Source organism: Homo sapiens, chromosome 3 (assembly GCF_000001405.40).
Source record: "Homo sapiens chromosome 3, GRCh38.p14 Primary Assembly".
Classification (NCBI taxonomy): domain Eukaryota; kingdom Metazoa; phylum Chordata; class Mammalia; order Primates; family Hominidae; genus Homo; species Homo sapiens.
The window spans coordinates 162,312,106-162,384,194 of record NC_000003.12 but is presented as its reverse complement, the minus strand read 5'-3'; the positions used below and the strand labels follow the sequence as shown (position 1 = coordinate 162,384,194).

Sequence of the window (72,089 nt, the reverse complement as noted above, 5' to 3'; positions counted from 1 at the left end):
TTTTGTTAAGATATCCCAAAATGTAAAGACAGACTTTATTTATTATAAAATTAACTCTATTTTATTTTAGGGGAGGAAAGACTTTACCTATACTTCCTTAGAGTTATTTGGCTAAGCCTGAGAATTAAATTGACATAATACCCATCAACAGGAAAAAAGCATACAGATTTACTTAATACAAGTTTTGTGGCATGGGAACCTTTATAAGGAAATGAAGATCGAAGTATGCAGTTAGAATTGGATACTTACATACTGCATTGGAAAAATACGAGTAAATTTTGAAAATGGGACAAGGCAAAGAGGCTTGGGCTAGGGTAATTCATTAAATAGAGAAGTGACTAGGAAGATAAGGGTTAGTCTAACAAGGTTTGTTTGTACAAATTTCCCTTGACCTCAATTTCTGCTGGTACAGGGAAGGCAACTCTCATATGGGAAATTTGTCTCCTGCTTTAAAGAGATCTTGTTTTTTTCTTTATTAGTCTTGCTAGCGTTCTATCAATTTTGTTGATCCTTTCAAAAAACCAGCTCCTGGATTCATTAATTTTTTGAAGGGTTTTTTGTGTCTCTATTTCCTTCAGTTCTGCTCTGATTTTAGTTATTTCTTGCCTTCTGCTAGCTTTTGAATGTGTTTGCTCTTGTTTTCTAGTTCTTTTAAATGTGATGTTAGGGTGTCAATTTTGGATCTTTCCTGCTTTCTCTTGTGGGCATTTAGTGCTATAAATTTCCCTCTACACACTGCTTTGAATGCATCCCAGAGATTCTGGTATGTTGTGTCTTTGTTCTCATTGGTTTCAAAGAACATCTTTATTTCTGCCTTCATTTCATTATGTACCCAGTAGTCATTCAGGAGCAGGTTGTTCAGTTTCCATGTAGTTGAGCGGTTTTGAGTGAGATTCTTAATCCTGAGTTCTAGTTTGATTGCACTGTGGTCTGAGAGATAGTTTGTTATAATCTCTGTTCTTTTACATTTGCTGAGGAGAGCTTTACTTCCAAGTATGTGGTCAATTTTGGAATAGGTGTGGTGTGGTGCTGGAAAAAATGTATATTCTGTTGATTTGGGGTGGAGAGTTCTGTAGATGTCTATTAGGTCCGCTTGGTGCAGAGCTGAGTTCAATTCCTGGGTATCCTTGTTGACTTTCTGTCTCGTTGATCTGTCTAATGTTGACAGTGGGGTGTTAAAGTCTCCCATTATTAATGTGTGGGAGTCTAAGTCTCTTTGTAGGTCACTCAGGACTTGCTTTATGAATCTGGGTGCTCCTGTATTGGGTGCATATATATTTAGGATAGTTAGCTCTTCTTGTTGAATTGATCCCTTTACCATTATTTAATGGCCTTCTTTGTCTCTTTTGATCTTTGTTGGTTTAAAGTCTGTTTTATCAGAGACTAGGATTGCAACCCCTGCCTTTTTTTGTTTTCCATTTGCTTGGTAGATCTTCCTCCGTCCTTTTATTTTGAGCCTATGTGTGTCTCTGCACGTGAGTTGGGTTTCCTGAATACAGCACACTGATGGGTCTTGACTCTTTATCCAATTTGCCAGTCTGTCTTTTAATTGGAGCATTTAGTACATTTACATTTAAAGTTAGTAGTGTTATGTGTGAATTTGATCCTGTCATTATGATGTTAGCTGGTTATTTTGCTCATTAGTTGATGCAGTTTCTTCCTAGTCTCGATGGTCTTTACATTTTGGCATGATTTTGCAGCGGCTGGTACTGGTTGTTCCTTTCCATGTTTAGTGCTTCCTTCAGGAGCTCTTTTAGGGCAGGCCTGGGGGTGACAAAATCTCTCAGCATTTGCTTGTCTGTAAAGTATATTATTTCTCCTTCACTTATGAAGCTTAGTTTGGCTGGATATGAAATTCTGGGTTGAAAATTCTTTTCTTTAAGAATGTTGAATATTGGCCCCCACTCTCTTCTGGCTTGTAGGGTTTCTGCCGAGAGATCCACTGTTAGTCTGATGGGCTTCCCTTTGAGGGTAACCCGACCTTTCTCTCTGGCTGCCCTTAACATTTTTTCCTTCATTTCAACTTTGGTGAATCTGACAATTATGTGTCTTGGAGTTGCTCTTCTCGAGGAGTATCTTTGTGGCGTTCTCTGTATTTCCTGAATCTGAACATTGGCCTGCCTTGCTAGATTGGGGACGTTCTCCTGGATAATACCCTGCAGAGTGTTTTCCAACTTGGTTCCATTCTCCCCATCACTTTCAGGTACACCAATCAGACGTAGATTTGGTCTTTTCACATAGTCCCATATAGAGAAGAATCAAATAGATGCAATAAAAAATGATAAAGGGGATATCACCACTGATCCCACAGAAATACAGACTACCATCAGAGAATACTACAAACACCTCTACGCAAATAAACTAGAAAATCTAGAAGAAATGGATAAATTCCTTGACACATACACTCTCCCAAGACTAAACCAGGAAGAAGTTGAATCTCTGAATAGACCAATAATAGGATCTGAAATTGTGGCAATAATCAATAGCTTACCAACCAAAAAGAGTCCAGGACCAGATGGATTCACAGCCGAATTCTACCAGAGGTACAAGGAGGAACTGGTACCATTCCTTCTGAAACTATTCCAATCAATAGAAAAAGAGGGAATCCTCCCTAACTCATTTTATGAGGCCAGCGTCATTTTGATACCAAAGCCGGGCAGAGACACAACCAAAAAAGAGAATTTTAGACCAATATCCTTGATGAACATTGATGCAAAAATCCTCAATAAAATACTGGCAAAACAAATCCAGCAGCACATCAAGAAGATTATCCACCATGATCAAGTGGGCTTCATCCCTGGGATGCAAGGCTGGTTCAATATGTGCAAATCAATAAATGTAATCCAGCATATAAACAGAGCCAAAGACAAAAACCACATGATTATCTCAATAGATGCAGAAAAGGCCTTTAACAAAATTCAACAACCCTTCATGCTAAGAACTCTCAATAAATTAGGTATTGATGGGACATATTTCAAAATAATAAGAGCTATCTATGACAAACCCACAGCCAATATCATATTGAATGGGCAAAAACTGGAAACATTCCCTTTGAAAACTGGCACAAGACAGGGATGCCCTCTCTCACCACTCCTATTCAACATAGTGTTGGAAGTTCTGGCCAGGGCAATTAGGCAGGAGAAGGAAATAAAGGGTATTCAATTAGGAAAAGAGGAAGTCAAATTGTCCCTGTTTGCAGATGACATGATTGTATATCTAGAAAACCCCATTGTCTCAGCCCAAAATCTCCTTAAGCTGATAAGCAACTTCAGCAAAGTCTCAGGATACAAAATCAATGTGCAAAAATCACAAGCATTCCTATACACCAACAACAGACAAACAGAGAGCCAAATCATGAGTGAACTCCCATTCACAATTGCTTCAAAGAGAATAAAATACCTAGGAATCCAACTTACAAGGGATGTGAAGGACCTCTTCAAGGAGAACTACAAACCACTGCTCAAAGAAATAAAAGAGGATATAAACAAATGGAAGAACATTCCATGCTCATGGGTAGGAAGAATCAATATCATGAAAATGGCCATACTGCCCAAGGTAATTTATAGATTCAATGCCATCCCCATCAAGCTACCAATGCCTTTCTTCACACAATTCGAAAAAACTACTTTAAAGTTCATATGGCGCCAAAAAAGAGCCCGCATCACCAAGTCAATCCTAAGCCAAAAGAACAAAGCTGGAGGCATCAGGCTACCTGACTTCAAACTATACTACAAGGCTACAGTAACCAAAACAGCATGGTACTGGTACCAAAACAGAGATATAGATCAATGGAACAGAACAGAGCCCTCAGAAATAATGCCACATATCTACAACTATCTGATCTTTGACAAACCTGACAAAAACAAGCAATGGGGAAAGGATTCCCTATTTAATAAATGGTGCTGGGAAAACTGGCTAGCCATATGTAGAAAGCTGAAACTGGATTCCTTCCTTACACCTTATACAAAAATCAATTCAAGATGGATTAAAGGCTTAAACATTAGACCTAAAACCATAAAAACCCTAGAAGAAAACCTAGGCATTACCATTCAGGACATAGGCATGGGCAAGGACTTCATGTCTAAAACACCAAAAGCAATGGCAACAAAAGCCAAAATTGACAAATGGGATCTAATTAAACTAAAGAGCTTCTGCACAGCAAAAGAAACTACCATCAGAGTGAGCAGGCAACCTACAAAATGGGAGAAAATTTTCGCAACCTACTCATCTGACAAAGGGCTAATATCCAGAATCTACAATGAACTCAAACAAATTTACAAGAAAAAAAACAAACAACCCCATCAAAAAGTGGGCGAAGGACATGAACAGACACTTCTCAAAAGAAGACATTTATGCAGCCAAAAGGCACATGAAAAAATGCTCACCATCACTGGCCATCAGAGAAATGCAAATCAAAACCACAATGAGATACCATCTCACACCAGTTAGAATGGCAATCATTAAAAAGTCAGGAAACAACAGGTGCTGGAGAGGATGTGGAGAAATAGGAACACTTTTACACTGTTGGTGGGACTGTAAACTAGTTCAACCATTGTGGAAGTCAGTGTGGCGATTCCTCAGGGATCTAGAACTAGAAATACCATTTGACCCAGCCATCCCATTACTGGGTATATACCCAAAGGACTATAAATCATGCTGCTATAAAGACACATGCACATGTATGTTTATTGCGGCATTATTCACAATAGCAAAGACTTGGAACCAACCCAAATGTCCAACAATGATAGACTGGATTAAGAAAATGTGGCCCATATACACCATGGAATACTATGCAGTGATAAAAAGTGATGAGTTCATGTCCTTTGTAGGGACATGGATGAAATTGGAAATCATCATTCTCAGTAAACTATCGCAAGAAAAAAAAACCAAACACCGCATATTCTCACTCATAGTTGGGAATTGAACAATGAGATCACATGGACACAGGAAGGGGAACATCACACTCTGGGGACTGTTGTGGTGTGGGGGGATGGGGGAGGGATAGCATTGGGAGATATACCTAATGCTAGTTGACAAGTTAGTGGGTGCACCACACCAGCATGGCACATGTATACATATGTAACTAACCTGCACAATGTGTACATGTACCCTAAAACTTAAAGTATAAAAAAAAAAAGAAATAAATGAAACTTAAAGTCCAAAAAAATAAATAAATAAATAAAGAGATCTTCTTGAACCTACTGCTTTTTAAGTGCCTATAACTCAAAGTAGTCAATATGCTAGAGTGGCATATTTTGTGGTAGCATGTTCCAAACTCCTTCAATACTTTTCTGAGAGATCCTCTTCAAATTATAATGAATATGTTAATACGAGAGATGTGAAATAGCAAATATTTAGATTTCAATACAAGTAGCCAAAGTCAAGACATCTGGTAAAGTTGATAAATATATTTGCAATTATAAATATTTTTTGATTGATTTGCTAGTTTGTATCAAATATATATGTATTTATCAAGCATTAGTTCAATTATATTTATTGAGTGATGACATCTTCATATTATTAAAGCAATCTAAAAATTCTGACAAAATATAAGATTATTTTTATAATTTGGAAAAATCATTAATTATATAATATTAAAAATTGGTGTATGAAAACTAAAGAATCAGTATCCATAAATTCATTTGTTTAATGACTAGAAAAGACATTTCTGTTTCTGGTTATTAATTGTTCCGCATAATATTTTTAAACTCAGACTCAATTTTAATTAATAACGTTCGGTTTTTTAAGTATAAGGTTCAGCCTTATACTTAGCCTGCTATTTTATTTTAAAATAAAATCCACTACATTTTTTCTATCTTTTTTTTCCTGATAGCTAAACAAACAGTATATGGTAAGAGAAGACCCAGACATTTTGGAAAAACATGATTAATTTCCTGACCTTACCCAAAGGAAAATATTTTACTAAGCAATTTTGTGTAATGAAATACTTTCCAAACTATGCTAAGTAATAGCTAATCTGCAGATGAGGAAAAAATGTGGAGCACCAAAAGTTATTAGAAATCTTACACAGTTGTTTATTTCCAAATAACATCTTTAACTCCTATTTTCATACTTTAGAGATGATTTTACACATCATGCTAGCACGGTCTCAACGAGAGACCAATGAAATATATTGTTATTTGGGGGTTCAATTCAATCAAGCCATTGGGAATTCCATGAATACGCAAAACCAGATGAAATATAATTCTTGGCAGCTAGTAAGTATTATTCACTTTAAATATGGCCTATGGGAAGGAAATATTGAACTCAGAGTTACTTCAAGAGTTTTATTGTGAAGTAGAACTTACAGAAGGAGAGGAAGAACACAGAATCGGTGAAGGGGAGCAGTGCCACTGTAATGCAGACCTGACGTCTCTGCCAGCCCAAGGGGGTTCCACGAAGTGACGACTTCACATCAGAGGAATTCCCTGCTGGGCAGAAATTCCAAGGCCCTTGAACTACCAACTTGCAAATTACTGATTTGGGGTTATTTCATGAGCAGTGGACCATGGATCAAAAATTGAGGTACACTGAGAAAAAACTATCAACTGGGCTAGATGTGGCGGTTCATACCTGTAATTCTATCACTTCGGGAGGTCAAGGCAAGAGAATCTTGGCTAAATCATCTTGGTTAAATTTATTCCTAAGTATGTTATTTTTTGGAGATGGATGGTATTCTAAATAATATTGTTTTCTTTTTTTTTAATAATTTGTTGTTAGTGTATAGGAACACTACTGCTTTTTGTATGTTGATTTTGTATCCTCCAACTTTACAGATTTTTTTTCTTATTGGTCTAGTCTTTTAATATTTTATCTTATTTTTTCATGGATGACAAGACATTTTTAATATCTCAGTGGACCTAGAAAAAAATGTTTAAAAAATGACTTTGGCTAGAAATGGATAGCTTTGTTTTTTTCATTTATGTTAATAATAAAAAAATCACAAATAATTATAATATGCAGAAGACTTATAAAGTGTCAAAAGGAAAGCTTCTGTAAGTGATCAGACCTTGCAGAGAACACTTGAAATAGGGAACTCTTCACAGAAACAAAATGGAATTATGTCAGAAAAGATAAAATATATCCTAAGTGATGATCCACTCTCAAAATCTGCAGAGTAACCCAAGTACTGGTTAAGTGGTTGGTAAGGTAGTGTAAGATGGGAATATTAGTCAATATATGAATTACAGCATTAAAAGATAATCTTAGGTGCATTCAAACTTTAATGAGTTTATTTGAGACAGTGATTCATGAATGGGTCAGTGCCAAACTGCAAGTGGTTCAGAGATCCATTGAGGGGGCGTGGGAGAAAAACTTTTATAAAATTTCTATGAAGCAAGACAAATAAAATATTTGATTGTCTAAACTGGAAAGTCACTACTGAATTAGAAGTTAAATTGGTGGTTTCTGATTTGTTAAGCTTATGTTTTCTTTTACTACTTACATTGAGTAAATGCTTATGAGGCCTCCTAATTAATTATTTTAACAAGATATAATAACAACTTTTGGCTCCGACTTTCAAAACAAGGAAATGTATTGACTTGTAAATAAACCCCAGGAAGGGCATAAGGATTGCTAAACTCTAGGAATAATTAGAATTTCAAGAGGACTTTCCAACTTTTAAACTCTGTCCTCTGCTGCTAGGCCATTCTTTCTCTTCTTCAAAACATCTACAAATGGGTGTGAGATGGAGAACAAGGCCACCGATTACAGCCAGGCTCAGGTCTCACAAAGTAAATCAACAGAAAGACACTGTCTTTTCTTAAGGCCAGGTTTAAAAATCTGAGAGAAAGACTCTGATTCTTGATCATGAAGGTTATTAGTCTGTAAGCTACATTTCTGGAAATATATTTTTCTTGTTTTAGTATCAGCTTAACTTCTGCCTTCATAAAATACGTTTGGAGATGTTTTTCTCTTCTGGAAGACGTTGTGTAGAATAGGCATTTTTTCTTCATTAAATGTTTGAGAGCATTAGCTATTAAATCATTTGTGATAATTTTTCTTAATGGATGGTTTTCACCTACTAATGTCAGTACTTTTATAGATATAGAGCTATACAAATTATTTCTTTCTTTTTGAGTGAATTTTTATAGTTTATGCCTTTCAAAAATTGTTTTTTAAACTAATGTGTTTAATTTATAAGCTTAACATTTTGTAGTATTCCTTATTACTCATATCTGTAGCGAATGTACTATTATCCCCAGTTCACTCCTGCTATTGGTAATTCGTATCTTTGTTTGATACAAATTTTATTAGAATGACTAGAACGTTATCCATTTTGTTAAACTTTTGAAAAACCAAGCTTTTGAATTCGTTGATTTTCCTAAGAAGAGGAAAACCTTGAATTATTTCTTCTCTTGTAATATAAGAATTTAATGATATTAATTTCCCTGCAAGCACTTCCTTAGCAAAGTCCCAAAAATTTTGATACATTGTAGATTAAATATTCTTTTTGTTCAAAATAGTTTCACATTTTTCTTGAGACTTCCTACGTGGCCTATGAGTTATTTTGAAATATGTTTCTTCATCTTCAAATATTTGATGATTTTTCAGATATCTATCTATCATTAGTTTTTAAATGTTATTTAAATCAGATGATGTATTTGTATGATTTGCATTATTTTAAATCAATTATAGTTTGTTTTATGACATAGCATATGATCTATCTTGGTGGCTTAAAAAAATGCATTCTGATATGGGGTCGAACAATTTATAAATTTCAGGTCAAATTTTTCCATAGTATTATTTAAACATTTTATATCCTTCTTTATATTTTATGGGCTTGTTCTAACAATTGCTGAGATAGGAGTGTTGATGTCTCCATGTATAATTATGTACTTGTTTATTTCTATTGTTATTTATATTCATTTTTATTATATGTATTTTTAAATTAGTTTGTTATATTAACACATATTTATGATTATATTGGCTTCTTGGAGGGTTGATCTTCTATCATTATGCAATGACACTGTTTATATCTGATAATTTTCTTTGTTCTAAAGTTTACTTTGTCTGATACCAATATAGCCTTTCCATGTTTACTATAATTAACATTCTCTTGCTATATAATTCTCCATCTCTTTACCATTAACTTATCTAAGACTCCAAATTTAAAATGGGTTTCTTATATACACATATAGTTTAGTTTCATTTTAAATCTACTTTTTAGTTAGTGTGTTTGGGAGAGTAACATTGAATAAAATTATTGGTAAGACTGGCTTTAGTTTGATCATTTTATGATTTGTTTTCTGCTTCTTCCTTGTAACAGTTGTTCCTTTTTCTTCTTTTTCTCTTCTTTTAAATTATTTGAATATTTTTATCAATCCATTTAAATTTAACTATTACGTTTTTACCTATGTCTCTTTGTGTTATGTCTGTTGTAGTGACTCTTTAGACTACAAGATGCTTACCTAACCTATCACTGTCTATACACATTTAACATTTGACCATTTTGGGTAAAATGTTTAGTTTTTTTAATCATGCAGGTCCTTTTACTCCTCTGCTTTGGCAGATGTAGTCAATTACTGTATCCACATATATTAATATGGGAACAAATAGTATTACAAATTTTGTCTAAAAAAATCATTATTTATTTATTTATTTGAGATGGAGTCTTGCTCTGTTGCCCAGGCTGGAGTGCAGTGGTGCTATGTTGGCTCACTGCACCCTCCACCTCCTGGGCTCAAGCAATTCTTTGACCTCAGTCCCCCAAGTAGCTGGGATTACAGACATGTGCCACCATGTCTGTCTAATTTTTTTTTTTCCATTTTTATTAGAGACTGGGGATGGTTCCGCATCATATTGGCCAGGCTGGTCTTCAACTCCCGACCTCAGGTGATCTGCTTGTCTCAGCCTCCCAAAGTGCTAGGATTACAGGTGTGAGCCACTGTGCCCAGCTTATGTTTAAAATGTAAGGGAAAAAATAATTTGTCATAGTTTCCTGGATAGTAACATTCTGTTGTTCTTTCTTCACTTGCAAAGTTCCACATGTCTTTTGGTATAAAGGTGCTGAGACCAGCTCCGTTGGGGAGACCCTAACCCAGCGGCGCTAGAGGAATTAAAGAAATACACACAAAAATATAGAAGTGTGAAGTGAGAAATCAGGGGTTTCAGAGCTGACAGCCCCGAACAGAGATTTACCCACATATTTATTAACAGCAAACCAGTCATTAGCAGTTTCTATAGGTGTCAAATTAACTAAAATATCCCTTATGGGAAACGAAGGGATGGGCCGAATTAATTGCAGCAGGAACATGCCCTTAAGGCATAAATCGCTCATGCTACTGTTTGTGGCTTAAGAATGCCTTTAAGCGGTTTTCTGCCCTGGGCGCCCAGGTGTTCCTTGCCCTCATTCCCGTAAACCCACAACCTTTCAGCTTGGGCATTAAGGCCATTATGGACATGTTACAGTGCTGTAGAGATTTTGCTTATGGCCAGTTTGGGGGCCAGTTTATGGCCGGATTTTGGGGGGGCTTGCTCCCAACATAAAGGAAATATTCCTTCATGTTTTTCTGCCTGGAGAACTCCTCTAATCTTTCTTGAAACATAACTATACCATCTTTATTATTTTTCTGTATTTATAATGTCTTTGTCTTGCTGTTATTCATCAAAAATATTTCTGGTGCATGTGACATTCTGGATTGACATTTATTTTGTTCAGTACTTTAAAAATGTTGTTTTGCTATGGGTAAACAATTTTTGGTAAGAAATATTCACTCATTTGAATTGTTGTTCTAATATATGTAATGTGTCCCTTTTCTTCTTTTTTTGTTACTTGTAAGATTTTATTACTTTGACTTGTAGCATGCATATAATATATCTGGAAGTGGTTTTCTTTGAGTACTGTTTGGTGTTCATTAATCTTGGATCTGTAAATTTATGTCTTTTACCTAAGTTGGGAAGTTGTTCACCATTATTTTTTAAACTTTTTTTCTATACCAATCTCTGTCTTCTCTCTTTCTGAAACTCCAATGACAAAAGCATTACATATTTTGATATGATCTCAGAGGATGTTTAGACTCTGTTCATTTTTATTTATTTTTTCTCCTTGTTCTTCAGCTTGGGTTAGATGTATTGACATACCATGAAGTTCACTGATTCTTTTATGTTATTGACGTTCTCCTATTAAGCCCATTCTGTGTACATTTTTATTTAAGATACTGTGTTTTCCAGTTATAAAGCTTTCATTTGTATCTCTATTTCTATTTATCTGAAGAAATGTATATTTTCCTTCATTTCAAAAACTTTTACTCTACAGAACATGGTTAAAGCTACTTTAAAGTTTATTTCTGATGATTCCAATACCTGGTTCATCTTGGAGTTGGCAAGTGTTCAATTGGAGAGATGCTCAGAATAGGCATTTTTAGTAAGCACCTTAGTAATTCTGACACAAGTGATTTATAATATCTGAAGAAAATAGATAACACAGAATATAGTGGGAGACTCAACTTACTGCTTAATTGACATACTTCATGATTAAGAAAAAAGAGATTAATAAGGAAATCTTCTTCCTCCAAAGAGAAGAGAATTATCCCATCTTATGCCCTTCATGACTTGGGAAATAATTACCATGATCATTTTCATACATTTATGTTTGAAATTCTAATGCCTTACTATAGAACACAAGTGTATGCACACATGCACACACACACACGGAATAGTAATTCAAGAGATGTCAACCTGTTTTGTTTTATAAAATATCTCTGATACTAAGATAGTCTAACATAAAATAATGCCAATAAAAATGAAGAAAATGTTCTGCATAACTAGAAGCATAAAGCCCATTTAAGAGGATATATTTAGATTTGCGTGCATAAAGGACTAATTTTAATCCAATAGGTACCTTCTGTGGAGAACTATAAATACAATTAGTAATGAAGAAATAAATGATAACAGATCCACCAGAGTTCTAAAATTATATATGAGTTTGTTTGTTTTTTGGAAACAAAAATATCACTTTGAGCTGCTCACCACAGTAATTATAAAATTCTCATTAAAAACCTTAAGTAATGTAGAAAATGTGCAGATAAATTACATTATAATTTCATCCTATAAAATTCTAACATATAAAAACATAAAAATTCTATTCATTTCTGTGAAAATATGCAAGTTAATTCCTATTATTCATTTACCATCAGTGTGACTGAGAATTCATGATATATCTCTTCCTGAACAGCTTTTCTCACCAGACATTATCTGTGTTTCTAAAGCTCCTAATCCAGGATGAATTATTCTACCACAAAGTCTGCTAATTCCGCAAGCAAAAATAGTATAGACTACCAGTATTTTGTCATAACTAAAATAGTCACTCAGTTTAATCAGGTAGCAAATATATATTTCATATCTACTTTATGAGAGCATTGTGTTAAACTCCAAGAAGCTAGTGGTGAAGACAAGTAATTAAATTTTTAACACCTTAGTTTCTTCCATATTCATTCAGCATATACCACTTACACACAAGATATTGTGCTATGCATATGTGTACGTGCATATGTACATAGATTTCAATTTATATATTTTTATTTGAAAAAATTGATAAAGCTTAATCTTTTGGATAAGTTATGCAGTATTTTAATTTAATTTCTACAATAATTCTCTGTGAATTTACGGCTATTATTTTATTTAACTTCTCATAAATATATAAATAGAATTAATATCTATGCCTTCATATGTAAAACATAAATTATAACTATTTTATTGTGATTTGTTGATTATTCAGATATTTGAATATTTTTTTCTTTTAAACCATATGGTTGCTAAGACATGGATTATTATTTTTGAACAAAAATGTCCATTAAATATTCTGTCATTTTATGTGAGACTGAAAAACACCTGCTATGATTTAGCCAATCCATAAAAGCGGATTATAAATATGTGTTTTTAGATATGATTAAAACATTACAAAGTAAAGGAAGTTAAATGCAGGCAGAAACCATGCAGGTGAGAATAAAAGAAGATGCAAAAAGAGTGGCAAGAGGGCGGGCTCAAAGGAGTGAAGTTTATGACAATTGCCTGCCTAACTACCCTCATGGAAAGTGAGAGGCTCACCTTGACATGCAAGCACATGTCTCCTTTAACAACAGATCATGGAACTGAGGTTACAATGTCTTTTTGCAGAAGTCATGCTAAACTGGTTTCAGAGATGCAGAGGGGACAAAGCTACACACAAAAATTATGCAGACTCACAATTTTTACAGGAAGCAATTTTCTCTGTGACCACAAAGAAGAAGGAATTTCAAGATGAAAAACCTAGAAGACTAATGCTCTTACCCCGTCTCACAACTCCCTACAAATAGGCCAAAATTCCAACTCCTTAATTCAGTACAAATAGAAATAAAGTGGCCCAGAAGGTATTTTTTTAATGCAATTTAAAACTGTAGAAAAAATGCAGTAAACTTACTCAAAAGAGACATTTTTCAATAAAGTTTCCATTGGAATAAAGTTATGATCAGCATTTTGCCATGAAGAAGGAAAACAAAATTATAATAAAGTGTCGACCTCAATGAAAGGAAATTGCAAAGCAAAAAATCAAGTATGCAAGGGAAAAACAGCAAAACAAGAGGATTTGAAAAAATGAGTGGAGGCTTTACCTACTGGCTAAAACATTATGAAGCATTCCTTACAGCTTTTCTTGAAGGACACCTTCCTAGAGGCCTTATGAAGGCATCCGATCCCTGAACTACTTGTCCTGAAATTAGAGACAGAAATTGATCTGTAGGTTTCTGTATCCCATTAGCCAAAGTTTGCCCTGTAGGGCTTCAACTCCTTTAAGCATCTGAATTGCATCATGAGGCAACCCTAACAGCTGCTATGGAAGCCAGTGCCCAAAATAACAGTGATGGCATCCCTGGCCTGTAGAGATTAGTGAACTCCCTATTTGCCCACACCACCTGCAGGCTTGTGGGCCTGCCTGGTAGCAGGGGTAACAAGCACTCCCTGCTGTTCTCATGCCTCAGCAGCATCTGTGAAACCCAAAAACTCAAGGTGAGAGGCAAATGGAACAGGCACAAGCTACATATCTTTAGGGATTTTTCTGGGTATTTTCCTCTCATATGACTGAGAGGGCCTAAGAACAACCACCGTAGCAATACTCTTGGGTTTTTCAGCTGAACAACAACCTAACTTTATATATGTTAAACGTTCTTGCTAGGGCTATTATAGCCCGAAAGCAAACAAGTTCACAAATCCAGAAAGGTACATAAACTGAGTCCAGGGCAGTGTAACAGAACAGGATGCAGGTATAGTATGGAATGGAAATGTAAACACAATACAACTAGAAACAAATTTGAATGCAAGGGAGAAAGAATGTGGCAAGCAGGATATGTTTACTGATATCCTCACTTATGATAAAAGGCAAGGAATGTCTCTTACAGCTGTCCAACTGAGTAATGATATAAGCATATTTCACAGCATAAATTTAAATGCTAAGAAAGATCATATCATACTCTAAATTTGAATCCTAGGGGAGAGAGATGAGGAGAGGAAATAATTATTTACAGTATGTCAATAAAAATGAATGAAACTTACTTGCTTAAAATGAATGTAAAGATATAACCAAGATCAAAAGAATATTAAGTAGCAGGAACAGGAAAAAAAATTCAGGTTTTCTGATTCTTGTCAAGTGTTGAAATATTGTCCAGCATAGTGCTATTCCAAAATGCATGAAAAGCAGATGGTAGTGCTTGGAAAACTTTAAGCTTAAATAAGAGGATGCAAAAACATGTGCACACACAAACGTGTGTGTGTGTGAACTCACATACATATGGGCAAACACACATACACCATAAAATGAGTCAATACTCATTACAAGATATCATGCCCATATTTTTTGTTATTTTTAATATGCTCTAAATTCAGAGAAAGTAAAAAGCCTGTCTCCCATTTTTGCTTTGTTTTGTTTTCATTTTGGCTTTTGACATTTTAAAATAAACTTTTCTTCCAATGCTCACTAGAGTTATGGCAAATGATTGCCTTACACATGTAAAAAATTTAAGGAGAGACTCTTCTGTCACAGATGGGGTCATGTATTGGGTAAATAGCATCCTATATAGACCAGAGTATATTGCACTACTTAAGACACCAGAATTTACAAAATTGCTGTTCATTGCTGTCTAATGTCCTTCTTATTTAGACAAGTGAACTGGATCAAAATATAGTTTTTTTCTGAATTGCAAAATGCATTTTGAAGCACAACTCTGGAATGTGAAATAAATCTGCTAAAAACATGCAATTTGATTTTTCACTCTTATTTCTAAGCTTTTGACAATTTATTATTTTTACTTTGTGTTATAGTCAAAATTAGAAATCTTATAGTCACTTTTTCTTTCTTTTTTTTTTTTACTGTAAAGCATGTCTGGTTACTTTATTCTTTAGCTTGAAATATTTTTTGAATGCTTTCAGGCTGAAATACTGAACAAGGAAGGAGTGAACACAACAAAAGTAATAATCTACAAATATACTGAAGAGTTAAACGCCTGAAAAATCAAGTGACAAGTCTCCTTTATTTTCCACTATTTACTCAGACCCAGCAAAGACGAGCCTGACAGATATTCTGCATCTGAGAAGTGTCAGCAGGTTGTCAAGCCAAATCCTGGCTTGAAGTTTTGTGGCTATTTGCAATACAGGCTTGTTCCAAGGGTCACAGTGGCTGAGCTTAGCTTTTCATTTGACACCAGGCTATATCAATAAATTTTAGAAGAGTGCACTGCACCCAGAAACCTTTGTAAGCCATGGTGCAACAGAAACTACTTGCCTAAATCGGAAGAATGGCGGCATCAACAGAAACCATTTTAAATGTGGCATAGCTAGACCTCAAGGGTGAGAAACAGCTAGTCTATTAGGGCTGGGATTTTTTCCCCTAAAAAAGCAGCATTCCAGTGCATATTTATCTTCTGGCCATAGATTGATTGTCAGAACCAGAAAAACAAGGTTTGATGGGCTGATGGGTCCACGGAAAAAATGAACAAAGTGTGATGAAGCAGTGAGTAACCTACTGGTCTGTAGTTCAGATAATGCAGTTTCAGTGACAGTCTGAAATGAGTGTGTTTTTCCAAGGGTCTGGGCAGTGAATCCAAAACCGGCTGTTCCTGGCACTTGGCTGATATCTGGAATAATTTAGGGCAGGGAAGGGGCAGAGAGTGTCTCAAAAAGACACTGCCTAAAAATGTTAAGAGAAAAGTAGCTTCTATCTGTTGTCATAGAGCAGCCAGCTTCCAAAGATCACAGATGTCAACGGGCTTTGCAGTAGAGTTTGTTGATGCTGAATGTCTTGTTAGGGGATGTTGTACAGAGACATACAGCTTTCAAATGGCTATGCTTATGTAATCTCTCTGACATGCAGCATGATTTGTTCATTTGCTTTTTAACTCTGCCAGCAGAAGACTAGCAAGGCAGAAATCATTCATTAATGCCTCCAGAACCAGAAGTTCAAGCCTTGCATTGATTCTTTGTGGCAATTTAGCTTACTCTTATTTCTATAATTTTCATGGGTTAGTTGATTGTGCAAGCTGGAGCATGTTTATGAATGAAAGATAAACACTTGCAGACACAGAATACAGTTATTCTGGTTGAAGAGCATGGTGCAGGCCAGATTGCCTTTATAGGGTAATCATTTTCTCTCTTTGAGATTCAGGGTTATTTACAACTCCAGTTGGTGAATACTGTTGCAACCTCTGGTTACATGTATTGCTTTAGCCCTGTACCATGTGTGTGCTGACACTTGATGATGTAATTGTTTCTGTGCTGGCTGTATACCTTACACACATGTACTCAGTAGCAAATGTAAATAATGTTTGCAGTTTGAAGAAAAGGAGTAGAAACCAACATTAGAGTTCCATGAAATTAACATGAATTAGAGTTGACCCTACAAAGCTGTAATGGGCTTACATGAGATGATTGAAGTACTATCTCATCATATAATGTCTGCCACAAGAATATAGAGCAGAAGTCTATATTTGAACTTCTGCTCTATGCTCTTGTGGCAGATATTATATGACAAGACGGTATTTCAATAGATCACTCTTTTAACACTCTCTTCGCCACTTTCCAAATGGCTTTAGGCAACCCTAACTTCTTTAACATCAGAGTATTCATGTATAAAAAGGCTACATGGAAATCACACCTAATTCAAGGAGATTTTTTTGAAGATAAAATAAGACAATGTTTACCATAGTGCCTAATATCACAAGTGCCTCGTGATAAGTGAAATGTTAGTTATAATGATTATAACTATCATATTGTCATTTTGAATAAGGCTTTTTCTTGGGAAATTACTTTCAAATGTGTAAGTCTGTTATGAAGCTGGCTATCTAATGACATTTGTCACAATGGGCAAGTTTATTACATAAGGAATGTAGAGTGGGATTGGGATAGAAAAATAGATTTAATCACAAGGCAGGTGAATAGAGTGTGCTCTTAGCACAGTAGAAACAAGAGGGCCTCCTTTACACTCACAGTATAGAAGGATTTATGAAGAAAGCATTGAAAAATGAAAGTGATGAATGAGGAGGACAAAACAAATTCATCCTCTATGTTGTTCACGGGTTGTTCGCAGTTTAGTCCTGCCACCATGGGTTGAAGGCACAAAATAAATAAATCCAATGCAGATAAGACAAACACCTCATGGTCATAACCTAGAGCCTCTTGTCCTGTCATCTCTTCATTAACACATTCTGTGATAACAGAGTTTCTCAAAAATAAATCCCTCAGTTGTTATTGCTTTTACAGAAATGCAAGGACATTTGGTATATCACTTCCAAATCCTCTGACTGAATCTGGGATTTCTCTCTCTCAGCCCATAACCCTATGAGCCACAGTTTCCCTTTTGTTTAAAGTAAAAAAATAATTTATATCCCCTACTGCTATTGAGAGACCCAGATGAGAGCAGATCGATGACGACACTTTGTGGACTGTAAAACACTGCTGGAGTTTCAGTTTTAGGGAATCTGATGGTCATCAACCTACTGACCTCTCCTACAGTACAAAGTTTTAGTGCTGTGGTAAAATCACCATGGACCTTAGCAACTGAGAGATCTGAGTTCAGATTTGGACTCTAACACTTATTAGTTTATAGGGTCTTGAATAAATTACTTAAGATCTCTTTAAATTATGATTGTGTAACATTTAACGTGATGGTAGTTACTGACAGACAGAGAGAGAGAGAGATTATTTAGAGCTTAATTCATTCCATTAGTGGTTTTTCTCCTAACCCAAAAAAAATAATAACTGTAGGAGAGAAACTGAGTGTGTGTGTGTGTGTGTGTGTGTGTGTGTGTGTGTGTGTTCCTGCATGCATGAGTAATACATATAGTATATGTTTTGGTGGCAGGGATGACAGGAAGCTAAATAATTACTCAGTGATCAAAAGAGTTGTTATGGGTGTTTCTGAGCTTTTCTCAGCAGGTAGCATACACTTACAAAACTGTTTATTTAATTTAAAGGATTTCATTAAAAACAGAGAGAACGGAAAGAGAAAATGTAGTTTTGGTTATTTTGAAATGGCAGTCTAACAATTGCCACAACAAAAGTTATTCTCTGATTAAAAAGCTAAGAGGTTTCTCTAGCAAGGATAAAGAGAAGCTCTCTCTTTACTGAAAACAGACTAGAGGGCTGCTCCCCAATGAGGAGGGTGAGGAAAGCCTTCCAGTGATGATAACAACGCCTGGAAAGAACAAACTGTAGGGCAGGCTGGTCAGGGTGACTGTGGCCAAGTGCTCTCAGGATACTCCTCCTCCCCCACCGCCCCACATTCTATAAGTCTGAAATAAGTTTTGATGTTATAGCTATGTACCTAAGGATTTCCAGTCACTTCGAAGTTCCCAGAACATCTTTGGCCTCTCTTGAAATGATCAATATAACAGAAAAAAGTATTGTTCAATGCAAAACATAACACTAGAGAGATAATGAAGGCCATGAATCTTGCAATATGTAATATCTTCTCCAAATATGTTGCAGAAAAAGGAGTAGTACAACTTCAAAAGCAGCAGTAAAAATGTTTTATGTCATTCGTAAGAGGAAACCAAATGTTAATATAATTCAGCTCTCAGCAAATGCATACATGTTTTAGAGCTAACAATATGAGTTAGCATGATATTTAAGAATGTGAACAATACATATTTTGGATAGAAAAGACACAATGAGAAAAAAAAATCAACAAGCACTGAGGAAGGACTGACGTCCTCTCTTTAATTATAAAGGAATAACTAGTTATAAAATAAATTAACTTAGGATAAAATGCTAGAGTTTGAGGCAAAGGCGCTTAGGTTAACTAAAGAAGGAACCCAATAGGAAACAAGGAGTCCAACCCTCATTAGCCATGTACTGAATTGACTTACAGTTGACACTTAAACAATGCAGAGGTTAGGGGCACAGAGCCTCCTCCCACATCCTTGAAGTCAAAAAACTGCATGTAACTTTTTACTCCCCCAAAAATTGGTATTTGGGGGAGTAAAACTTAACTAGTTACAGACTACTGTTATCAGAAAGCTTTACCAATAACATAACCAGGTAATAAACACATATTTGTGTTATATGTATTATATGCTGTATTCTTAAAGTCAGCTAAAGCAAATAAAATGTTATGAAGAAAATCATAAGGAAGAGAAAATACATTTACACTGCTGTACTGTATTTATCAATACAGTAAGTTTATATAATTTGTTTTCAAGATGAATCATCAGTTTGAAATAGCAGGCAACGGCATCTGCAGACTTCAATCTATGGTATCTATCAAGCCATTCAACTTTTGTTATATTGCCATGACTTTTCTCTGCTTTCTGGGAGCATTTCCAGCACCACTAGTGGCACTTTGTATGAGTTCCATTGGTGTTTTTCAAGAGTTTTGGGATTGCACTAAACACAATGAAAAATATGGGTTTTGTGCAAGAGATTACTTTTTACTACATTTGTTGGCGATGACTGCTCATGTGATGCTTATTGTCACATGGTGTTTTAAGTGGATACTCAAAACACTTGAACTCACTGCAATAGCAACAGGAGGTGACTACAAAATTATTATAGTAGTACAGTATATATGACAGTTAATTTCATGCAGTTATAATTTAATAGTGCATTTTTACATTTGTTCTTATCGCTTTTGACTTCAAATGATGCCATGTAGAGTCTAAGTATATGTAAATTTTGACAAATTTTAACTTTCTATAGTAATATGTGTACATTTTACAGAAGTAAATGATAAACTAGTATCTACATATTTGTATATATTCATGACATACCTTTACAATTTTTTAATTTCTAGGTTACATAGTTCAGCTGTTTTTTTCAAGTTATTGCAAATCTCCGAAAAAATTTCCAATGTATTTACTGAAAGAAATTCTCATATAAATGGACCTGCACAATTCAAACCCATGTTGTTCAAAGGTCAACTGTATATTGTATGTGAGTTTTATCATTACATTTACCAGATGAATTTCTAAGCTATATCATCCAAGCTGCTTTTTAGTATTATTCATGGGAGATATCTCCCTAGGCCACAACACAAACAGCACATCCAACAAATTCAACAAGCTATTTTTTAAAAAACATGAAAAGCACAAGTAATTATCAAGTATTGCCCTTCCTAATAAACAGTTAAATATAGTTTGTTAGAAAATAATGAAGTCTCTTTTTCATTGTTTTACAAATATATTAATAGTCTGCAGTAGCTGCTTCTATCTTTAAGTCCCCTCTGATGTAAAGAACAGGAAGGCATTACCATTATACTGTGAAATTGAGCAGAAAGGTGGAAATAAAAGGAGGGTTAAGGGGGTGATGGGACCAGACCCCAGGCTAATTTGGTAATATTTCTTAAAAATAGAAGTCAACATTGTAGGCAGATATTTATCACTGTAAACAAGTACCTCTAGTTAAAAGTAAAAATACATTGTTGTATCTCATGATTTCCCTGAACTCAGTAGCACTGGGCAAAATAATAGCACTAGTGAGACAACTGGAACAGAAAAAGTGTCTCTGATTGTATTTTCAATTTATTACTCTCCAAACACTTCATTATAACTTGGCCAGCTTTTAAGTTCAAAGGGAGAACATCCTGAACAAAATGAATATACGATGAGAGAACCACCATATGCCTAGAAAATTCATCTAAGCTGTAATTTTAAGTGAAATTAATAAATCAGTGATTTTGACATTTGGTTGTCCAGTGGGAAGAGAAAATTAACACAACAAACAGATAAAGAGAAAACAACTTCATATGATAAAAACATATGGAAGGAAATTGAAATGGGAAAGCTTTGGAATTACAACTTTGATTTAATATTTTCTTAAACTTGTCCTGTGCTTTGTTTAAATTCAACTATCATTTTAAAAATGCTTAAGAAACCCAAAGTTCAATAATTAATAATTGAGTAAAAATCCAAAAGTATTACAGTTGTGATACCCCAATGCATATTAAGAAGAAAAAGAAGTGATTCAAATGTTTATCTTCATATATTTATTTGAGTTATTTGACTAACAGATTATATATCCATTAGTTTAAGTAGGAAGGAAAATTATATAATTAATTAAATCAAATTTGTGGTTGTATTCTGACATAAAATCATTTGATAATTTCCGTAAATTTCTATCAATAGAAAACATTTTTGTCAGAAGAGCATATTAATATTACTATTAATTTTAAAAACAAATTTCAATATCCCATTGGTATATTTTTATATCTCATTGGTAACTGTGGATTTATTTAAAACAGAACACCTCACTTAAAGTAAATAATTTGTCTTGATAAAGCAACTTGAGTCAGGTTGCTAATTAGTAGTATCTTTGTTTTGTACTGAAAACAATTAGAAGTAGAGAAACTTGGATATTGAGTTCTGCCATCAACTATCTGAGTGATAACAGCAAGTTGCTAGAGTTTGTAATTTCTTCATAAAATAAGAATTATCTAGGCAGATCAGATTCAAAGGAATCTGAATATGGAATTTCTTTCTCTTAAAAAGGAACAGACTTCTATCATGTCCAAATAAGATATTGATTTCAATTGATGACATTAGTTTCATATTACTGCTATAGGAACACTACTTAATATTAATTTTAATCAAATAAGAGCACTGAAGGGCATGTAATACTATACATTAGGAGTTTGTTAAGCAATATTTGCATAATTTATGATTTGTCAGACTACTTACTTTTTGATAAAATGCATTTGAAATGTAGTCCTTCCATGGATATTTGTTCTTTATGTCCCGTGTGCTAGGCATAATGCTAAGCTCCAGAGATACGTGGAATGACCAGACATTAAAAATTTCAAAATTTGCTTAAATTCTTAAATAAGTTGTTGTTATTAAGAAAGAAAATAGATTACGATGAAATACAAGTTTCCTTTCTTGTGTCATATATAGTAAATTCTCTCAGTGTGCAGCTTTGTTGTTTGCCTATTGGAAAGGAATGAACAATTGGGAAATAAATCATCTTTTTGGCATTGCCCTTTTATCTTTATCCTGTTTCAAGTACCTCATTCCAGGCAACACTTACAAAACAACAAATTCCACTTGGCATTTTGCTATAAAATATCAGATTTGCTTTCAGTTCTCGGTATAGAATATGAGTTTATAATCTGAGGAGATATAATTATTTATCACTATGTTTGCAGTAACTTTAGATTGCCATATCAAAAAGAGCATATGACATTCAACTGATCTCAATAGTTATTGTTTAGACTTCTAGCATCGCTATGGCTAATGGTCTCTCAGTATCTTGTTGGTAACACCCTTTTAAAAATAACTGTAATTCAACTAGAGAGGAAATGAATCTGTTTCGGGACTCAAGCTAAAATCTAGTAAATCAGCTTTTAGATGAATCACATTTTTATTTCATCATTCACTTTAAATTAGTTGAAATATTAAGATTAAGATAAATTTGTTCTCATAGTGTAAGTACTGTCATATATAATCTAAAAGGCTAAATTCTAAAATACTGTTGGCTACGAAGTATTTTACAGTGAATAAATAGCTTTAATAAAAAGTAATATAAATCGTGTCAGATACTGCACTAAGCCATTTGCATGTTTTTTTTGATTCAATACATTTTATTGATTTAATAAATTTTGAGGGCCTACTATGTGTTATGCCTGCATAAGACAGTAAATAAGAATAATGATGAGAACAAAGACAGAAGATTTCTGTGGCACTCACAGCTTATGGAGAAATATAAACATCATAAATAAATATAAAATTATAACTGCTATAAAAAATCAATGTATGCTACTCTGAGAAAGCATACCCTCATATTAACATTTCGATTATATAAATGAGAAGTTGTATTACATTTTCCAGATGAAAAGGCAAATTTATTTAACCTCTGTAATGTATATTATCAAAAATTAGTAAATTCAAGATTCAAAGAGAAGGTATATTGAATGCCAAAACTAGAGCTCATGTGAAATAAATCATAGTGGCTTTTAGATTTTCCATGGCTGTGAAAAACAATATTATGTATGTTCATTCAGTTCAGACACAGGCTGGGATGCACATGCATGACATTTGACTAAACATAATTTAAGATAAAGGTTTGAATCTCAGAGTGCTTTTTTTTTTTTTTTTTTTTTTTTGAGATGGAGTTTCACTCTTGTTGCCTAGGCTGGAGTGCAATGGTGCGATCTCGGCTCACTGCAACCTCCACCTCCCCAGTTCAAGCGATTCTCCTGCCTCAGACTCCCGAGTAGCTAGGATTACAGGCATGCGCCACCATGCCCAGCTGATTTTTGTATTCTTCGTAGAGACAGGGTTTCACCATGTTGGTCAGGCTGGTCTTGAACTCCTGACCACAGGTGATCCACCCACCTCGGCCTCCCAAAGTGTTGGGATTACAGGTGTGAGCCACAGCGCCCAGCCAAGAGTACATTTTTAAAAATAATCAAATAAATATATATTTACAGTTCTTAGATGGGACTATAATTAGCTATACAAATCAGTTACTCAAACTTTTTCTAATAAATCAAATGAAGGTGTCAGACTATTCCAAAATTCTACCAATAGTAAATACTAATTTACTTTTATTATTTTAGCAAAGGTACATATCTATTAATTGTGAGAGACTATTTATGTTCAGTCCACTAGTGTAATGCCATCAAAATGACACCTAAGACTATTAAAAAATACATTTTTCTATTTTCTGCAACTATATTGCAAAATTAAAATTGGATTTTTTCCCCCAACCAATTTGTAAAGATTGAGTGACAAGATATACATAAGGCTATGTGGTACACATGAAATTCACTGTTGGAGAGAGGCGTGATTTCAGAACAATTTACACCAAAAGTCCCAAAAGGTAGATGCTCTGAATTGCTAGGGTTGATTTGAAAATTGAAGCTTCTTCTTATACATGCAACTCAAAGTAGCATATTTCAGGAAAAGTAGGAGCAGGAACTTCATTATTTAACAAAGGTAGATAATTCTCATGAGCAACACTAACTAAGCTTACTTGCTTGCACATATGAGGATACTGACAAAGATACAGTACCACAGTATAAAGGTATCCATGTTGTCTTCTTTATATGAAACTATCACAAATTCCATGCCTTATCTATAAAGTGGAAATAATATTTTCTCCTAAAGTGAGGTTATAAAGCAATATTAAGGAAAGGGAAAGAAATAGTACATTTTACAATGAATTTTATTGTAACTGTTCTTTTAAGCCGGGCTGAAGAGAACTCCATCTATTGAGATCTTCATGTGTAATAAAAACTGAGTATCTTCATTAAGTCTGAATAACCATATAATTCAGATACAATTTTCATGTATCAAAAGGGATTTTCTTAGTTTCATTGTTAAAATTAATTGATTCTTTCAGTTGGCAAGTAAAAAGTGTGCATGTTTGTTATGTGTGTCATGATGTTTTCAGATAATATACACGTTGTGGAATAGCTAAACCAAAATTATTAGCATTTATATTACCTCACATACTTACCTTTTTTGGAGAAGAACACTTAAATTTACTCTTAGTAATTCTCAAAAATACAATACTTTGTTAATTACCGTAATGACTATGTTGTACAATAGATCTCTTTAACTTATTTTTCCTATCTAAATGAAAAAAATTATTTGACCAACATCTACCCGATGTGCACTGCAGCCACCTTCCGCCATTCCCTAGCCTTTACATGCTACTTTCTGCTTCAACGAGTTCAACATTTTTAGATTCCACATATAGGTGAGATGGTACAGTATTGGTATTTCTGTGATTAGCCCATTTCATTCAGCATTATATCCTCCAGGCTAACCTATGTTGTCACAAATGATAGGATCTTTTCTTCCTTTTTAAGGCTGTACAGTATCCACCATGTGGAAATAAATTTGTTGAAAATCAATTGACCATAAGTGCATGGACTTACGTCTGGGTGTTCTATTCTGTTTTATTGGTCTATATTTCTGTCTTTATAGCAGTACCATAACTACCATAGCCTCAGAGTATAATCTGAAGTCAGCTTTTGAGGTGCTTTCAACTCTGATCTTTTTTCTCAAGATTACTTTGAATATTTGGGGTCTTTTGTGGTTCCATATGAATTCTAGGGATTTTTTTATTTCTGTGAAAAATATCATTGGAATTTTGACAGGGATGGCCTTAAATCTGTAGATTGCCTTGGTTAGTATAAACTTTTTAACAAATATTAACTCTTCTAATCAATAATCATGGGATATCTTTTGATTTATTTGTATCCTTCAATATCTTTCACTAATGTTTTATGGTATTCACTGTATAGGTTTTTCTCTTCCTTGGTTAAATTTATTTCTATGTGGTTTTTAAAATGTTAGCATATATGGAATTGTCTTCTAAATTTATTTTCAGATAGTTTGTTATTAATATATACAAAAGCTACTTTATTATTTCTGTTTTTGCTTGTTGATTTGTTTAAGTTACTTACAGATTCTGGATGTTAGAACTTTGTCAAATACATATTTTGCAAATCTTTTCTCCCATTCTGTAGTTTGTCTGTTTACTCTCTTGATAGTTTCTGTTGCTGTGCAGAAGCTCTTCCATTTAATTAGGTCCTGCTTGTCAACTTTTTTTTTCCTTTGCAACTGCTTTTGAGGATGTAGCCATAAATTCTCTGCCAAGGCTGATGTCAAAAAGGATATTTCCTAGATTTTCTTCCGGGATTTTTATAGTTCGAGATGTTACATTTAAGTCTTTAATACATTTTGAGTTAATGTTTATGTATGGTGATAGGTAGGGGTTCAGTTTTATTATTCTGCTTATGGTTAGCCAATTTATATCCCATATCTCAGCATCATTTATTAAATAGACTGTCCTTTTGCCATTGCTTGTTTTTTTGACTTTAAAAAAATCAGATGGCTGTAGGTGTATGACTTTATTTCTAGATTCTCTATTCATTTCATTGGTTTATGTGTCTGTTTTTGTTCAAGTACTATGCTGTTTTGATTGCCGTTGTCTTGTAATATGCACACGAACTAGAAAATCTACAGGAAATGGATAAATTCCCATTAACACACAATCTCTCAAGTTTGAACCTGAATAGACTAATAATGAATCCCAAAATTACATTAGTAATGAAAAACCTACCAAACAATATGGCCCTGGACCAAATGGATTCACGGCTGAAGAGCGAATATCAATCTTAGTGAAATTATTACAAAAGAATTGAGGAGGAGAGATTCCTCCCTAACTCATCCTGCAAAGCCAGAATCAATCTGCTATCAAAAGCTGGAAAAAACACAATAAACAGGAAAATTTTTTAGGCCAATATCCCTGTTGAACATAGACACAAAAATCCTCAGCAAAATACTGGCAAACTGAATAAAGCAGCACTCCAAAAACTTAATTCGCCATGGTCAGGTAGGCTTATTCCTGAGATGCAAGTTTGATCCAACAGATGCAAATCAATAAATGTGATTCACCAGATAAACAGAATTAAAAACAAAAATTATATGATCATCTCAATATATATAGAAAAAGATTTTGATAAACTCCAGCATCCCTTCATGATACAAAACCTCAACAAACTAGACATCAAAAAACACACCTAAAAATAATAAGAGCCATCTATGACAAAACCACAGCCAACATCATACTGAACAGGTAAAAGGCAAAAGCATTCCTGTTGAGAACTGGAGCTGGAAAAGAATGCCCTCTCCACCAACCCTAGTCAGTGTAATTCTGGAGGTGCTAGCCAGAGCAGTCAGGAAAGAGAAAAAAATAAAAGGCATCCAAATAGAGAAATAAGTCAAACTAACCCTCTTTGCTGAAGGTATGATTCTGTACTTAGAAAACCCTAAAGACCCTGCCAAAAGGCTCCCAGTACTGATAAATAAATTCAGTTAACTTCTAGGATATAAAATCAATATATACAAATCAGTAGCATTTCTGATACCAATAATATTAAATATTTAAATGTTAAATAATGAATACCAATAATGTTAAAGCTGAGGACCAAATAAAAAATGCAATCCCACTTACAGCAGACACACACACATGCCCCAAAAATACCTACGGATACATCTAACTGAAGAGGTCAAAGACATCTACAAAGGGAACTATAAAACGCTACTAAAAGAAATCACAGATGACACAAACAAATGGAAAAACATTACATGATCATGGATTGGAAGAATCATTATTTTTAAAATGGCCATACTGCACAAAGCAATCTAGAGATTCAATGCTATTCCTATCAAACTACAAATGTTATGTTTTACATAATTAGAAAAGCTATTCTATATTTCATATGGAGCCAAAAACAAGCCTGGAAAGCCAAAGCAACTCTAAGCAAAAACAAAACAAAAAGAAACAAAAAACAAAGACAGCTGCCTCATATTACCACTTTACATCTTTTGATTGGAGAATTTAATCAATATATGTTCAAGGTAATTATGAATAGATAAGTACACATTCCTGTCATTTCATTAATGATTTCCTGGTTGTTTTGTAGATCTTTTGTCCTGTTCTATTTTCCTTGTTGGCCCAGTGCTGGGGGTGGTCTGGAGCCCAGGGCCACTAGGGTTAACTTGGCTCTGTGGTAGGCTTAGAGAAGTCTATGATAGTTGGCCTGGAAGAAGTGGGACTAGATCCCCAGGCAGCTGGGACTGCCTCATTGCTGTGGCCAGTCCAGAGCCAGTAAAGTCCAGGACCTGGGACCACTAAAGTCAGCATAATGATGTGGCAGCCCCAGGGACCTAGTCCCTGGGACCTGAACCTGAATATCCCTGGGACTTGGAGCTACAGGTTCCAGCATGAGCCTGGGTCAGGCCTGCAAGCTCAGCCTGTGGGTACCAGCCTGACGTCTGGGGTTTTGGGAGCCTTTTCAGTGCTGAGTTTTAGTGGGATGGGCCTTGTGTTGGGGTACAAGGCAAAGTCTGATGCTCACTTCTCTCTCCTTTTTTCTGAGTAAAAGGTAGCTCTCTCTATGCTGTACTTCCCCAGGTTAGGTGAGGGGTGGCATGGGTAATGTAAAATGGTTCTTCCTACCCTCTTCAATGTATTTCATTTTTTAAATTTTTGTGGCACCCTTAATTTTGGTAACCTTTCGCTGGATTTCCTTCCGTCTCATCAAGGTATTTTTGTACATGAATAATTGTTCAAGTTGATGTTTCCGTGCACAAACATGAGGGAATCCTCTTCCACTACCTTGCTTGGATAGCCTCAACAGTAAAATAGTTATTTTAGTTAAATAATGTAGATATTGCTCCACTAACTAAGGCACCAAATAAAATGGAGAGTTTATGGAAAGTGTGATTATTTATTCCTCTTTATAGGTGCTTCGACAAATGTTTAAGAAAATGTTCAGCTGATATTAAAAACATTATTTCTGATGGTGCGATTTTGGATATATTGCCATTTTTGTTGCATTTTACAACCTAAATATTTATAAAAAGAATATATTTCAAAATAAAATAAAGCCTTTTTTAAGAGGAAAGAATTAAAGTAGCAAGGAACATGGATAGAAACAGATTCATTGGGAAAACATAAAATACATTAGAGGAAAATGCACACAAAACTAAGGAGCACTTGTTTCATAAACTGAAGAAAAGTTTCCATGCCAAGCTGAAATGTTTAAACAAAGAGTAATTGTCAAACAAAAAGAAATCATTGGAACACTTTATATAGAGTAATAGAGTAAGGTATGTTCTTCAAGAGAATTGATATGCCAGGCATGGTCAGAGGGAAGAATTCAGGTAAAGACATAAGAGAGAGATGTTTGGAATAGCAAGAAAAATTGCAGTTTGCTTTTTTCAATTGATATAAAATAGGTAATGAGGCCTGCACTGAAAAAAAATAAAGATTTTGGTTTTTGATTTTTTTTTTATTTTCTATTTTTCTTTCTAGCAACTTCCTGACCCAAATGCCATATGGAGAATATCAAAACGTATGGAAAGTACAAGTTATGATTTGTTCCTTTTCCCTAGCTCTAGATCAAGTTGCTTAAAAATGCATTGCAAATGTTTTAACCAATTATGTCACCCAGGACAATGAAATAAAAGTAATATATCATTTAATAAGTTGTATTTTTAGGTATTTTGTCCAGAGAAGAGCCAGTGCGGGTGTCTCAAAACACAGATGGTTTAACTCATGGCTGGAAAACTAAATAAGCATCATTTTTACTACACACATTCCATTTGGTGTTTGAAGTGTACTTCAGCATAGATGTAAAGTACTACAATTTTTTAAAGAAAACCACTTCATTCTTTTACCTAACAACAATGCAATGTCTGGAAGATTCTCAAATGCCAAACATATTACTTAGGTGTCTCATCCTTAAGAACCTTAAGCCTGCTCTATCCTAGGGTTTTAGGATTGTGTTCTACAGCAGTATTGTCTGGTCAGAGGAACTTATAATCTAAAAATTTTTTTGCAGAACTATAAATAGCCATATATATATATATATATCAGGCATAGTAAGGATTTATTGTCACAGGAGTGGTGTGAGAGGCTGTTGTAAAATAATTGGTAGAAGTATAGAATGCTATAGAATTTCTGCTTGATCCCCACAGTGGCAATGATGGGGATTATCCCTCTTTTGCTACACCTCAAGGCAAGTGATGGAGGCATCAAGAGAGCCCTCCCCGAGACTGTGGATGCTTGCTAAAGGGGAAGCGCATATCGTACAACCTGAAAAAAATATTAACGGAGCTGCTGAAGCTTCAGCTTGGCCACAGCAGCCACCAGAGCAGAAGTCAAGAGCGCTTTGAGAGAAAATTACATATAAAAGTTGGAGGTGGGACATAGTTACCTGTAACAACTTTTATCTAGAACATTCTGACAAGAAGCAACCTTGGGAAGCCTGCCAAGAAAGACAGAACAGTAACGAGAGAAAGCTGCACTCCTGGTGTTGGTGACAAAAAAGTACCTTGGTTCTCTCAGGCTAAGTGCATATCACAAAGGAAGACAGAATTGGCATATAATAAAAAGACACTGCCCAAAAGGAGCATCTATTGAACAAAGGGGTCTGTAATGCATTCATATCATTATGGTGTTGCCTTGGCATCCACTGTGAGTATAAGTTGGACTTTCTCATACCAGAAGTGGGTCACAGTCACCTATGAGACAGTTTTCAACTCTTCAGCTCACTCCCCCTCAAACCCTGCCAGTTCCTCATTGTGGTATTACACGACTGCCTTATACAACTTCCTCTTCATGACCACCTGTCTGTGGGACAGCTAGATAAAACATACTTGAGCAGCCTCACTGACCCCCTCATGGACTGTGTAGGTATTTTCACAGTAACCACCTTTCAGTCACAGCATGACCTTCTGGAACTTGTGCCTCCTTGCTTCAAACCCACCCATTAAAACTTGCTGCAGGAACCCCGTTTGGATAATGCCCCAGACTCAATAAAAGCATTGGCTCACAGATTGTTATCCCTCTCTTTCCTGGTGCTGACCCACCTCCATTATGGCATGGTGTGTACCTCCAGGGCCTGTAAGTAAAAACATTTTAATTTTCAACTTGTGTTTTTCTTAGTCATTAAAAAGGTACTCACCACCTTAAAGATCCCAAATTAATACAGAGTGCCAGCAAAAAAGAATCTATATGGAATTTCATCACAAGGTAACAGCTGTGGGTTGACAAATATGCAGTCACAGAGCATATTGCCATATCAGTGGCCAGTGAAATTCAGAGGGCTTTGAAAGAAGCTACTACTAATACTACTCAGAAAAGCAAAAACTAGAACATTTGCTTTGAAAAAGAGTTTTTACCAGCTAATACTAAATCACAGCTATCAGCTAAGTGCAGAGATGTTTGCCCTTATTCTTCTCAACTGTGCACTAGCCAAAAGCTGAGTGCAAGGAGAAGAATTAAAAGAAACAAGAAGGTCCAAAACAGACTACAACATCCTCCCTTACTTCTTGTCCTAAAAAAGCAGATCAAGCGTGAGCTGAGAGTTCAAGGAGGAGACTGGAAATAAATGTGAGAACAAGACTTGCCTTAAATACTAGTTTCAGAAAATGAAGTTATTTTGATGTCTGAAAATGAAGAGAATGTTATGAGATCTACCCAAGATTTTAATAAATGTGTGGGGAATTAGTATCTGATAAACTATGTTTGAAAGAAGTGGCCAGAAAAGAATAAGGTAATTCCCTGATAATAACTATCCTATTCAGCATGTTCAGTAGCTATTGAATGGGAAATGTGGTGAACTATGAAAGATAACTTATCAGAATAATTCACCCATGATTTTGAAACTTTGTTCTTCTACAGACTGACTTTTCATGTCATCAAAAAAGGAGAAATTTCTATTCTTATTTGATACTACCTAAAAATGTTTTATATAAAACCTTAAATCTCAACTGTTACAACATCATAGAATTTATAAAGCCTCACTTCTTTTAAATAATCATATAGGAACCAGTTTTATCTGCCTCAAAATGTAAAGTCCAAACCTAACCTAATCAGACAACTTTTCAGTTATATAACATAGGCTAATGGGGCTTTTCTCATAGGAATTTAAGAATAAATGGTGTGTTTCTGCGTGAGTAGAAGAGAACAAGGAAGAATATCCCAGAGGTGGCTTAGATAGGACTAATATAAACTCACCAAACTCATAAAAACTAGTCCTTTCTGGCACTAATTAATAGCTCAAATCATTAAATCTCTAGGGGCTTAGAAAACCCCTGGCCAGTCCAGACATCAGTGCCCATGTATCCACAAAGGAAACTAGTAGAAATTGTCAAGACTGGAGGGGCTTTATGTCACTGGTGATAGCTATTTACATCTGGTGAAAGAACACCATCAAAGTGATGTGCAATATTTATTAAGGCAGGATCCAGAGCTAGATGAAGAAAGAAACTGCATAGGAATGGAGAGAGCTCTTAGCAATAAGCTTAGCTTTTTGGAACGAACCTCTGTTTGATAAACAGAAACCAAGGTCCACAGATGGACAAATTAGTCCAGAAAATAAGAGGTAAAATTAGGAATAGGAAAAACAGCCTGCCTTTAAGTATCTCACACATATATATTTTAAACATTTTATTGAAGTGTAATACAAATGAAAGTGCAAATATTGCGTCAGTTTGATAACTTTAAACAAATTAAACACACCTACATCATCAGGACCCAAAACAAGAAACAGAACATCATTGGGGTTCTAGATGTCAGTATAATGATGCCTTCTATCTACTACCATCTCCTTAAGGTCCCTTTTACGCCACCCCTTAAAAGCACACTTTAGTTTTATCTGAATATTCTTATATTTTTATAAATTAAATTATACAGTATGCATGCTTTTGCCTCTGGCTTTTCTAATTCAAAAGTATTTTGTAATATTCATGAATATTATCATGTGTAGTTGTAGGTCATTAATTCTCATTGCTGAATACTACTCCATGTGTCAATATACTGCAATTTATCTATTCACTCTTTTCTTAATGGTCACATGGGTAATTTCTAGTGTGAAACAATTATGAATAGTAGCACTATAAACATTCTAACTCATGTCTTTTGTTAAGCATATATACCTGTTTCTATTTCTGTGGGTTTTTTCTTGATACAGCATTGCTACATCATGAAATACGCAACTCAGCCTTAGTAAATGTGATTAACTGCTTTCCCAAGGCACTGTAGTAATTAATACATCCACAGCAATGTAGAAAAATTTGGTTTGGCTACACATCTTCATCACACTTGACATTTTGTATTTTTTCATCTTAGCCATTCTAATGGCTTCACCTTAGAATTTTGATTTGCATTTCTTAATGACTAATGAAGTGGGACACCTTTTTATATCTATATTGGTCATTTGGTTATTTTCTTTATGGTGTCTTCACATTTTCTTCCCATTTTGCTATTAGATTGTTAGATTTTTTTCTTATTTTTTAGGCATTCCTTATATATTCGAGATTATAAGTCCTTCATTCAGGCAGATTTTTTCCTACTCTCTGTGTTATTTTTTCACACTATTAATGTTTTTTTTTTAATTACAGAAGTTGTTAATTTTAGGGCCAGGTGCAGTGTCTCACATCTGTAATCTGGGCACTTTGGGAGGCTAAGGTGGGCAGATCACAATGTCAGGCGATCGAGACCATCCTGGCTAACATGGTGAAACCCTGTCTCTACTAAAAATACAAAAAATTAGCCGGGCATGGTGGTGGGCGCCTGTAGTCCCAGCTACTTAGGAGGCTGAGGCAGGAGAATGGCATGAACCCAGGAGGCAGAGCTTGCAGTGAGCCGACATTGTGCCATTGCACTCCAGCCTGGGTGACAGAGCGAGACTCTCTCAAAAAAAAAAAAAAAAGTTGTTAATTTTATTATAATCCAATTTATCTTTTTTGAGATTTATGGTTATTTTTGTGTCTTGTTTAAGAAATCTTTGCCTGCCCCACAGTCACAAAAATGTTCCGTAAGTTGACCTCTAAAACTTGTACTGTCGTACTCCAGGCATGTTTAAATATCTTATGAGTAAACCCAGGGCACTAAGGCAAAAGATTCTGTCTAAACCCCATTGACTTGTATAGAAGTTTCTAATTTGCCATCAGATCAGGCAGGGATCTAGGTTCAGAGTCAAGACAGGGTTATGCCTACTTAAGGCAGGACTTTCAAAAATTGATCTGAGCATGGAAGCTCTGGGCTAAGATTTTTGAAGAAAAGGTGCAAGCTGTTTCCAGTTCAGTTAATGTCTACTTATGAACTGAGAAATATGAGAGTCATATGGCTGAAATTTGCAAGAAATGTCAAAATAACTAATTATTACAATGGCACTGATTTTTATACCATGATATCAAGCTGTTTCAGACTCACCTGTAGCCTGAGGCACAAGCTATTAATGTACATGGTATAATGGCCTCCCTCTCCTGTTATCATTCCAGAGAGTTATTTGAATCTTCCATGTAGTGGAATTCAGGGTGGTATAGACATATTAGAAAATGCTTAATGTATACATCAGTGACTTAGCAACTGAGACAATCAATGGTTGCTGGTTACAGATTGATGGCTTGATACATTGAGAGCATTAAAAGTTTCTGTATTTAAATACATATCTCAATTGACCCCAATTATTTTGGTTTCTTTCAAAATTTTCAATGTTTAGCTTTAATCCTTTTATGGCCATTTATTATCCCAATCTTATTTCCAAGAAATAGGATCATAAAAGATAGTCTAACATTCGGGAGTGCAGACTAGGGCAACTCATTTCAGCTATCACATTTTCATCAGGTGAAATTTAAAACTAATTGATCTTGGAAAAACTTAATGTGCCTTAGGGAAGCCAGACTGTTACAAAACCCAGATTTCAAAGCTTTACATATTTAGGGGTTTTGACAAAAATAAAATTTGAAATATTTTTCATGCTCACCTAAGGTCAATTCATTTTTCCAATGATTAGATGCAAGGAAAGTAAAAGAAAACTTTCAGCAGTTAGTTCCAATTCACCTCATTCTCATTAGGCTCAAGAAATCTGTATTTTATCAGGCCTAATAAGTAATGTATAGAAGATAGTGCATTTTATACACGGCCAAGATGTGTGCATCCTCAATCACTATCAATTATTACCTTTGTAAATCATCTTTATTTAAAATGGCATTTAATGGCTCAGTAATATTTGTAATGAAGAACATCTGTGTTATTTCATAAAAAGCACTTTGCTCACAGCTGTTCATGGTACTGCCTACAGTTGTGGGATAGTTTGCTTTGTAATGCCTGAGCTTCCTATTTTATCTGTGATAAGAAAAATCTGAAGCCCAGATGGCCCATATCAATTATGCTGTAAAAGTATTGGCTCATCTTCTCCTTCACAGCAGGACATTCATTGATCTCAGCTCTGACATGATCTGATACAACGTTTGTGGAAAAGTCAATTTGTCTCTGTAAGTCTCATTTGCCTTACACTAAAATGATGACGTCCGTTTTTAACCTGTGTTTTGCAAAGACCAGTGTTTGTGTGGGGCTGCAGAGAAGAAGTGCTAGGGGCAGGCAGGGAGTGAGAGTGATTAACACAAGCAGACAAAGTTCCACAAACTTCTGCCTCTCTTTCAAATCTTGTGGTTCTAGGAAATTATTTATTTGAATAAAATATTAGTTTTTAAACTTCTAAGCATGATTAACAACAACATTATCTCCCTTTTTAATAATCTTTGAATGCCTGCTGTGAAGGAAATGCTATTATTGTACGATGTTCACAAACTCTGACTTTAATGCTTGCCAGAACTGAGATTTGATCATGGCTCTGCTATTCAACTAGCTTTAAGGAGAAAAACAAAACCTCTCTATCTTTTAAACACTTCATCTATAAAAAGGTGGATGACAATGATTAGTACCTTATAAGGTTGCTGTGAATAGCAAATGAACTAATCTGTGTAGAACATTTAGCACAGATCTTAGCACAGAGCAGGAACCCAAGAAATATCATCAATGCTCTTTCACATTTGTCTTACATAATATTCCCTCTCTTGATCAAATGTGGTAATAATATTAAAGTGGAATTGATTTTGTCATTGATGATAGCATTTTTATAATAATAAGTCAAAGGCTACAGTCAAATGTACAAGGGCTCTGTGTTAGTTTTCTAGGGCTGCCATAACAAACTACCATGAACTGTGTTTTAAAACAACAGAAATGTATTCTCTTACAGTTCTGGAGGCTAGAAATCTGAAATCAAGGTGTCACCTGAGCCATGCTGCCTCAAGAGGTTCTACAAAACACTTCTTCCTTGTCCTTTTGTACCCTCTGGTAGTTGCCAACAGTCTTTGGCACCCATTGGCTTGTAGCTTTCTGCCTCCATTTTCACATGGCCCTTTTGCGTCTTGCTCTCTCTTTCTCTTAAAAAGACACCAGTCATTGGATTTGGGGTCAGTTCATATCCAGTAATGACATCATCTCAATTTGATTACATCTTCAAAGATTCATTTTAAATTTCACCAGCAAACATCATGACAAAACCCCACAGTGAAGATAACCTGCTGGGAACTGAATCCAAAATGAGCAGCAACGACACAATGGAGAAAATAAATGAGGAGATGTAGATTAAAGGGGCAAGGAGAGGAAATAGCTAGGAGAGCTCTAAAAAGGTTGTTCAAAAACTGCCACTTGAATTAAAAAAACTGCATGGAAATAATACAAGAGGGAACTCTGCGGAGTTACAAAAACTATATTGTGGCATACCTTTAGACTCCTGTAAAAGTTTGGGTAGCTAATGCCTTGTAAAACTAAGCAACTAAAATAATTGTGTAAAATTCATTATAAAGTTATTTTTAAAGAAAAGAATAAGTGGCAAATCAACAGCCCTAAAGACAATAATCCTACCTGCATCCTGGCTTACAAAATATCACTCTAAAGAACCAAAGTTGGTTTGGCCCAACTCTGCTTTTTATAGCATAGAATATGAGGGGAAAATAGTAAGAATAAACTATTCGACAGAGATTTTCAATTCATAAAGAACAGAATCAGGTTGGGAAAAATGAAAGGGTAATTTGGAAGAATGAAATAAAATTACTCAATGGTAACTAGCACAGAAACAGAATTTTAAAAGGCTGATAAGACACTTCATTAAAAGCTATAAAGTACTTCATTTTAAATGACATAATTCCATTAAATTTTGTCTAGAATTCAGTAGAATTTTTCTATTTTCCTTTTACTTTAAAAACAATCTGTGAATAAACCATTTCTTTTTGGGCAACTAAAATACTTTCTAAATTAAGTTTAAGACCATAGTTGTCATTTCCCATAACTCATAAATAAATAGCTACAATGATCACCAAAAGGAGAGAGGAGGACCTTGAACAGTATGAACCCTTTTCATAAATGTGCCCATTTAAAATTTTGTCTGTGGCTGTTATTGTTAAGAAGTTGCATTGCTAGTGTTCTGACTGTTAGAAATCTTCCTATTTGCATATACTGTGTATATGCACCGACTGAAAAGAAGGAATAATAGAGTCTGCAGGAAATGGATTTCCTGCAAAAGTCATCCTAGCTAAAATTAGGAAATTATCTGTGAACAAAAGCAGATTGTTCATCTTTTTAGAAGGCTATTCCTCTAAAGTAATAGTGATTATTAAATGTCAATTAAAAGGCTTCTATTTTGTTGTTGTCAATTTATGATTTGTAGTTTGATTTGTATTACTCAATAGTTACTAATACATAAAACTATTGATATTATACACTTAGCTACTTCTATAAATATAACATTAAAGTTGAAAGACTGTGCTGAGCTGTCAAGATATTTCAACAAGTCCTTAGTAAAAATATTTTTTAAATTGACTCAATAAAAAATGAATAATTTTCACATGAAAAGTGCACTCTTTCGGCTTTCCATCAACTTACTGCTACCCATTGCAAAAGATACACCCCATGAAGGCTGCCAGACAATTGGAATACTTTTCACCTGACTCCCCCATTTTATTTCATAGACTTACTGCACAAGTAATAATATAAACCATGAAAATCCCATACTGTATCTTAACATACTACACATTGATTACTACTCCTTATTAACCATTTTCCACATTTTTTTTCACAGTTCTTTGTTTGGTAATCATCTTTTTTCTTTTAGCAGGTAATAATGATGATAATTCTAATAGTTAATTCATATTGACTATATATCTTGTGCCAGGCAATGTTCTAAGAGTTTTACACACATTACCATCCAACAACAACTCTATGAGTAAGGTGACTTACTTACCTTTGTTTTAGAAATGACCAAACTGTGACCCAGAAAATTAAGTAACTGGCATGGTCACATAGTGAATGAAAACAGAGATCGAACTTAAACTGACATAGACAGACCTGAATGCCTACTATCTAACCAATATCCCATGAAATAGGCCTTACAGATACTGAGAAGCTATTTTTAATAAGTTTCAAACCTCACATGTTGGAATCTCAAATAATTACATTGGAATCTCATATAAAGGCTTTAATTTAAAATTATATATTATGACCTAGAGATTTCCCTTCTTTTATATGCTTAGGTTATTTCACTCTTTTTGGTTTTTTTTTTTAATTTGTTGTTGGAGACATTCTGATGTACCATCCCTCAGAAAAATGGTTACATTGTCCAATTTAAACTTTATTTTCCTTTTTTCTAAGCTCAAAGTATACAAGAAACATATTCTTCAATAGGATTTTTAGAGATGAGCCTGTAAGCCTCTGCAACTTTTCACAGAAAAACATCAGATTAAAAAGATGATCTCCTCTTCACTTCCACTGCCTTTGATCACAAATCTACAATGCTTATATACTTTCCAAAATTATGTGGCAACTCTGGGGGTCAGACCGCAATTTAGAGAGGAACAGGGTTGTCCCATTTAGAAAATAAAATTACAGTATTCTTGATTAAATTTTAATTTCAAATAAACAATGAATAATATTGTATTGCATTTTATCTGGTAGCCCTAAAAAGAAGGCATAGAAAAAGTGAAATAAAAGAGACAGCTCAACATTCTGGACTACCTTGGAATATTTATTAGTTAGAAGGTGTTACTAGAAGTCAACACAGCCACATAAACCACTGCCCACAGGCAGGTATCTACAACAAATATAGGCTAAGCTAAAGGCCAGTTTGGCAGCTTCTGGTGATCAGTTTTATAAAGGAAGCTAAACATTATAGGGCCCAAGGTAGAGGACTGGGAGTGTAACAATATGGAGCTAAATCCATGTGCCAAAATTCTTCTCAGAGGGTGAACCATGTGATTGAAAGAATGATTTGAGATGCTGCTTTAGGTCCTATGGAGTTTGTTAAACTGCCTCTTAGGAGAGTAATATGGTTAGTAGCATTACCTTATTTATTTATTTATTTTTGCAATGGAGTAGGAATGTCTGGAAAAGTGCCAAATTACTTAGTGTATAGAAAAGCTTAAGATTATCAAGCGCATATATAACTTTCCATCCTTTTCATACCCAAAACTCAATAGCCTCACTAAATTAACACTAAAAATTACTGTAAGGATATTTGTTTGAATGAATACCTCAGTATTATCTTGACTGGGCCACCATTTTGGGGTCACCTTGGTATACCTAGTGGTGTTCTGGGAAAGCAGCTGGGAGGAATGTAGGGAGATGATTTTCAGCATGTATCAACTTCCAACATGTGTCTATTCCTACCGTGACCAATTTCAAGCTCCCAAACCAGCTTGCAAAATTCTTAAATATTTAATAATCAACTCTCACAGGACTAAATGGGCAGCTCCAGCACATGTCTACATTTCACATTCCACTTCAGAGTAAGCATAATTAATACTTGTTTAAATATTTATTATGACCAAATATAAGCTCTAGGAGGACATGGACAGATTTCACTCTTACTTATACCTCCAAATGTTTCATAGTCCCTGGCATATGGCAGGCAGTAAACAAAATAAAGCTTGGTGAAACTGAGTATTAAAAAATCCTTAAGCTGTTTAGAAAAAGATCCAGTGCTTATAAGATTCTTATCTCATCATTTCAATTTTAATTCCCCCACCCCCAAAAAATCAGCATTAATTTGTCATCCTTATCAGGATGTCAAGTAAACTGAGTTTTATGCTTTCATTATTGCCGTCCATTCCAAATGTTAACAGAATTTCCTTTTTGAAGGTGAACAAGCTTAATTTAATTATCTCTCTGGTGAACTCTCAGAATCAGAGTTCCCACTGTAATTTCAGTATATAGTCTCTGTGACTCAGGTAGACACATTTCAACAGGGGTCAAATCTTGTGATGAAAATGACAAATTCACACATACTGATATATTGCATACAAGCCCAGCTTGCAATTGATAAAAGTGGTCTGTCAGTGAAAGACTAATGAGAATGAATTTCATTTCAGGCCTTATACCTAGCTAATTATGAGAAGAAAAAGACAGCATAAATAGTTAATTTACTAAATTTTTAAATATGATTCTATAAAGTAATATAGTTTCCATTAAAATCAAACATATTATTTTCATTCTTAATGTTTACAAAAGATTTTCATTTTCTTAAGGAGTAAACCAAGGAAAAACCAAGAAACAACTTTAAATCATGCCATAACCATTTTCAAATATTTTTTCATGCAACTTTTATGATACAGTGGCATGTTTGTGGCCTCTCCACATAGTATTGAACTGCACTTCAAATAAAGATGACAACAGTCTTCTGCTTAAACTGGAGTTGTTGAGAAAAGGAATCTCAAAAAAAGTAGTTTATGAAGCACAATCACTCAAACTCCAGTAGTCATAGGTGAAGAAGAAACATAAGATAAAAGACAATGCTCATCTCAAAGTATTTATCTGCTTATAATTCATACATGTAATATGAACATAATGTTTATATACAATTATGTTAAGTTAAAGCTTATGGCATAGGTCATCTATAAAAAGTGGAAATTATTTCTCATTAATTAGCTACAAATATGCTTGTCAAATTGGCATCAAAGCAAACAAAATTATGCACATTTTATTATACTGTATGAATAATATAGCCAAAAGCAACATTGTCAAATTAATTACCTGCAATAGATAGGTTTATTATTAACTCAATTGTTTACATTTGACATTTTGAAATATTATACCAGAACTTTAATCTTACTTTTATGAAAGTTTAGATATCTAAGAACTCCAGAGAATGAACAGCCAACCCAGCTTAAATATTAAACTACACAGAGAAGACATGATTCAGAAACCAAAAGAGATACCAATTCTTGAAGATGAATTTAAAATAAGCTGATGATTTGAATATAGGTGTGAATCATAAAAAGTAAACATATTCCTGAGCAACCAATGGGTCAATATAGAAATTAAAAAAATAAAAAATACTTTGAAACAAATTAAAATGGAAACATAACATACTAACATATTTGAAATATAGCAAAACCAGTACTAAGAGGAATATTTATGGCAATAAAGACGTATATAAAAAACAGAAATAGAATGATGTCAGATAAATAACCTAACTATATACCTCAAGGAAATAGGTAAGCAAAGACAAACAAAACCCCAAATTAGTAAAAGGAAATAATTAGTATCAGAACAGAACTAAACAATAGAAAGCCTAAAAAAATACAAAGGAAAAACAAAATGACACATTAATTTGTTGAAAAGTTAAACAAAATTGACAAATCACCAACTGGACTAGCTAAGAAAAAAGTAAGACCCAAATATGTAAAACCACAGACAAAAAAGAAGACATTACAACTGACACAATGGAACTATAAAGGATTATTAGATACCATTATAACTATACACCAAATAATTGGAAAACTTAAAACAAATATATAAATTTCTGGACATATGCAACCTAGCAAGATTGAAGCATGAAGAAATAGAAAACATAAACAGATAGGTGCTAACTAATTAGATCATTAAAAAGTCTCCCATTAAAAAAAAAATTAGGACTGCTGCTTCACTGCTGAATTCTACCAAATATTTAAAAAATAGCTAGTACCGATTATTATTGAACTATTCCAAACAATTGAAGAGAAGGAAATACATCCAAATATATTTTATGAGGCCAGCATTACCCTAATAACAAAACCAAACAAAAACAAACAAGAAAAATAGAAAACTACAGGCCAATATCTCTGTTGAAAATAGGTGCAAAATTTGTACACAAATCACTGTTGTACCTAATTTAACAATATATTGGAAATATCATTTATTATAATCAATTGGCATTTATCCCAGGGATGCAAGGATAGTTCAAAATATGCAAATTCATAAATGTGATAGATCACATCAACAGAATCAGGACACAAACCATGTGACTATTGTAAAAGATGCTGGAGATTTTTGATAAAATTTAACATCCTTTTATGATAAAAACTCACAACAAATTGGATATACCAGGAACAAACCACAAAATGATAAAGGCCATATATGGCACATCTACAGCTAATACCATACTAAACAGAGAAAAACTGAATGCCTTTTCAGTAAGATCTGGAACAAGACAAGAATGCTTCCATTCATCCCTTAATATAAATATATATTATTACACATATATCCTACTGGAAATGGAGGGATATTTTTTTCACTTGACAACATATATTTTCCTAAAATATCAATATCAAACCTAATATAAAATTTTAAAGAATTCCCTTTCAAACAAAGACAAGTTTTCTACCATAAACAATTCTGTTTAACATTTTTCTTAACCAATGTTGTCAAATCAAAGTACTGATAATATCTAGTGTTGGCAAAGGTGTGAGGAAGCAGAAGCTCTCACATCCTGCTGAGGAGATATTTTCTCCAAAGTAATTGAACCCATTAAATCATTTTGGAGAAAATTCTTGCATTGTTCAGCAATGTTCAAGCACTTCTACTTTTCAACCTGTTCCCTCAGAAATATGCTCCAAGGAGAAATGCTTAAGCTTAGTTGGAATAACATTGCAGGCAATAGTGACATTTCATTTTTAGATTTTATCTCCAATTCCTTCATTTTTTTATGGCTTTATTTCTTAGTGTATAGACATAAACACATACATACATACACACACACACACACACACATACACACACAAACAGCAGAATTTCTAAAAGTTTATGAAAATGCATATAATAACACACATTAATGTCAAAAGATTTTTTGTACCAAAATAAACTCATACTAACTTAAAATATGTATAAATAGGATCTAGTTGGAGGTATTAAGAAAGATAAAACATCAGTTTGAAAAGTGCCCCTATCAGAGCAACATGAATTCTGCTAAAATCAAAGCAAGAACAAACATTAAATTTATGTTAAAACTTGGGTGGAAGAATAGTGAAATCATTGACGTTTTACAAAATGTTTAAAGAGACAATGCCCAAAAGAAATCAGGGGTTTACAAAGGAATAACACATTTTAAGAATGGATGAAAGGATATTGAAGATGAAGCCCACAGTGGCAGACCATCCACATCAATTTGCAAGGACAAAAGTCGTCTTGTTCATGCCCTGAATGAAGCATACCAATGATAAACAGAAGAAACAATAGCCAACACTACTGACATCTCAATTGATTTAGCTTACACAATTCTTACTGAAAAATAGATGTTGAGCAAACTTTTCACTCAATGAGTGCCAAACTGTTGTAGTCAGGTCAGCCACAGACAAGAGCAAAGCTTCCAATTGAAATTTAAACAAGTGGGGTCAAAATCCTAGACTTTACTAGCATGATCCCAATGATAAAGCACAATCAAAGCAATGGCTACCAAGAGGTGAAACTGTTCTAGTTAAAGCAAAAGTGGACCAGTCAAGGGCAAAGATTATGGCAACTGTTTCTTGGAATTATTGAGCCATTTTCCTTGTTGTCTTTCTGGAGGTACAAACAGTGATAACATCTCATCTTGTTATGAGAGTGTTTTGAGAAAGTTAGCCAAAGTTTTAGCAAAAAAACACCCAGGAAAACTTCATCAGAGAGTCTCTCTCCGCCGTCACAATGTTCCTGCTCATTTCTCCCATCAAGCAAGGGTAATTTTGTTAAAGTTTCCATGGGAAATCATTAGTCAGCCTCCCCATAGTCCTGATTTGGCTCTTTTTGACTTCTTGTTTTCTAATATTAAAAAAAAATTTAAGGACAACCATTTCTCTTCAGTGCATAATGTAAAAAAGAATGAATTAACATGGATAAATTCCCAGGATGCTCATCTCTTTAGGGATGAACTAAATTGCTGGTATCATCACTTACAAAAGTGTCTTAAACTTGATGGAGCTTATGTTGAGAAAATCAATTTACATTTTTTAGTTTTATCTTTTAATTTCATTTTTGAACGTTTGACATCCCCTTGTGTGTGTATTCATATACATACATATATACCCATATAAATATACACACTCTTAGTGTAAATATATGTTTCTTCGTGTATAGTGTACATATGTCTTATAAACTTAGCTTCAAACTTTTTAGAAAGTTACACAAAAAATGAAGTCTTATTTGCACTCAATAACAGTTTCATTTATTTATTAACATCTCTGAAAACTCCCATAATGAATTTGACATGTATTCTTTCAGTTCCTGATTATTTCTGCCACATTTAAATGTATTAACTATATATATGTATATATATAGTGTGTATGTGTGTGTCAGTGTCTATTCTCACTAACCTGCTTTCCTATTCAGCATTATATTTTCCTATTATCTCTAGTAGTTCATGTAAAATAATATATTCATTTTAACTGCCAGATAGTAATCAATAATATGAATATTTAATATTTCATAAATGCATCCCCTTACTGAGGAACACCTAGGTTATTCCATGTATTTATTTATTTACTTATTTATTGCTGAAAAGCTATTAACTATAAGCCTCTGCTCAGACCAAGCGTGAAAGTCTCCTTGCTATCCAAATTTTGAGTTGATATGCAGTTGCTTTTTGATGTTCAAAGCACACTGTGACGATGTTTCATATTAACCCCATTTTAACTGATTAGGAAATGAGTCTCAAAGAAAGTAAATAATTGTCCCAAGATCATCAAGCTATGAGGGGAGCCAATGTCTGCATACAGGTCTATCTTATTCCAGAGACTGTGTTCTAATCAAAGCAGTGTGTAATATATATTCAAACAGAATTAGATTGTGATATCAATTATTTTTCTGTTTCACAAAGCATTTTTTCCCAACCTTATAATTTGTGACAATGATGATGTATACTATTGCCTGAATAAGCTCATATCCAATTAAGAAGAAGTTTTATACCAGTGCAATGGCTCACACCTATAATACCAACAGTTTGGGAAGTCGAGGTGGGAAGATCACTTGAGCCTAGGAGTTCGAGACCAGCCTAGCCAGGTAATATAGCAAGACCCCATCTCTACAAAAAATGAGAAAAAGATTGCTGAGCATGGTGGCACACACCTGTAGTCCCAGCTAATCAAGAGGCTGAGGTGGAAGGATCACTTGAGCCTGGGAGGTTGAGGCTGCAGTGAAGTGCAATCATGCCACTGCACTCCACCTTGGGCAAGAAAGTTAGACTCTGTCCAAAAAAAAAAAAAAGTTTTATTTACAAAATGACATACTTTGAAAAATACTTTTACTTGTTTTAAAAGTTTTGATTACAAAGAAAGATAAGTTTTGGCATATGTAATGAAAGACTAAGTCAGTTTAAGACAATCAGTTTATAAGCTCATGAGATTGCTACTGTGTGAAGGAAACAGAAGGTTATGACATTGTGGTCAAAAGTTTGAACCTTTGCCAGCCTAATGCTGACTAAAAATCATTTATCCTCTGACAGCTACTGCCCTTTATTTTTTTTTAATTACAAAACAGTAAGTATCAGCATTTATATCTCTGCAAGAAAAAGCTCTAGTTACAAAAAAAATAAAATGATGGTCAGAGCCTTTTCTCTAAAAACCAGAAAAGCACAGGGAAGAAAAAATGCATTTACGATTAATAAAAGTTCCATATAATATTTGTGTTTACAATTAATAAAAGTTTGAAGAAAGAAATGTTCAGCTTGTGTTGGAGGTAGGAACTGATGAGTGTGCTAAGAAATCCTGTACAACAAGGAAAGTACAGAAAAATTGAGTTCCACCCAGAAGGATATTGCTACAAACCTTGAAATATTTCATTTCAACATTTGTCAATAACCAGAAATTCCATCACTCTTCTCTTACATTCACTCTCATCAGAAAAGTAAAACAGGAAGGAGCCAAAATCTCCCTTTGCAGGGGACAGTAAGGAGCAGGTGGATGTCTACAATTAATTTCATAGTGTAAATCTGGCTAATAATTTCTTACATATATTTTGTTGGGGACTATTTGTTATTCAAAAATATATGACATTAACCATATTATCAATGTGAAAAAATGTAAAATATTATCAAAATTAAACTTCTTAATATGGTCAACCTCATTGGAATTCAGAGCAGTGCTAATTAAAACAAAAATGAGTAATCGTTGAAACCTACCAGGTCACCCAACTCAAAATGTTTAACAATAACAAAATTAGTCCAGGATATAGAGCACCAGAAATTCTCATTAGTTGCAGGAGGAAGGGAAACTTGATACAGCTACTTTGAAAAGCAGTTTCCCATTACCTAGTAAAAATATGGACAAACATCCTGAGTCAGCAAAATACCATCAAGCATATAACATAGAGAAACCCTTGACCTTGTTAACCAAACACATGTACAAGAATGATCATAACAGTAATGCTTGTAATAACAAGAAACCAAAAATAACTGAATTGTATGTCAAAAGGAGAATAGAAGAATAAGTAGTGATATATTCATAAATAGAATAAGGTACAGCAGCAAAAATGAGTGCACTACATCTTACACACTAATGTAGTTGCATCTCAAAAATCATGAGCAATCAAATGTCTCAGAGGAATACTGTATGTATAGTACTGCTTACATTTTAAAGTTCCAAAATGTAGAAAATGAACATCACACATGTTATTAACAAATACACATGTAGTAAACAATAAAGGAAAGGAAATGATAAATCAACATTCAAATTAGCAATTATTACTGGGTTAAAGGATCTGAAATGTACATATGAATGAATACACAGAGACTTTAAAAAACCTTGGTCATATCAGTATCCTATTTCTTAATCACTTTTAAAAATACACAACCAAAAAAAAATAAAAACAGATACACAAACAAGTAAATGAATGAAACCAAAAGTTAAAATACTATCATTTATAAATTTTGTGGCTTTGGTGAAGATTTTCCACCTTCCTACTGAGAAGTGAAGGTGGCTGGGCTTCTGGGTCAGGTGGGGACTTGGAGAACTTTTGTGTCTAGCTAAAGGATTGAAACACACCAATCAGCGCTCTGTGTTTGGCTAAAAGTTTGTAAATGTACCAATTAGCACTCTGTGAAAATGGACCAATCAGCACTTTGTGTCTAGCTAAAGGTTTGTAAATGCACCAATCAGCACTCTGTAAAAACGGACCAATCAGCACTCTGTAAAATGGACTAATCAGCAGGACGTGGGCAGGGCCAAATAAGGGAATAAAAGATGGCCACCAGCGCCAACAGCGGCAACCCACTGGGGTCCCCTTCCACTGTGTGGAAGCTATGTTCTTTTGCTCTTCACAATAAATCTTGCTGCTGCTCACTTTTTGGGTCTGCACTATGTTTATGAGCTGTAACACTCACTGTGAAGGTTTGCAACTTCACTCTTGAAGTCAGCAAGACCATGAACCCTCCAGGAGGAACGAACGACTCCAGACGCACTACCTTTAAGAGCTGTAACACTCACTTCAAAGGTCTGGAGTTTCACTCTTGAAGTCAGCAAGACCATGAACCCACCAGAAGGAAAAAACTCCATACACATCTGAGTATTTGAAGGAACAAACTCCGGACACACCATTTTTAAGAACTATAACACTCACCGTGAGGGTCCACGGCTTCATTCTTAAAGTCAGCAAGACCAAGGACCCACCAGAAGGAACCAATTTTGGACACACTACCTGCAATTATTTATTAATTAAATGGCATTACATGGGAACATACTTTAGAGTCTCTTAGGGTTCTAATATTCTTTGATTCTACATTTCTGTGACATGACACTTTTGGTAAATGTGGGGAATGTATCAACAAATGGCTTATAAGTACAAACATAACCTTTTGTTGTTTTCTTCATTAATTGAGCCTTTCCCTTTATCTGTAAAATAAGTGTGTAATAAAGACACAAAATTCATTCCACTTCTATAAACAGGGATTAAGAAATGTTGCAGCTATTGATTTATGTGTGAGCTAATATAATATCACACTTAAAGATATAAAACATTGTAGTTTTTCATGTAAACGTGAGAAATTTGCAAGTATTATGCTTCAAAATTTTAAAAGAAGTTATAAAATTATTGTGTTTACAATCAGCTTTTTGCCATGAGAAATAATAACACTTGCTTTATTCTACTCTCATTTAAGTTTACTTTGCTCTCTAGAAGTTATTCTGTACCTTGCTGAAGAGGCTTACTACCAATTTTAAGTCTGTAATGAAAGATGCCTACTCAGAATTTCATAGGTGCGTTAGGTTTCATTCAAAATGAAAACCATAATATACATGGGTTTAAAAAGCCAATTATTGGAATGAATCAGTTCTTTATCTTGGAGGGGCAGCTAATATTTCAAATAGAGGATGAACGTATTTTTTTAAAACTACCTTTCCTCATAAAGTCTTTTTGGCACTGAAGTTGAAAATATTCAATTCTGAATCCATACATGGCACATAATTCCTGTGCATAGCAGAAAAATATGCCACTAATCAGCAAAGAATATATGTGAGTATTAGTCAAATATTCCCTTTGCTTATTAAAGAAAAGACAGTTTTATTTGATAAATGACATTAGGAATTGAAAGGAAAGCCTGAATGCATAAAAGCCTGTAAAAATATGTATTTTTATGCTCATGATAGAATAAAACGCTGCCAAAATTCATGTCAATCCTGTTAGTTTGAGCCTCTTTTTCTATGTACTACCATGGATTTTAGTTAATAACAGTGGTAAGGCCACAATTGCTACTCTAATCAAGGAAAAATGTGCAAGTCGTGGCCAAATAAAAAAATAAATTGCTTTATGGAATTCCATAACTGACATATTCATAGGGTCCTTGGCCAAAACCAATTTTATAGGGAGAGTTCCTTTTTCTCTCTCTCAAAAATAAAATATTCTACTTTAAAATTTAAAGCACCTGTAAGACCTATTGACCAAGATCCTGGCTGCCTTCAGGAGCTGGTGTTGAGTGTCTGTGGCTTTTCCAGGTGCACCATGCAAGCAATTGGTGGATCTACCATTCTTGGGTCAGGAGAATGGTGATTCTCTTCTCACAGCTCCACTAGACAGTGCTGCAAGTGGGGGAACATGTGTGAGGGCTCTGACCCCACACTTACCTTCAGCAGTGCCCTAGCAGAGGTTCTCCATGAGGGTTCTGCCCCTGAAGCACACCTCTGAAATCTAGGCAGTGGTTCCCTTACCTCAGTTCTTGACTTCTATGCACCCACAGGCTCAACACCACATGGAAGCTGCCAAGGCTTAGGACTTGAATCCTCCGAAGCCATGGCCCTAGCTGTACCTTGAACCATTTTACCCACAGGTGGAGCAGCAGAGACACAGGGCACCAAGTCTCCAGGCTACACACAGCCCCAGGTTTCACACAGCAGGGGGGTCCTAGGCCCCACCCATGAAACCATTTTTTCTTCCTAGGCCTCCAGGCCTGTGATTGGAGTGGCTGCTGCAAAGGTCTCTGACGTGCCCAGGAAACATTTTCCTAATTGTCTTGGTAATTAACATCCAGCTCCTTGTTAGTTATGCAAATTTCTGCAGCAGGCTTGAATTTCTCCCCAGAAAATTGGTTTCTTTTCTATCGCATTGTCAGACTCTAAATTTTTCAAACTTCTATGCTCTGCTTCCTCTTAAATGCTTTGTTGCTTAGAAATTTCTTTCACAAGATACCCCCAAATCATCTCTCTCAAGTTCAAAATTCCACAGATCTCTAGGGCAGGGGCAAAATGCCTCCAGTAACTTTACTAAAGCATAACAAGAGTCACCTTTGCTCCAGTTCCCAACAAGTTCCTCATCCCCATCTGAAAACACCTCAGCCTGGATTTTATTGACCATATCACTATCAGCATTTTGGTCGGAGCCATTCAAGAAGTCTCTAGGAAGTTCCAAGCTTTCTCACATTTTCCTTTCATCTTCTGAGCCCTCTAAACCTTTCCAACCTCTGCCTGTTACCCAGTTCTGTAGTGGCTTCTCCATTTGTGGGTGTCTTTACAGCAGCCCTCCACTACCCATTACTAATTTACTGTATTAGTCCATTCTCATGCTGCTAATAAAGACATACCTGAGGCTGGGTAATTTATAAAGAAAAGAGGTTTAATTGTCTCACAGTTAAGCATGGCCTAGGAGGCCTCAGGAAACTTACAGTCATGGCAGAAGAGGAAGCAAATATGTCCTTCTTCACATGGCAGCAGAAGAGAGAAGTGCAGGGGAACCACCCTTTTTAAAACGATCAGATCTTGTGAGACTTACGCACTATCACGAGAACACCACGAAAAAAACTTGCCCCCGTGATTCAGTTACCTCCCATTGGGTCTCTCCCACAACATGTGGGGATTCTTAGAGCTGCAATTCAAGATGAGATTTGGGTGGGGACACAGCCAAACCATATCACACAGCACTATATATATATATAGTTTCTATATGTGTGTATATATACATATATATAATTTTAAAAATAATTTTGGAAAAACATAGTCATTCACAGTTTACATATGAGGCAACTAGGGTGGCTATAGTTGAAGTTTCATAGCCAGCAAATGGCAGAGCTCAGGCATGCTTTCCGTTTCCGAAATATATTTGTATATAGTTGCCAAACTTTAAATATACTGTGTTTTCTATCCAGCCTGATTGATTAAAACTGTCTCAAGCTCCAAGAATTTTTTTTAAGAAAGGAAGGTAATTATTTTTTGGAACATAAGATGTGTGGAACTATGTTATACATATAACACAATTAAAATGTAGCCATTTCTTTCTAATCTGTTTTCTGAGCTCCCTACCTTGCATAGAAACTTTAAATTTGAGAATCTCAGCATTTGTAGGTTATTATTGTCTCCACTGAATGATTGATTTTTTTCAGGTACATATGCAGACATTTCATGTTCAACTTCAACTTATTACCCTGGATGGTACTGGATGCCAGAGAAAGTGTATGAGTCTATGTGTGCTGGAAAGAGGTGGTGGGATTTACATACATTATTCTTTAACCATGGGTAGTTAAGCAGGTGTCCTTGACAGAAATCTCTAATCATCATCCTTCTTTCTATGTCTTTTTGACATAACGTAATCTATGACTAGACTTCTGCCACACTGCTGCTCCTGGTCATCAGAGAAGATCCTCTTTATATTTGTGTGAAATAGAAGTTCAATGTACACATCTCAAATCTCTCAAGCGGGTACACAGGTGCACATGAATTCCTGCACACAGGATCTGGAAAGCCAGAAACGTATGTCTAATCACCTTACACCTTTCTTATCTCACATGGCCACATGAAGGGCTTCACCTAGAATCATAGTTCTCAAATTTGGGTGAAAATTAGAATCATCGAGGAGGCATAATAAACTATCAATTCTGGTAGCTACTTTCCAAGACTAATTCAATCAGATTCTTCATTCAAAAAAAATTAAGTCATACTATCAAGGGATGAAGCATAACATTGATACTTTTCAATAGTGCTCAGCTAATGTTAATGTACAGCAAGGAGCACGCTCCTAGATGAGAAGCCCGCCATGGCCTGCTTCCAGGAATGATTATCCTAGTCTTTCTAGGTGTGGCAGTTGTAGATTTCTCATACTCCTATATTATTTAACTGTAGCATATGCCTCCTTTCTCTGCTTTACCACAGATTCCCCCAGGGAATGAAATACAAGAAAGCTTTGACCACTTCACTTCATTTGTTTGATTAAGCATCAGATTTCAGCTTTAGAGATTTCTTTAATAAGAACTATTCGTGGTATTAAAAAAGTGCTATCCATATTAGTCACTTATCAGAACTAGTTAAAAGTCCTATGTAAGCATTTATTCCCAAATAAATCAAGTTAAAAAAATTACAGAAACTCACCCCACAGTTAAAGTTTTTTTCTTCTAAAGAAAACTTAATCCCAGGCTCACCCTGAGTAAATTATAATACAATAAATGCAAAGGAATAAGATGATGAAAAAAAGTAATAATGTGATTACTTGTCCACTTAATAAAATAAAATAAATAAATTATACATAAATAGAAGTGACGCAGCAAGAATATGGACTACAAAGCTCCAGACCCTTCTTTCGTGGAAGAGATACTGAATTAGTAACCATATACTGACTAGAATACCTCCATTTATACTCTAGAAACTAGTTGAGAAGTTACAGTACCCAGGTCAATGTAAAAACAAAAAGGATTCCAGAGAAAGAGGTAGAAAATTTGCAGTGTTTTGAAGGCATGCCCGTGTTCTTCCCCACATACAGCACAGCATATACAACTGGAAAGAAACTTCCCAAGCTTGGGCTCTTCCCTAGGGTTAAAAACAAAATAGTGAAGAATTCCTCTTCAGTCTTTTGTTCATTCATTCTTTTGCCCCTATCTTCGGTTAGACACAAAAGAGGAGGCATGTATATCTTGGGAATTTTAGAATTTGAGAAATAGAAAAGGAGACATTACCACTTCTTATTTGAGAGAGAGCTTATTTGAGAAAAAATGACCTCAAGCTCCCTAAATTTGAGGAATTAAATGGACATAAAAAATAGAAAAGCTGAAAGAACTCTAGGACATATGCAAGGAAAACCACACTCAGATATTGTAATAAAACTGTCTATAGTAAAAAAAAAAAATTGAAATCAACAAAGAAAAAAGCCATCACATACAAGAAAATTTACATACAAGAATCAGTGAATTTTTTAGCAGAAATCTTGCAGGCCAGAAGGAAGTAGAAGATATATTAAGGTGCTGAAACAACAACAATCCCTATCATCCAAGAATCTTGTATCCAGTAAAACTGGTCTTTTAAAGTGAAAGAGGATTTAAGACTTTCCTCAATAAATAAAAGTTGAGAAAGTGCCCTTCACTAAATCTTCTCTACAGAAATACTGACGGAAATCCTCCAAGTTGAAATGAAGAAATGCTAGAAAGCAACACAAAGCCAAAAGGAAATTTAAAGTTCAAGAGTAAAAGTAAATATAAGAACAAACTTAGTAGCCTGTACAATTTCAATATCAATTCATAAAATTTTAATGACAAAAACTGTAAATCTATGCTAGTTGGAAAACACAAACAAAGAATTTGTGGCACTAATAACATAATGTGTGGGATGGAGCTGTGAAGTAGAGTTTTTGTATGAAATTGAATTGCAATTGCTATTAGTTTAAAAGAGAATGGTGTAACTTTAGGATCTTTTGTGTAATTTTAATGGTAATCTCAAAGAAAATATCTACAGAATATATGCAAATAAAAATGAGAAGAGAATCAAAGATTTTCACTATAAAAAGTTATTAATACACAAAAGATGACAGTTAAAGAGTCCAGAGAAACTAAAGCTAAAAGAAATACAGTAAATAATTAACAAAACGGCCTTTGCCTATCAGTAATTCCTTTATTTTATTAAGTATTTTTATTTTTATTTTTTTGAGAAAGAGTCTCACTCTGTCACCCAGGCTGGAGTGCAGTGGCATGATCTCAGCTCACTGCAACCTCCGTCCCTGGGTTCAAGTGATTCTTGAGCCTCAGCCTCCCAAGCTGCTGGAACTATAGGTATGCACCACCCTGCCCGGCTAATTTTTGTATTGTTAGTAGAGATGGGATTTCACCATGTTGGCCAGACTGGTCTTGAACTCCTGACCTTAAGTGATCCACCCACTTCGGCCTCCCAAAGTGCTGGGACTACAAGTGTGAGCCACCACGCCCAGCCTATCAGTAATTATTTTAAATATAAATAAATTAAATTTCCCATTCAAAACACATAGATTGACTGAATTATTTTTTAAGGATGTAACCCTAAGGCCTTCTCTAGAGAGATTAATTTTAGTTCTAAAAATAAACATAGGCTGGAAGTCATAGGATTTTTTTTAAAAAGGCATTCTGTGGTAAATGGCAACAAAAACACAATAAAGGTAGCTATGCAGTTTTTAGACAGAACAGACTTTGAGTGAAAAAATGTTATAATAGAAAAAAAGAGCATTACACAATGAAAAAAATAGTCCACTTAAAAGCTGTAACAGTTATAAATACTTATGCACCAAAATACAGAGCTCCTAAACATATGAAGCAAACATTGAGAGAATTGAAGACAGAAGTAGAAAGCAACACAGTAAGAATAGGATACTTTACTACTCCACTTTTAATAATAAATATAACAACCAAACAGAATATCAGTAAGAAAAGAGGGCTTGAACAACAATGTAGATCAATTGGACCTTACAGACATATATAGGATATTTTACCCAACAATAGCAATGGTACTTCTTAAGTACACATGAAACATTATTCAGTATCAACCAAATATTAGGCCACTGCTGTAATCTGAATATTTGTTCTTCCATAGCTCATGTTAAAATTTAACTGACATTGTAACTGTATTAAAAGGTGGGAACTTTGGGAAGTGATGGGTCATGATGGCCCCACCCACATAGGTAGGATTATTGCTGTCATCAGAGAATGAGTTTATCCTCCTTTTATCTTTTTGCCCTTCTCCTTTTGCATCATGTGATGACACAGCAAAAAGGCCCTCACCAAATATTGGTGCTTTGCTATTGAAATTCTCAACCTCCAGATCTTTGATCCCATAAATTTCTGTTGATTGTAAATATTATTTCCTGTGGTATTACATTAAAGCAGTACAAAACAAAATAGGACATCCACAAAAGAAGTCTCGACAATTTGAAAAAGGTTAAAATCATGCAAAAATTTTTTCAGATCACAATGAAATAAAGCTAAAAATTTGCAGCAAGAGAAAAACTGGAAAAATCCACAGATATATGGAAATTATGAAACACATTCTTAAAAATCAATGAACCAAAGAAATCATAGCAAAAAGAAAAAGAAAACCCTGAAACAAATAAAAACAGAACTATAACATAACAAAACTTATGGATCACAGCAAAAACAATACTAAGAGGGAGGTTTATAGTTGTAAGAGGGTTTAACAAAAAACAGAAAGATCTCACACCAACAACCTAACTGTACACCTCAAGAAACTAGAAAATAAAGAACAAACTACACCCATAGCTAGCAGAGTAAGTGAAATAAAAAATAGAGAGATAAATAAAGAGGAAAAACCATAGAAAAAAAATGAAACTAAAAGTTAGTTTTTAGAAAAATCTATAAAACTTACAAATTCTTATCTGGATTCACTGAAAAAATTAGACAAGATTCAATGAACTAAAATTAGAAAATGGAGGAGAAAACATTGCAATCATAACAAAGAAATAAATTATGAGAGTATTATGAACAATTGTACTTCAACAAACTGATGACGAAGATGAAATCAACAAATTTCTAGAAACACACAACATACCAAAGTTGAACCAGACCAATAAATAGTAATAAAATTACTCATAATTTACAAACTTCCACACAAAGAAAAGTCCAGGAGCTGATGACTTCACTGGAAAACTCTACCAAATATTTCCTCTACCAATTACCAGACACTTATCACAGAATACTTAATACCAATCTTCCTGAATTCTTTCAAAAAATTAAAAAGGATCAATACTTTCAAACTCCTACTATGAAGCTAACATAACCCTGATACCAAAGCCAGACAAAGATAGAAAAGAAAACTATAGATAAATATAATTGATCAATATTGGTACAAAAATTCTCAATAAAATACTGGCAAACTAAATTCAACAGCATATGAAAAGGATTATAAACCATGACTAAGAAGGCTTTATTCCTAAAATACAAAGATGGTTCAACATACCAGTCAATGTAATATACCATGTTAACATAATCATGGATAAAAGCCATATGATAATCTCAATTTATTTATTTATTTTATTTATTTATTTTTTTTTTTGCAGTTGCAAGATTTAATAGAGTGAAATAGAGTAAAAACAGGGCTCACATACAAGGAGGGAACCCAAAGGGGGTTGCCGTTGCCTGCTTGAATGGCTGGGTTTATATCCGGATCATTGTCCCTCCCACTGTGCTCTCAGGCAACAGATGATTGGCTATTTCTTTACCTCCTGTTTTTGCCTAATTAGCATTTTAGTGAGCTGTCCTTACTATCTGATTGGTCGGGTGTGAGCTAAGTTGCAAGCCCCATGTTTAAAGGTGGAAGTGGTCACCTTCCCAGCTAGGCTTAGGGATTCTTAGCCTACGAAATCCAGCTAGTCCTGTCTCTCAGTATCCCCTCTCAACAGGAAAACCCAAGTGCTGTTGGGGAGGTTGGCCAAAGACCGCTCTAACTGCTTCCTGCTGAACTGGGGCATAGTAGCGTTCGTGCAGTTGAGATTTCCTCTGGAGGGGTGTCTTTGATGTCATTAACATTGGAGCATGGGCTAGCAGGCCGGTCCAGGGGTACGTGGTAGATCTTAGTCATGGACTGCATCTGGGGCTCCACTTGAAGAATGATTTGTAGTTGTACAACTTTGATTCTGGAAGAGGCAAACTTAACAAGGAGGTTAAAGATACAGGGATTGAAATGTATGCCCTGCAGTGCAGGGTATTACTTCTTTGGCACACTTTACAGGCCCTGACTATCTGCTTGATAGTTTTGAAAAGGCCTGGTCCAGTAAATAATAATTTGGCCATCTGATGGGTGCTATCCATGCCTAAGTGAAAGGTTTGGTGAAGGGTTTTAAGTAATTTCATTTGGTTAGCTGCAGGCAAAAATATTTTTCCTTCTTTCGTGGCTAGCCATCTGGAGGGGAGGAAACTATGTCTTCATGAGGTTCCTCATTCTATTTCTTCTCCTGAGTATTGGGGCTTGGTTTCCTGGAGGGGATTACCCCATACTAAGGGTCCTTCTGTAAGCATTTCTAATGGAGGGTCCTGCCTTGCGGCTCTTTTGTCTTCAATATCCGCTTGGCGGTTCCCTTCTATTTCCCTTTCCTTTCCTTTCCGATGACCCCAGCAGTGTAAGACTGCCACCTCTTTAGGTTTCTGTACAGCCAATAATAATCTCCTAATGGCTTCCTGATATTTGATAGGTGTTCCTTTGGAAGTTAGGAATTCCCTTTCTTTCTATATTGCTGCATGGGCATTGAGGACTAGGTAAGCATACTTAGAGTCTGTATGTATATTTACCCTTTTCACTTCTCCTAATTCTAGTGCCCGAGTTAGGGCTATTAGTTTTGCCAGCTGAGCGCTAGTTCCTGGAGTGAGTGGCTTACTTTCAAGTATTCCATTATCACTGACCACTGCATACCCTGCTTTTCGAAGTCCTTTTTCTACAAAGGAACTTCCATCAGTATAAAAGTTAAGGTTGGGATCAGTCAAGGGAACCTCTAAAAGGTCCCTTCAAGTGGCATAGGTTTGAGCAATTACTTGTTGACAGTTACGTTCTATCTTTTCTTCATTTTCTGGAAGAAATGTGGCTGGGTTAAGAGTTGCACAAGTGTGCAGTCGCAGCACTGGCCCTTCAAGTAATACAGCCTGATATTGAAGTAAATGGTTGTCTGACAGCCACAAGTCTCCTTTAGTAGTGAGTATGCCGTTCACATCATGAGATGTCCACACATTAAGATCCCTTTCCTGTATTATTTAACTGTTCAGATACTAAGACTGCTACTGCCGCCTCTACCGGCAAACAATGAGGACAACCCTTTGCTGCTACATCTATTTCCTTACTCAGGTATGCCACAGGTTGCAAGCTTATCCTTGGGACCTGTGTAAGGACTCCTAGAGCTATTCCTTTTTTTTCTGTGACATATAAAGAAAAGTCTTGCCCCGTTGGCAAGCTTAACACTGGGGCCTGGGTTAGGGCCTTCTTTAGGGCCTGGAAAGCCGCTTCTGCCTCAGGTGTCCATCTTACTAAATGGGTATTGGCTTTCGGAGTTTCCTTAATTAGTGTATATAATGGTCTGGCTATTTTGCCGTACCTGGGAATCCATATTCCTCAGAAACCTGTTATGCCAAGGAATCTTCTTAGTTGCTTTAGGGTTTTGCGATGAGGATAAGCCAGTATAGGTTGGATACATTCTTCACTGAGGGCCCTGGTCCCTTTGGATAATTTTAGCCCTAGGCATTTAACCTGCTGTGAGCAGAGCTGAGCCTTTGGTTTGGAAACCTGTAGCCACAGGTAGCGAGGAAATTTAAGAGTGCTGGGGTGGCTTGATGGCACAAGGTTTCTGAACAGGTGGCTAAAATTAAATCATCCCCATACTGGAGGACAAGAATGTCCAGGTATGAGAACTGGCTCAAGTGTTGGTCTAATGCCTGGCCAAATAGGTGGGGGCTATCCTTGAACCCTTGGGGTAAAACAGTCCAGGTGAGTTGAGACGTCGGGTTCGAAGGATCTTTAAAGACAAACAAGAATTGAGAGTCAGGATGTACAGGGATGCAGAAAAAGGCATCCTTAAGGCCCAGGACTGAAAACCACTCTGCTTCCTCTGGTATTTGGGCAAGCAGAGTATAAGGGCTAGGTACAGCTGGGTATAGAGGAACAACAGCCTCGTTGATAATCTTGAGATCTTGTGCTAACCTCTACTATCCATTGGGTTTCTGTACTCATAAAATTGGAGTATTGCAGGGGCTACTGCATGCTTTTACTAGGTCTTGGGCTTTTAGGTCCTTAACAATCTTTTGGAGTCCTTGTTGGGCCTCAGGTCTGAGCGGGTACTGCGTTTGGTAGGGAAAGGGGGCAGAATCCTTTAGTTTAACTTGAACAGGATGGGCTTTCTTTGCTCATCTATATTGTCCTTCTGTTGCCTAGACTTTAGGATTAATTCCTTCCTCAAGCAGGGGACAACAAATGGGTGTTCCTTCTCCTATGTTCAGATGTATAATGGCCCCTGGTTTTGCTAGAATGTCTCTCCCTAACAAGGGAGTGGGGCTTTCAGGCATAATTAGAAAGGCATGTGAATAGAGTAAAGTTCTCCCTTCACAACTTAGTGGCTGGGAGAAGTATCTAGTGACTGGCTGTCCTAAGACCCCTCGGATAGTGACAGATCTATCTGTCCAGGACAGGAGAGTAAGACTGAGAAGGCCATGCCAGTGTCCAAGAGACAATTAACCTCCTGGCCCTCAATGGTCAAGCATACCCGGGGCTCTGTGAGGGTGATGGCATGGGCTGGCGCTTGCCCTGGGCACCCTCAGTCCTGCTGCTGGATCATCTGGTTAGTGGCTTCTGACTCAGAGGACCTTCGTCCCTTGGGACAATGGGCCTTCCAGTGATTCCATTGACATAAGGGGCATGGACGAGGGGGCGGCTTATTTCTACTTGAACAATCTTTTTTGAAGTGTCCTTGTAGACCACACTGGAAACAAGCCCTATTAGGCATTTGATTTTCCCAGGTTTTCCCTTTTCCAGAGCCTCCAAAGTCCACTTGCCTGAGGGCCATGACTAAAGCGGTGGCCTTTTTTTTTTTTAATCCCATTTGTCCTGTTCCATCTACTCCTCCTGATCTCTATTATAAAAAGCCGAGGTTGCCAAGTTCAATAGGTTTCTAAGTTTTGCTCCAGGCCTAAGGCAGATTTTTGAAGTTTTTTTTTCTAATGTCTGCTGCTGACTGAGTGATAAACTTATCCTTTAAGATTAGTTGTCCTTCAATAGAGTCAGGTGACAGAGAGGTATGCTTCCTCAGTGCCTCCCTTAGTCTCTTCAGAAAGGCAATAGGATTTTCTTCCTTTCCCTGTGTTATAATGGATATCATTGAATAATTCATAGTCTTCCTAGTTTTCCTTAGTCCTTTTAGCATGCAAGTTAGCAAATGTCTGTGGAACCAATCTCCATGTTCTGAATCTGTGTCCCAGTGAGGGTCTACACTGGGAACTGCCTGCTGGCCTGTGGGGAATCATTCTCTTTCATCTGTTGTCATCCTATCATTGACCTGGCTGAGATACCAGAGATCGCCAAACTCTCGGGCTGCAGTTTTGGCGACACTTCTCTCATTTGGGGTTAGTGTCTGATTTAGCAGTAACATTATATCTCTCTATGTCAGATCAAAGGATTGTCCTAACCCTTGTAAAACATCAATATAGCCATCAGAGTTATCTGAGAATTTACCTAGGTCTATTTTAATTTGCTTCAAGTCTGAGAGAGAAAAAGTTACATGCACTCTGGCTGGGCCAAATTCTCCTCTTCCCACTGCTTGAAGGGGGCATAATCGGGGAATATTGGCACTGTCTGATTCATTGTTTATCCCTTTGTCTTTCACCTTTGGACCATTTGGGTAAAAGGGGCGTCCTTATTAGTTGGGGAAGGAGTCGGGGGGACACTGGGATAGGGAGGTAGACTCTGAGGGCTTCCTGTAGGGCATAAACCACACTTTTTACATAATTGGGAGTTGTCTCTTAATGAAAAGAAAGTTTGCACATATGGCACTTCACTCCATTTGCCCTCCTTTCTAAAGAAGAGGTCTAGCTGTAAGATGGTGTTATAATTTATACTTCCCTCAGGAGGCCAGGTTTCTCCCCCTTGAAGAGGACATCATGGCCAGGCAGTACTGCAGAAGAATACAAGTCATTTCTTTCTTAGGGTCTGAGGGTCAAATTGGTCCTAATTCTCCAGAATACATCTTAGGGGTGTTTTTGCCTTGGGATGGGGGGAACGTTTCCCATCTGAAAAAAGAACATAGGGGTGCCAGCACCCCTAGTCATTTTCCGATGAGCATTAGTCCTAGCGCGTCCTCTAAGGGCCCAATGCTTATTCTTTTCCAGGGTGCGTAACCACCCATGGACCTCTGCTTATTGAATTAGTTATGCTCACCAATGTAGCAGTCCTGCACCTGTTTTCCCACCTCTCTTGACCACAAAGAAAGGGGTCCAGGCTGCTGGATTCTAGTGGTCCTTTACCAGCGTGCCCAACATTGCCTTTGCGTTCAGGGGTGAGTCCTAGAGCTGGGCTGGATTCCTATTTCATAACAACCCAGCTGCCCCATCAAGATGCATTTCCATAAAAGCAATTCTTAGGCAAATTCATTTCAGAGAGGGTGCAGGTATCCTTTTGAGTCAGGATCGAGATAGTCTTTTTGATTCTGTAAGTACTTTAAGGCTTGGCTGAATGCAAACAGCTTGCACGTTTGAGAAGACCAGTTATTAGGCAATTTTTCTAACTCTGCTTCCACAGGAGTCTCCGTATCACTGAATACCCATTGTGGTTTTTTCCTCAATCACCTGGGAGGAACCATCTATCCTCCTGTCCTGAAGGGAGTTCCTCCTAGGTCTGGTCGGACTTTTGTGTGGTAATTAAGATTTAAATCCCTTGATAGGAAATCTGCTGGGTTAAGGGAATTATCAGTGGTTGGAGTTACATTACGCTTTTCTAACATAGTAGCCCCATACTTTAAGATTTTTGAGTTAGTAAGCTACTTTTTGCTTTTTTTGACTTAGAATAACTCTGAACTGGTGAGGTGTGCTCACAACGCGGTTTCCTCTAAAAGTTACTTTTCTACTTTTAGCAAAGCAGTTGCCACTACCGACTGAATGCATTTGGCCCATCCTGGGTTACTGGGTTAAGGATTTGCTATGCCGTTATTTACACTGACAACAAAGTGGCAATTATTAATTACAGGTTTTAAATTTACCCCAGCTTTTAAAGGAATATACTCAATTTATACAGAGTATTTGAAAAAAAAGTCGATACACTTTTATAATAAAAACCCCCAACAAACTAGGAATAGAAGGAAACTACTGAAAAATAATACAGCCAAATATGAATATTTTATAGTGAATATTATAGTCAATGGGGAAAGACTGAAATCCTTTCCTGTAAGATGAGGAACAAGACAAGGATTCCTACCCTCACCACTTCTATTCAATATAGTACTGGAAACCTTACCAAGAGCAATTAGACAAGAAGAAAAAAAATCAAAGTCATCCACATTGGAAAGGAAAAAGCCAAATTATCTCTGTCCACAGATGATATTATCTTATATATAGAAAATCTTAAAGATTCTACATTAAAAAAATTAAAATTAATAAATGAGTTCAAGACACTAGCAGGATAAAAAGACAACACACAAAAGTCAATTGCAATTTTTTCACTTTCAACTTTTATTTTAAAATCAGGGGGTATTAGTTATGAAGGGATTAGTTATGAAGGGATATTGTGTGATGCTGAGATATAGCATATGAATGAATCCATCATACAGATAGCATAGTACAAATGGGTAGTTTTTTTCAACTCTTACCCTGTCTCCCTCTCCTCTTTCATAATCCCCAGTGCCTATTGTTCCCATAAAAGTATTTTTCTCTTAATTTTCTTCTCAGATTATTCGTTGTAACTGTATAGAAATGCAATTCAGTACACAGGGTAATTTGCATTTTATACACAATCAATGAACAATCTGAAAAGAAAATTAAGAAAACAATTACATTTACAACAGCATATAAAAAAAGAAAATACTTTGAAATAAACCTAACCAAAGAGGTGAAAGAATTTTACAAAAAAACTTTTAAACATTGTTAAAAGATATTTTTAAAGTCACAAATAAAAAAGGATGTTATATTAGTAGATTGGAAGAAAATATTATTAAAATGTTTATACTACCCAAAGCAATCTTCAGGTTTAATAAAACTGTATCAAAATTCTAACTGAATTTTTTGAAGAAATTAAAATATTCTAAAATTTATATGAAATCTCATGAGATTCTAAACAACAAAATTTAAAAAAAAGCTGAAAGACTCATGCATTCTGATTTCAAATATGTTACAAAGCCACAGTAATAAAACCAACATGGCAGTGGCATAAAGACAGACAAATAGACCAATGCAATACAATACAGAGCCCAAGAGTTAGTATTAGTATCCATATACAGCATTATAAGTGCTGCCAACTTTTCTTAAATGGGAATGGCATATATGTCTACTCTATCTTGATAAGCTTACTGCCTAATTATAAGGAAACCTGTCAAGGTCAGCCATAGAGAACAAGTGCCTTAAATAATCCCATAAGAATTTTCTGCCAATACTCTTTAAAAGGGACAAATCCAGAGCTCTATTTGAGCCACAAATGGGCTGTTCTTCCCTAAAGGCCTTAAATCAGAATCTCATAGAATGTGATAGTTGATATTCCCAGATATGGGCTACCACATGAACGATTAGGAAGGTATGTGTTAGGTAGGAAAGCTTGTATCTAGAGAGATCTGCATTAAAAGCTGTCCTTATATATCCCCTGCTGGGAGTCAGAATTTGTCCTCGGGGAAAAGAAAAATAATTAGTCCTGGAAATAACAAATGCTGGAGGGAATATGGAGAAAAATAATCTCTTTTATATTGTTGGCAGGAATATAAGTTAGTACAACCACTGTGGAGAACAGTTTAAGATAGAACTACTATTTGATCTAGCAATCCCACTGTTAGGTATATATACACTCAAAGAAAGGAAATCAGGATATTAAAGAGATATTTGAACCCCCACATTTATTGCAGCTTTCTTTGCAGTAGCCAAAATTTGAAGCAACCTAAGTGTCCATCAACAGATGAATTGATAAAGAAAATGTGGTACATATACATAATGGAGTAGCGTACAGCCATAAAAAAGAATGACATTACTTATTTTTAGAATTTAAATTAAAATGATTGAACTTACGAAGATAAGAGTAGAAGAATGGTAACAGCAACTGAGAAGGGTATTGGTGGGGAGAGGAGAAGTGGAGATAGTTAATGGGTACAAAAAAGTTAGAAAGAATAAATAATACCTAACAATTGATAACACACAGAGTGACTATAGTCAATAATAATTAAGTTATCCATTTTAAAATAACTAAAAGTATAATTAGATTATTTGTACATGAAAGATATATACTGGAGGGGATGGATACCTCATTTACCATGAGGTGATTAATATGTATTGCATGCCAGTATTAAAATATTTAATGTACCCCACAAGTATATATTTGTGTATACCTACTGTGTACCCACAAACATTAAAAATTAAAGAAGAATACAGATTCCAGAAATAAACTGTCTTGTATAGTCAAATGATCTTTAATATTTAACTATTAAATATCAAGATATTTAACTTCAAGATATCTAATATCAAGATATCATATATCAAAACCATACAATGTGGAAAGAATAATCTCTTCATCAAAAGGTATTGGAAAAATTGGATTTGCCCATGCAAAATAATTGTTAGACCCTAATTTTATAACATACACAAAAATTAAGATGAATAAAACACGTATATGTAAAAGCACAAATCATACAAAACCTGGAAGAAAATATAAGAAAGATGCTTTAGAACATAGGACTTGGCAATGATTTCTTGGATATGACAAAAGTATAGGTGACAAAGGCAGAAATAGACAAATAAGACATAACAAGCTTACAAGCTTACTAAAAAACTTTTGTGCATCAAAAGAAAAATCCACAATGAAAAGGCAATCTACACAATAGGAGAAAATATTTACAAAGCATATACATATAATAAGATGTTAACACCCAGAATATGTAAAGAACTCCTACAGCTCAACTATAAATATATAGTTGCTATATAGTTATATATAGATATGTATATACGTCCACGTATACTTATTTTATATGTGTATAAATGTATACTTACGTATATATGTATATACACGTATACTTATGTATATACATATATGTATTCATATATGTATATACACGTATACTTATGTATATACATATATGTATTCATATATGTATATACACATATACTTATGTATATACATATATGTATTAATATATGTATATACACACATACACATCTATATACACATATGTATTCATATATGTATATACACACATACACATCTATATACACATATGTATTCATATATGTATCTACACATATACACATGTATCTACATATATGTATTCATATATGTACATAAGTATATATGTATATACATATATGTACATAAGTATATATGTATACATGGGTGTATATACATATGTATATGTATATACATATATGTACATAAGTATATATGTATATACATATATGTACATATGTATATGTGTATATACATATATGTACATATGTATATGTGTATACATGTGTGTATATACATATGTATATGTGTATACATGTGTGTATATACATATGTATATGTGTATACATGTGTGTATATACATATGTATATGTGTATACATGTGTGTATATACATATGTATATGTGTATACATGTGTGTATATACATATGTATATGTGTATACATGTGTGTATATACATATGTATATGTGTATACATGTGTGTATATACATATGTATATGTGTATACATGTGTGTATATACATATGTATATGTGTATACATGTGTGTATATACATATGTATATGTGTATACATGTGTGTACATAAGTATATGTGTATACATGTGTGTATATACATATGTATATGTGTATACATATATGTACATAAGTATATATGTATACATGTGTATATACATATGTATATGTATATACATATGTATATGTATATACATATGTATATGTATATACATATATGTACATAAGTATATATGTATACATGTGTGTATATACATATGTATAGACACATATACATATGTACATAATATATTTTTTGAGATGGAGTCTTCTTGCTCTGTTGCCCAGGCTGGAGTGCAGTGGCGCCATCTTAGCTCACTGCAAGCTCCACCTCCCAGGTTCAGGCCATTCTCCTGCCTCAGCCTCCCAAGTAGCTGGGACTACAGGTGCCCGCCACCATGCCTGGCTAATTTTTGTATTTTTAGTAGAGATGGGGTTTCACCGTGTTAGCCAGGATGGTCTTGATCTCCTGACCTCGTGATCCGCCTGCCTCAGCCTCCCAAAGTGCTGGGATTACAGGCATGAGCCAACGCACCCGGTTCCATATGTACATATTTATGTATATTACATACATATGTATATAAATATGTACGTATATATGTATATGTGTATATACATATAAATTAGCAAAGGTCTTGAAAATATATTTTTCAAAGAAGGAATAAAAAAGGTATAAAAATGGCCAACAAGCATATGAAAATATACTCAGCATCAGTAATCATCAGAGAAATGTAAATCAAAACATTAATGAAGATTGGAAACAGAACAGAAAGCAGAACAGAAGCCTCCACCAATCATTCCCCAAGAAGAACACCAATTTAACAACTATCTACACACACAAAAATTCATAAGAACAAAAAATAAGGTGAGCCCTCATATGGTACCTTCTTTTGACTACATAACATTGAAAGAGGCACCGAAGGGATTAAAAAAAAAAGTATTGAATCCCAAAGCCACTCCTCCCACGCCATCCATCAGCAGAAATTGCTGCAGGGAGCATCTCAAGGTACTGAGGGAGGAAGAGCATGGCAATTGGGAGTGCTGTCCTGTTACAGCTGAAGGAAAATCCAGAGCAAACTCAGCTGATGCCAGCCCAGGGAGGGAGCATTTGAAGCAGTCCTAGTCAGAGTGGTATCATGGATCCCAGTTGTCTGAACTTGAGTGTCCGCAAACCTCACAACCAAGGGCTACAGTGCTCTGAGGTATTCTAGGACATAAGTACTGCAACTCTTAAGTGAGTCCTAGGTCTGAACTAGACCCAGAGACAGTGGGATGGTGGGGGTCAGACAACTTACTGAGACACTAGATGGGGCACCAAAGGAGTGCTGGCATCACCCGTCCCCTAACGGCAGGCTACACAGCTTGTGGCTCCAAAAGACAACCCTTCCTTTGCTTGAGGAGAGGTGAGGGAAGAGTGGGGAGGACTTTGTTTTGCATCTTGGATACTGGCTCAGCCACAGCACGATAGGGAATTGGTCAGAGTGGTGAGGCCGTCATTCTGGGTCCTAGAATGGGAACTGGATGTCCAGATGACATTTCTAGACACACTTTGGGCCAGAAAGAAATATGCTGCCTTGAAGAGAAGAACTCACTCCTGACAACATTCATTACCAGCTAACTGAAGAGCCTTTGGGTCCTGAACAACCAGCCGCAATACCCAGGTACTATGTAGAAAGCCTTGGATGAGCCTCTGCGACTTGCTGGCTTCAGGTAAGACAGCACTCACAGTTGCTGTGTTCTCCCTCCCTCAGTACCTTAAAATGCTCCCTGCACCAGACTTCTGCTAATTGATGGTGTGGGTGGAGTAGCTTTGACATTCAAGTACATTGCCAGCTTTGGTGACTAAAAGATGAAACTCCTTCTTGAGAAAAGCAGAGTGACAATAAAGGGGACTTTTGTCTTGCACATTAGGTACAGCATGGCCACAGCAAGGTAGAACACCAAGTGGGCATTTTGGGTACCCAATTACAAGACTCGACTCTTGAATGGCATCTCTGGACTTGCTCTAGGCCAGAGGGAGTTCCACTGCCATGAAGGGTGAGTCCCAAGACAGGCAGCATTCACCACAAGCCGACTTAAAAGACCTTAGGCCTTAAGGGAATATCAGAGTTAGTCTAGCAGAACTTTACATGGTCTCTGGTGGTGATGACTACAAGGTGAGGCTCCTCTGCCTTTAGAAAGTGGAGGGAAGACTGGGAAGGACTATATCTTGTGGTGTGAGTGCTAGCACAGCATCAGTACGATAAAATACCAGATAGACTTTTAAGGTTTTTGAATCTAGTCCCTGACTCCTGGAATGCACCTCTGGACTCACCCAGCGCCTGGGGACCTCACTGCTCTAAATGGAAGGACAAAGGTTTTCCCATGCAGCTGGCTTTGCCACCTGCTGATTGTAGTGCCCCAGGACCTTGAGCAAATATAAGCAGTAAAGAAGAGGCAGAATAAAAGATAGGGGTAGAAAGTTTATTCAAAGGAATAATTAAAGAGAACTTCCCAAACCTAGAGAAATATATCAATATTCAAGTCCAAGAAGGTTATACAACGTCAAGCAAATTTAACCCAGAAAAGACTATCTCAAGGAATCTAATAATCAAACTTTTAGAAATCAAGAATAAAAAAGGATTCTAAAACAGCAAGAGAAATAAATAAATAAATGTACAATGAAGTTCCAATACATCTGGCAACAGACTTTTTATTAGAAACATTTCCAGCCAGGAGAAAGTGGCATGACACACTTAGTGCTGAAGGAAAAGAGAAATTTACTCTAGAATAGTATATCTGGCAAAAATAACCTTCAAGTATAAAGGGGAAATAAATATTTTCCCACACAAACCAAAAGCTAAGGGATTTCACCAACACCAGACCTGTCATACAATAATTGGTAGAGGGAATACTTTAATTAGAAAGAAACAAATGCAAAAGAATGTTAATGAAGAATAATCACCCAAAGTTACAAAACTCACTAGTAATAGTAAATACACAGACAAACACAGAGTATTGCAACACTGTAACTGTAGGGTATAAACTACTCATTCTAACCAGAAAGAACCAATCAAAAATAATAACTACACCAACTTTTCAAGACACAGACAGTACCATAAGATATAAATAGAAACAACAAAAAGTTAAAAAGCAGTGGGGATGAAGTTAAGGCATAGAATTTTTATAGTTTTCTTTTTGTCTTGTTGTCTATGGAAACAATATAAAGTTCTTCTCAGGTTAAAATAATGGATTGTAAGACAGTATTTGCAAGCCTCATAATAACCTCAAACCAAAAAACATACAATGAATACACAAAAAATTAAAAGCAAGAAACTAATTCATATCACCAGAAAAGATCACCATCACTAAAAGAAGACAGGAAGCAAAGCTAGAAGGACGAGAAGACCACCAAAAAAAAAAAAAAAAAACAGAAAACAACAAAATGGCAGGAGTAAATCCTTACTTATCAACAACAACATTGAATATAAATGGACTAAACCTTCCAACAACCAAAATATATAGACTGGCTGAATGGATACAAAAACAAGACCCATTCATCTGTTGCCTACAAGAAACACACTTCACCTATAAAGACACACATAGACTGAAAAAAAAAAAAGACTGGAAAAAGATATTCCATGCCAACGGAAACAAAAAAAGAGAAGAAGTTGCCATACTTTTTACAGACAAAATAGATTTCAAGACAAAAATTGTAAGAAGAGACAAAGAAGGTCACTATATAATGATAAAGGGGTCAATTCAGCAAGAGGATATACCAATTTTAAATATATATATGCACCCAACACTGAAGCACTTAGATACATAAAGAAATCATTATAAGAGCTAGCTGGAGACTTCAACATCCCAGGTTGAATATTGGACAGATCTTCCAGACAGAAGAGCAACAGAGAAAAATCAAACTTAATCTGTATTATAGGCTAAGTGGATCTAATGTTTACAGAACATTTAATTCAATGGCTATAGAACACAAATTATTTTGCTCAGCACATGGATCATGCTCAATGATAGACTATATTTTAGGTCACAAAACAAGTTTTAACACATTCAAAAAATTGAAATAATATCAAGCATCTTCTCTGTTCCGAATGGAATAAACCAAAAAATTAATAACACGAACAACTGTGGAAACTATACAAATATATGGAAATCAAACAATATGTTCCTGAATGACCAGTAAGTCAATGAAGAAATTAAGAAGGAAATTGAAAACTTTCATGCAACAAATGATAATGAAAGCACAGCATTGCAAAACCAATGGGCTATAGCAAAAGCAATACTCACAGGGAAGTTTATAGCTATAAGTGCCTGTATCAAAAAGAAGGAAAGACTTCAGTTAAGTAATCTAATTACGCATCTTAAAGAACTGGAAAAAAAAGATGAAATCGATCCCAAATTTAGTGGAAGAAAAGATATAATAAATATCAGAGCAGAACTAAATGAAATTCAATTGAAGAAAACAATACAAAAATCAATAAAATGAAAAGTTTTTTTTGTTTGTTTATTTGTTTGGAAAAAAAAAAACAAGTAGGCCTTGTACGGTGGCTCACGCCTGTAATCCCAGCACTCTGGGAGGCCGAGGCAGGTGGATCACAATGTCAGGAGGTCAAGACCATCCTGGCCAATATGGTGAAACCCCATCTGTACTAAAAATACAAAAATTAGCTGGGAGTGGTGGCACATGCCTGTAGTTCCAGTTACTCGGGAGGCTGAGGCAGGAGAATCACTTGAACCTGGGAGGCAGAGGTTGCAGTGAGCTGAGATCACGCCACTGCACTCAAGCCTGGGGACAGAGCAAGACTCCATCTCAAAAAAAAAAAAAAAAGTAAAACAAAATGGACAGACTTTTAGCCAGACTAAGAAGAAAAGGGAGAAGATCTAAGTAAATAAAATCAGAAATGAAAAAGAGACATTACAACTAACACTCAAGAAATTCAAAGGATCATTATTGTCTACTATGAATAACTATATACTAAGAAATTGGAAAATCTAGAAAAAATAGGCGAATTCCCAGACGCATACAATTTACCAAAGTTTAACCAGGATGAAATCCAAGACTTGAACAAATAAATTACAGGTAATGAGATTGAAGCCAAAATAAAACATCTGCCAGTAAAGAAAAGCCCAGGACGAGAAATCAAATTCAACAATACATTATAACCCAGATGGGTGGTTTCCAAACTCATGGTACAAGGTCATTACCCTGATACCAAAACCAGACAAAGACACATCACAAAAGGAAAACTACAAGCCAATATCTCTGATGAATATTGATGCAAAAATAGTCAAGAAAAAACTAGCAAATCAAATTCAACAATACATTATAAAGATCATTCACCATGACCAAGTGGGATGGCTTCACTGCTGAGCTCGATCAAACAATTAAAGAAGAACTAATACCAATCCTACTCAAATTATTCTAAAAAATACAGCTGGAAGGATTGTTTCCAAACTCATGGTACAAGGTCATTACCCTGACACCAGAACCAAAGACACATCAAAAAAAGAAAACTACAAGCCAATATCTCCGATGAATATTGATGCAAAAATACTCAACAAAAAACTAGCAAATCAAATTCAACAATACATTATAAAGATCATACACCATGACCAAGTGGGATTTATCTCTGGAATGTAAGAACGGTTCAATATATGCAAATCAGTCAACATGATACATATCAACAGAATGGTGGATAAAAACTGTATGATCATTTCAAGTGTTCCTGAAAAAGCACTTGATAACATTCAACATCCCTTAATGATAAAATACCCTCAAAAAACTGGGGTTCGAAAGAACATACCTCAATATAACAAAATCTATATATGACAGGCCCACATCTAGTACAATATTGAATGGGGAGAAATGGAAAGCCTTTAATGTAAGATCTGAAACACAAGCATGCCCACTTTCACCACTGTTATTCACCATAGTACTAGAAGTCATTAGCCATGTAGAAAAATTAAAAAAAAAAAAGTAATCTGGCTCATGCCTATAATCCCAGCACTTTGGAAGGCCAAGGCAGGTAGACTGCTTGAAACCAGGAGTTTGAGACCAGCCTGGGAAACACGGCAAAACTCAATCTACACACACAAAAAATACAAAAACACAAAAATTTCTCAGGCTTTGTGGTGAATGGCTATAGTCCCAGTTGCTGGGGAGGTTGAGAGGTGGGAGGATCACTTAAATACATGGGGTCAAGGCTGCAGTGAGCCATGTTCATGACACTGCACCCCAGCCTAGGTGATAGAGTGAGACAATGTCTCAAAAAAAATTAATCCAATTTACAATAGCTTCAAATATAATTAAATTAACCAAAGAAGTGAAGGAGTCTTATAATGAAAACTATAAAACACTGATAAAAGGAACTGAAGAGGACACAAGAAAATGGAAAAATATTCCAGGTTCATGAATTGAAAGAATGAATATTAGTAAATGTAAATGCTACCCAAAGGAATTTACAGATTTAATTCAATCCCTATTAAAATACCAATGACATTCTTCACAGAAATAGAAAAAAAATTCTAAAGTTTATATGGAACCAGAAAAGACCCAGAATAGCCAAAGTTATCCCAAGGAAGAAAAACAAAACTGAAGAAATATTACCTGACTTCAAGTTGTACTACAGAGCTTTGGTTGCCTGTGCTTCTGGGTTACTGCTCAAAAATTTTTTGCCAAGACCAATGTCCTGGAGATTTTCTCCAATATTTTCTTGTAGGAATTTCCTAGTTTGAGATCTTAGATTGATTTTTGAGTATGGTAAGAGATAGGGGGGTAGTTTCATTTTTCTGCATATATATATATATACAGTTGAAGGACATAAGGAGTGTACACATACCATTATGCCCATCAATCAGGGCAACTGCTGTTTTCCTAACTTGAACTCTCAG

At 35.4% G+C, this 72,089-nt stretch overlaps 1 annotated feature.

Moving 5' to 3' along the window:
• Positions 34,277-34,446: an enhancer, noted in NCBI's record as "experimental_66071 CRE fragment used in MPRA reporter constructs". NCBI's record gives its function as "activates a minimal promoter by MPRAs in K562 erythroleukemia cells, with activity observed for both the introgressed and non-introgressed 3:162067622 variant alleles {active_cell/tissue: K562}" and the evidence as "EXISTENCE:reporter gene assay evidence [ECO:0000049][PMID:34662402]".